Source organism: Melospiza melodia, chromosome 3 (assembly GCF_035770615.1).
Source record: "Melospiza melodia melodia isolate bMelMel2 chromosome 3, bMelMel2.pri, whole genome shotgun sequence".
NCBI classification, from domain to species: domain Eukaryota; kingdom Metazoa; phylum Chordata; class Aves; order Passeriformes; family Passerellidae; genus Melospiza; species Melospiza melodia.
The window spans coordinates 22,146,932-22,218,703 of record NC_086196.1 but is presented as its reverse complement, the minus strand read 5'-3'; the positions used below and the strand labels follow the sequence as shown (position 1 = coordinate 22,218,703).

At 39.5% G+C, this 71,772-nt stretch overlaps 1 protein-coding gene across 1 annotated transcript; it reads left to right on the top strand.

Annotated features, from left to right (window-relative positions):
* The first annotated feature begins 13,510 nt into the window (after positions 1–13,510).
* Positions 13,511–66,629, top strand: SEC63 (SEC63 homolog, protein translocation regulator). Its single transcript, XM_063150968.1, has 21 exons — positions 13,511–13,656; positions 27,080–27,179; positions 27,972–28,086; positions 31,604–31,716; positions 33,981–34,042; positions 37,651–37,709; positions 38,421–38,471; positions 40,959–41,067; positions 43,512–43,606; positions 46,178–46,310; positions 47,468–47,560; positions 52,208–52,362; positions 54,059–54,206; positions 55,955–56,037; positions 57,636–57,695; positions 57,921–58,079; positions 58,957–59,115; positions 59,929–60,030; positions 63,858–63,956; positions 64,817–64,921; positions 65,492–66,629. The coding sequence occupies exons 1-21, from the start codon at positions 13,533–13,535 to the stop codon at positions 65,633–65,635; spliced, it is 2,268 nt and encodes a 755-aa protein (XP_063007038.1). The 5' UTR covers positions 13,511–13,532; the 3' UTR covers positions 65,636–66,629.
* Positions 66,630–71,772: the final 5,143 nt, after the last annotated feature.

Here is a 71,772-nt window from a genome sequence, read left to right as displayed (position 1 = left end):
TATCTATTTAGTGCTGCAGTGCTAGAGATCAGGTCAGATCAGCTCAGGGGTATGTCCTAGCCTAGCCCTTTTAGCAGCCACTCATGGATCTGTTATTGTCCATCTTATTCCGTAGTCAACTTGCTGATACCATTTGACTCCCCCAGGTTTAGGTAGCTGCCAGCAACAGAAGTGCACTGCCACCAGCCTAACAAATGTCGCTTTTAAACCAAGCTCCTACTTGTTTCCTCCAGTCTCCCCCATACTGATGTTTGCTGATGCAATATTTGTGAGCCGCTCTTCCACTTGGCTGTTGCTACCAAAGCTTTCTAAACCTCTAGCATGTCCCCTCAGCCATCTCCTCTGCAGAACTCCATCCTTCCTCCATGCTCCCCATGAGGTGATCTTCAGATAATCTCCTTGATAATTTCAGTTGCCCTTTCCCATCATTCCTCTAGCTCTATGTACAGGGGTATAGGTCAATAGGTGTCTGCTCCAGCTACCAGGGGTAAGTGTAGATCAATTCAGCCAGCAGGAACAATTTTCACAGTCCTTTTTTTTCTTGTCATGACATCTACTAGGATTCAATCTTAATGAAAAAGAATTTTCATCCTTTGCCTTCTGAAATATTCATCTAACCCCAGACAATGTTGCTCCTTAAAACGAAGCAATGGACAAAGTAAAGCAGAGAATGGTAGTTATTTAAAAATCATAAATGAAAGCTGACAAAAACTCTTTGGAAGTCAATACAAGCCACTGTGCATAATACTGGTGACCAGTGATAGGACCCAAGGGGATGGCCTGAAGTTGTATCAGGGGAGGATTAGTTTAGATATCAGGAAAAGGTTCTTTACCCAGAGGATGGGTGGGCACTGGAACAGGCTCCTCAGGGGAATGGTCACAGCACCAAGCCCGACAGAGTTCAAGAGATGTTTGGCAACACTCTCAGGCACATGGTGGGATTCTTGGGGCTGTCCAGTGCAGGGCCACAAGCTGGAGTCCATGATCCTTGTGGGTCGCCTCCAACTCAGAACATTGTCTGGTTCTAATTTACTATTTATCACATTCAAGGTTTTACAACTATTTCTTGGACAAATCTTGCGCAGGTAGCAGCCAGGCAATGGTGTCAATGTGAATTTTTCCTGATCACTGGCAGCATGATTACGATCAGAATAAATAAAATGTCAAGGAAAGCCTTTTTTAAACATTCAAACAACATCTGTTAAAAAAGCCCAGCCATGGTGAACAGATGGCTGCTGTATATTGGAGCAGACTTGTGGGGAGGACCATAATATCACACTTCCTGAGCAATTTCTGAGCAGCAGAGGAGAAAGCAATACCTCTAATGCGAAATCAGAGGTAAAATGAATTAGGTGGTGATAACCCTTGAAAAAGAAAAGGTATTTTGTGAGTTTCTGTGCAAAGACCATTTGACCTTTAAGCTTCATAATCAGCTTGGAAAATAGTTTAACCCACAGGAATCTTTGTGACTTATTTCTGTCTTCCTGAGTTTGCAAGGTCAACTATCAAAACAGATATAGTTTGGGGACCTTTGAGTCACAAGCAGTGAGCATAATTTACAAATTATTTTCTGTTTCTACGGACTGTGCTATTGCATCATTTTTAGGTCACATTTAACAATATGGCATAAAATAGTTAATTTAACAAAAATGGGAAACTCAGAGGGAAAAAAGGGGGGTGTGGACTTTTCAAATAATCCACTTACTGCATCTTTGTTGTGCCTATCCTCATAATACCCCTGAGTCCCAGTTGCTGGATTTAGCTGTAACACTTACCAATTTCCAGAGAAGCAGCAGCTGTGCCACAGCTTTCATTGCTAATATTCCTGGCATTACTGCCCTGTAAAGCCCTGTAGCAAAGCCTGCACCTCCTCAAGGTGTGGGCTGCTCGTGGCCGCTCCCTGTGTGCAGCTGGGTGAAAGGCAGAGAAAAGGGGAATGAAAGAAAGGAAGGATTTCAGGAAGGAAGGAAAGAAAGAAAAGAAAGAAAAGAAAGAAAAGAAAGAAAAGAAAGAAAAGAAAGAAAAGAAAGAAAAGAAAGAAAAGAAAGAAAAGAAAGAAAAGAAAGAAAAGAAAGAAAAGAAAGAAAAGAGAGAAAGGGAGGGAGGGAGGGAGGAAGGAAGGAAGTGGCGGAAGGAAGTGGCGGAAGGAAGGAAGTGGCGGAAGTGGTGGAAGGAAGGAAGGAAGGAAGGAAGGAAGGAAGGAAGGAAGGAAGGAAGGAAGGAAGGAAGGAAGGAAGGAAGGAAGGAAGGAAGGAAGGAAGGAAGGAAGGAAGGAAGGAAGGAAGGAAGGAAGGAAGGAAGGAAGGAAGGAAGGAAGGAAGGAAGGAAGGAAGGAAGGAAGGAAGGAAGGAAGGAAGGAAGGAAGGAAGGAAGGAAGGAAGGAAGGAAGTGGCGGAAGGAAGTGGCGGAAGGAAGTGGCGGAAGGAAGTGGCGGAAGGAAGTGGCGGAAGGAAGTGGCGGAAGGAAGGAAGTGGCGGAAGGAAGGAAGTGGCGGAAGGAAGGAAGTGGCGGAAGGAAGTGGTGGAAGGAAGGAAGTGGCGGAAGGAAGGAAGTGGCGGAAGGAAGTGGCGGAAGGAAGTGGCGGAAGGAAGTGGCGGAAGGAAGGAAGTGGCGGAAGGAAGTGGCGGAAGGAAGTGGCGGAAGGAAGGAAGTGGCGGAAGGAAGGAAGTGGCGGAAGGAAGGAAGTGGCGGAAGGAAGGAAGTGGCGGAAGGAAGTGGCGGAAGGAAGTGGCGGAAGGAAGTGGCGGAAGTGGCGGAAGTGGCGGAAGTGGCGGAAGTGGCGGAAGTGGCGGAAGGAAGGAAGGAAGGAAGTGGCGGAAGGAAGTGGCGGAAGGAAGGAAGGAAGGAAGTGGCGGAAGGAAGGAAGGAAGTGGCGGAAGGAAGGAAGTGGCGGAAGGAAGGAAGGAAGGAAGGAAGGAAGTGGCGGAAGGAAGGAAGTGGCGGAAGGAAGGAAGTGGCGGAAGGAAGGAAGTGGCGGAAGGAAGGAAGTGGCGGAAGGAAGGAAGTGGCGGAAGGAAGTGGCGGAAGGAAGGAAGGAAGGAAGGAAGGAAGTGGCGGAAGGAAGGAAGGAAGGAAGTGGCGGAAGGAAGGAAGTGGCGGAAGGAAGTGGCGGAAGGAAGTGGCGGAAGGAAGTGGCGGAAGGAAGTGGCGGAAGGAAGTGGCGGAAGGAAGTGGCGGAAGGAAGTGGCGGAAGGAAGTGGCGGAAGGAAGTGGCGGAAGGAAGGAAGTGGCGGAAGGAAGGAAGTGGCGGAAGGAAGTGGCGGAAGGAAGTGGCGGAAGGAAGTGGCGGAAGGAAGGAAGTGGCGGAAGGAAGGAAGGAAGGAAGGAAGGAAGGAAGGAAGGAAGGAAGGAAGGAAGGAAGGAAGGAAGGAAGGAAGGAAGGAAGGAAGGAAGGAAGGAAGGAAGGAAGGAAGGAAGGAAGGAAGGAAGGAAGGAAGGAAGGAAGGAAGGAAGGAAGGAAGGAAGGAAGGAAGGAAGGAAGGAAGGAAGGAAGGAAGGAAGGAAGGAAGGAAGGAAGGAAGGAAGGAAGGAAGGAAGGAAGGAAGGAAGGAAGGAAGGAAATAGGCCAAAATGCCAACCAAATTGATTCCTGATGGTACTCAACCACTGGATTTCTGCTAAGGGTAAAACTCCAGGAAGTCACAGCCCAAATGTTACAGATGAGCATATAAGGCGCTTAAGCTCTTATCTTCCCACTTAACTGGCTCTTCTGGCACTGCACTTTTTTCTGTAATGGGGTTAAACATGCTCCAAGCAACCATAGTAGGGATGATAGATGTATTATATAGCAATTGCTCACCCCCCTCTTACCGATGCCCAGCCAGACCACGGGCAGTGCCCCCCAGTTTATACAAGGAATTGCACTGTGCCATAAATAAAGCCAGCTGCTTATCTTTCCCCTCTGCAAACCAACTGGATTCACCTTGTCCTTCAGCAGCTAGCTGGGGTTAAACCGTGGCATCCATCCTACAGGCCTCCTTGCCCCTACCCTTCAGCTCTTCTCCTTCAATTTCCCCATCGCATTCCTATTGGTCTGGCACAATCTTTGTGCCTAGCCAGGAGTGGATCTATGGGGATATTTGTGAAAATTGCACAAAAATGTTAGGAAGCCTGCCAAGGAAATAAAAAAATGTTTTCTCACCTCTTTTGGGAAAAAAATTGGACATCGGGGCACGCTAGAATGGGGCAATGCCAAGAGGGAGCTGCACTCTTGTAGGCAGCCCAAGAAAAACACAGGAACCGTCTTCCTTGTATGGTGATCTTAGAGCTCCTCTATGGCTCTGGACAACACTTGTTTTATTCCCAGAGGAAAAACAACAGGGTCCATGGCTCTTCAGGGTGGTCACACTAAACTTTTGACTGGAAATAATTGGAAGAATGGACCATTTTGTCTCACAGGACAGACACAGAGAAAGAACATTTCCGAAATAGTTGGGCCAAACACAGAGGCTCCTGTGCGACACTGCTTGCCATGTGGATCAGGAGCAGAACCGGAACAGGACTGGGCAGCCTGAGTGGATCCCAGCCACACACAGTGCAAATCCTGGTGCCTTGCAGCTTTTCCATGGTGACAGGCTCTTCTGAAGCCCTCACAAAGAGCTGTTTTGTTAGCAATGCCCATTTCAATGAAATATGCCGTGTAAACCTGTTCATCTTCTCTCTCTCTCACCTTTCTTTTGTTGCTTTGATGGCCCAGATATGCTGGTCTTATGCAATGCCATATTGCATTTTATTGAGAATTAATATACCTACAAAAATGGCAAATCATTGGAAATTCATCACCTTCTCATCAGACTTGTTTGGCAGCAGCTCGAGCTGAAGAATGTGCCAGCATTGTGCTGGATTGCCATTGCTGTAGAAGAAGTTTGTAAAAATTTAGCACTAGCATCATAAACATTAATAGCCAGAGTGCACAAAGCCTGTAGACTGTGGCACATGAATTGTAACAACCATATTACAATATGCCAAATAGCTAACTAAAGAATTGGCCAAAACATCCACAAGAAGATGTTAAATGGGATGTAGGAGCATTGTTTACTGGATAAGACAACCATTTAGTACTGAAACAGCAAGAAAATCAAACCAGTGCAATACCAGCAGATCCCCGACCTCAATATTATGAAATTGTTGCATGAGGGATGGCGAGTTTAGATTGTAAGGAAATAATTGCTCAGGGATCTCTCTGTTCAGGTCCCTCTTCAGAGGCACCCAGCTTGAGCTGTAGTGCTATTAATAAAAAGGACTTCCCAGTCTATTGATTTGGTGAAAGCCTGGAGTTGAACCCAGCTGTGGTGGCTGCTGTGTGTAATTTCCATAGCAGTTTGGGAACCCAGTGGGACTCAAGGCATCCAGCACTAGATGTTGGATGCTCTGGTTTCCAAATGTCCAGCTGCTGGCATCACCTGAGAAATTTGAGGACAGGAGACACCGACACTGATGAGTGCTAAAATTCCAGCACTAAATTCTGGATAGTCTGTCTTACAGTGAGTTCAAGTTCCAGCTCAGAAGCATGGTAGGAGAGGTGAGCATGGCTTGATCAGAGTAAGGCACATAAATTTGGCAAACAGATATGGGGAATGTACCCAGCATAGGGAAAGGGATGCCCTGAACTGAGGTATGATTTAGTGGAAGATATTAGAGCTTGTGGAGAACCTGAAGTGAACTGGACCAAAGTACAGGAATGTGGGCAGAGGATACAGGAACACCTTAGTGATATTGGGGATGATCATGGTGGGATTTATTAAAGCACAGAGGAATGACTACACAGTACTAACAATGAACTAGTGGCAGGAGTATTTGTTGATCACTCCAGGTATACAGAAATACTTTAAAGAACATATGGCTGGGTGGCAAGGGAGGACATTACAAAAGACCCCAAGTTTTATGGTCATGTTTATGTGTTACATGTTTATATTTGATGGATGGGAAGAAACACACAGAGAGCTGAACTTGCAAAGGAAAAGAAACAGGAAAAGCAACAAGAGGCGACTCTTTTAGTGGAAGTACTGGCAAAGAGTTTACAACTAAGAGGGTGAAGGAAGAGATTTCCCCCTTGAAGAGAGGCCAGTGGTAGGTCAAATAGCAGATTTGAAAAAAATTTGGAAGATCTTTAATTAAATGGGAGTAAAAATGTCATTACTTTGTGAAACTTGGTCACTGGCAAAGAAAACGCTCACTGCACACAAAGGGGCATCATGGAGAACTGGTCATGGGAGATGTAAGACAGGAATCATGAAGTAATCTGCAATCTGCAATGACTGAAGGCAAGAACTCAGAATACTGTGGAAATCTGAGTTTATGGGACATGGAAATTACTGTAAGAAATAGGAAATAAAGGAATATGCAGAAGATTTGTATTAGGAGAAGTATCCCTGTCTTTTTTTTATTAGAAAGAGATCTCCTCCAAACCCTGGATGTACAATTGCATCTATCATTCGGAGTCCTGATTTGACAATCACGGGGGTGTGTGTAACAGGTGAGGCTCAGGAGCCCGACCTGGAGATGCCCAAAGCCCTGGAGGGGCGCCCAGGGATTGCGGAGTCGGTCGGGCCCCGATGCGCGGCTGCCGAACCCAAAGGGAGGCGCGCCCTCTGCTGAGCGCAGCATCCCATCCCCGGAACGCAGGGAAAGGGATCCAGGTATGCCTTGCACAAGGAATCTCGGAAAGGGCTGAATTCCCATGTAAAACCCCACTGCTACCAGCTGGAAAAAAACCACACTGGATAAAGATGGGGATCCTGCGTTTCAATTTATTCCAGATTTGAGAGCAATGAACCTGCATGTCTCACACCCCTCAGCACCAGATCCCTCTCCTGCACTCCTGCAAATCATGCACTGGGCTACATGTTTTATTGTGACTGATCTAACTGCAGTGTTCTTCAGTATTCCCACAGATTCCCTTGTCTGCATTCACTTGGAAGAGACTTCAGCTGATGTGACCTTGTCTTTTAGAGGGGTTTAATGGGCCTTTCACTATATTTTCTTGAATATTAAAATAAGATTTAAATGATTCTGAGTTACCTGTTGGATTAATTTTAGTGCAATATGTAGATAATTTATTTCTAACACCTAGTAGAAATTGCAATTACTGTTTGAAAGATATTAAACATTTATGTACTGCCTTAGCAACCAAGGGCACATCTCTATCCAAGCTCCAGCTGTGTCAAATAGGAGTAAAATATCTGCAATTTGTTTTAAAGGAAGGACAGCAAGCAATAGATACAGAAAGAGTAAAGGTATAATTTAAATTCTTTGGCCAGTTAAAAAAAACCCACAACCAGCTATGAGGATTCTTAGGTGCAGCTGGGTTTTGCCAACTGTGGATAGCAGGATTAGTGGAGCTAATGTAATCTCTGGCAGAAACAACAGAAAATTAAGAAACAGAACCCATTATATGGGGGTCAGAATGGGAAAAAGCCTTCAGAGCTATAAAAGGGCCCTTGGTTTTGGCTCCAGCTTTACGACTTCCAGACTACACAAAGCCTTTTGATCTGTATATATGTACAAAAAAAGAGTGAGTAGTGGAGTATTAATCCAGAAATCAGGACCTCATCAAAGACCTGTGGCATTTTATTTTATCCAGCTGGATCTGGTAGCAGCTGGAGCTCCAACATACATTAGATCTGTGTCAGTGGCAGCTACAATAGCGGGGGAAACTCCACCTTTAGAATTAGGGCACCCAATATACAATCTATGTGCCGTATAAAGCACTAAAGACACAAGCTGTGTGTATCACACTTCGTGCACAATGTGCACAGAAATACAGTCTTTTAAATGTAAATGTGTGATTCCACCTGGCAACACTATTACCAGTACCAGGAGAGAGGGAACAGCTCCACTGATGTGACGTGGTGATCCAGACTATTAGTGAGGCACAAGCAGATCACAGACAGACAAAACCCAGGTCTTGTTTCATCCACAGATGGATCATCCTACTGCTGCCAGAAAAAGCCTGGCTACACAGTTGTGGAACAGTGGCAGGTTGCAGATGCCAGAGCTCTCCCAGCAACAGCTAGTGCTTAAGGGGCAGAGTTAATTGCCTTAGCCTGAGCAGCAGTGCCTGGGAAGCAGAAAGTGAGTATTCATACAGGTTCTAAGTGTGCTTTTGGCATATGCCACACAATATTGTGGAAGAACAGGGGTGTCCCACCTCCTCAGGAAAAGGTGTGGCTAATGGAACAGAAATTTGGGACTTGTTGGACACAATCCAAATTCCCAAAGAAATTGCTGTGGTTTGCTGTCCATTCTGTGCAGGGGACACTACTGTAATCACCAAGAGAATGTCCTAACTGGTGCAGCAGCCACAGTTCCTCAACCTGCAGTGAGCATTGTGGCAGTCACTTCAGATCAGAGCTCATGGCCTGATGTTGGCCATCCAGAAGGATTATGGCCAATCAGGTGTGAAAAGTGAAGAAAAGGAACTGTGGAAAAAGTTGGAACAAGTGCAAGACTGAAGATGGAATATGAGGAATAGGGACAAAACCTGTCTTACTGAAGAAATAACTGATAACTCAGTGGTTCCATGATGAAGCTCAGGGAAGAATGGAAGTGGTGGCTAATCAAGTACAACAAGTATGGGCAGATCTGCGAGTCTACACAGCTGCAAAAAGAGTTACTAATACCTGTCCCACCTGTCATAAATTATTACCTATAAAATTGATTTGTGAAATCCACCACGAGCATTTTTCCCATTCCAAAGGCTGCAAATAGATTACATGGATATGGCTGCAGCATGTAGATATAAACACTCACTAGTGACAGCAGCTTAATTTTATTAGCTTCACAAGGGAGGGCATGCACAATCAGTAATACCAGTTGTTGCATGTACATTGACCAGAGTGGAAGGACTTCAGCCAATGTCCAAAGTTGTGGGAACAAGTAAAATTAATGCAAAAAAAAAAAAAAAAAAAAAGACAATATTTTGTCACTTCTTCACCAGTAATTTAGCAAGAAATATTGGCTCACCTCCTGGTTATCAGATGAGAAGCTTGGGCAAAATGAATTCTTTATAGGTTATTCATTTTTATGATGATCTTTGAAATAATGTTTGTTTGTATTGAATGTGATAACTCTTGCTGTACTCAACACCTTAGGGTATTCTGTTCCCATTTAAGAGCAATGTTAATAAAAACAAAGGGAGGACTTTTGTAGAAAATGCTAGTTTCAACTTAGCAGTAGCAGTTTAAACATTAATAGCTAGACTATGCAAAGCCTGTAGATTGTGGTATATGTGCTGTGACATCCACATTACAGCATGTCAAGTAGCTAACTGCAGAACCAGAGAAAACAGCCTAAGAGGATGTGAAACAGGATACAGAACCACTGTATATTGTCTAAGGAGATTCCCACTTAGTGCTGTCTACTCACAAAACAGCAAGAAAAATCAATAAAAAGTAAGAAGCTTCCAGGCTCAAATATTACCATTGGTCCTAGCTGTCACATGAGGAGTGAACTTAGATTGTAAAGGTGCAATTGCCAAGGGATTTCTTTGTTTGGGTCCATCTTTGGAGGTGCCTAGTTTGATCTGGAGCACTGTTAATAAAAAGGACTTCACAGAAGAGTCTGTTTTCGACTTACTGATTCTGCCTAAGCCTAGAGCTGAGCCCTGCTATGGTGCTCGCTCTGCAGAACTTCCACAGCACCATCTGCTGGACAGCCACTACCTCCCGAGATCCCTGCTCTCCAGCTGTGGGAAGGCAGTCCACCACTTCACAGAAGATTAGGACGGTCGTGACATGTGGGACACAAATTCCCACAGGGTACAACATATCTTCTAGGTTTTAATTTCCATTTTACAGTCATAAAATCTTCTGTTCTGTTTGGAAAGTACATATCTGTTACAGCTGCATTGTTCCAAGTTTCACCATTCCTACTCACTAAACCAGTCCCATTGTCATCTTTGGCACCACACCAGGTTTGTCACTGCTTTTCTTCCACAGAGATTTGGGGACCTTGTCAAAGCACACTTTCTTCCACCAGTAATTTGTGTCCCTGGCTCATAAGATTAGGGATTAAGGTAGGATTGAACTCAGTCAGCTGCAGTTTTGGAACTAAACTGATAACGGCCTGAAGGTGTGGTAGAGGCAATCAGCAGCTGACAATGTCCCATGAGATCAGAAACACCAGCACAGGATATGCAGGAGAGGTGCCAGTGACTGTGAAATCACTGTGCAAATGAGCACGTGTGGACACTGAGTAATTTGAACCTAGGGCAGGGTCCTGAAGGAAAGCCAGGGAATGGCAGAAGTGCACTGTGAGATGCTGGGGGCAGCCCCCACGGCTGCAGAATCCACCTGTGCAGACCCTGATTATGTGGAAGGCCTCATGACAACTGCTAGAAGCATGACAGGGCTGTGTTGCAAAAAAGGAGTACTTTGGTGAGGACATAACAGGAAGGACATAACAGGTCCTTAAAGTATTTTAAGAGCATTTTGGGAAGATCAGATTCCTCTAGGTTACAAACAGTTATTTAATCAAGATATTCCATAATTATATTTTCATCTGCAGTGGACCACATTGCTTCTCAAAGTCGAGGAGCTGGGGTTGTTTTTACCTGGGTGACCATTCAGGCAGTGGAAAAAGAAACATTGCTTCTTCTCTTTCCCTGGGAAGCAAGGGATGATGTCACTTATAGTGAAATTGAGTATGTAAGGAATGGCACTGAAATAAACCATAGGGGTTTAGGTTAGAATGGTCTCTGCCCACTACTGCTCAGTTATGGAGCATCCCCCCTTTTGGCTGGGGAAACCTGCACATTGGAGCTGATGGTAGGAATTATTTTTCTCCATCCCTCCTTTCCAGTGGCTCCTGGCTAATAGCTGGAACAGGCTGGCAGGGAGAAAGCAGAGACAGGATAAGGGTGAAAGCAGCCCCTTATGATTCACTCCCTAGGTCAGTGAATGCCACAGACAACCAATCCCCTCACACACCACCAGGGCAAAGGAGCGATGTTGCCAACAACAGACAGAAAATCTGTAACTGGGTTCAAACAATGGCATTGAGAACATATCTGATGGTCTGCAACAGGAGCAGTGCCTGCTTTCCTCCTGCTCTGACTCCTGTGATCTGCTGAATACATTGACCAGAGATTTTCTACTTATGCTGCTTCCTGTGTGGATTTTACAGTGCCTTGTAAGATCCTGGCTCACCCACCGCTCGTCCTTCAAGCTAGTGCCCTCACGAAGCTTCCTCATCTAACAGGCTGCTTTCACAAAACCTGCAGGAACATAATCGTCCGTGAAAGCTCTGTCCCTTTATCTGCCTGAAGTAGCAAACTCAGCAAATGAACACAGCTGGAGGAAGAGCATTTCCTCTGCTTACAAAACTGCTCTGATTACATGTGTAGATTTTTACCTGTCATGTCTTCTTTACTGCGCACAGCAGCTTTTCACTGCCTCGCTGTAAAACACTAAGGACTAGAAACCCAGAGGGGGATGAGCTTTAATGCATTCAGGGATTTTCCAAAACCTCTGCTGCAAGAGCTGCCATCACTGCTGGGAGTGTACAATACTCAGGGTATACAGCAAAAGACAGAAGGAAATATCTTACACTTTGTCTATGAACCCTACAAGGATCTAACCAGAAGCAATTACAGAGCATATAAATGAAAAAACGAGAATATTTTATTAAAAAATTAATTAAGACAAAATAATTTCCAAGAAAAACTAGAGATTTTGTCCATTCACAGACTACCACATCATGGCACCAGGACATTTGGTGCTCAACTCATTGGTTGCAGCATTGTGTTACCTTTCTCTCAATCTTTGTTAATTTTAGGACAGAATTTCTTTCTAAGGTATGCCTAATGCTTCTCTTGCATGGGATGCCATCACCATTTTTGTGTTTTCATGGTTTCCAATAGCCTGAACTTATAAGAACTCAAGATGTGAGATTTTTATAGGATTGCAGTTATGAGTGGCTGTACACTGGACCGTGAATCTGTAGAGGTGAGTACATTCCCACAAATGGGCATGATTAGCAATCTTTTCTCCCTCAAAGAGGTAAGTTGCCATTAATGGTGTGAATAGGATCATCATAGTACTTGCCTTTTGATTTCACACCTTTAGGGTCACATCCCCCTGTAGAGCATGATCATGCCTGCAGCCAAATTCGGAATTAGACATATTTTAAATTTTTGCTCTCACATGTTTGCTGAGGGTCCACCCTCTAAATTCTGAGAACTCTGTTATGTCTAAAATACTTTCCTGTTCCCAGGCTCTTCCTGGTGAGAACAGAACAAGAGGCAACAGGCAGAGACTGAAGCACAGGAAGTTCCACACAAACGTGAGTCAGAACATCTTTATGGTGTGGGTGACTGAGCACTGGAACAGGTTGCCCAGAGAGGTCGTGGAGCCTCCCTCACTGGAGATGCATCAAGAACCATATGGATGCAATCCTATCCAGCTGAATGGATTCAGGACCTTGAGAGGCTGGAGAATTAGGTGTACAGAAACCTAATGAGGTCCAACAAGGACAAGTGTAGGATACTGCACCTGGGGAGGAATAACCTCAGGTGCCAGTGCAGGCTGGGACAGACGTGTCAGAGAACAGCTCTGTGGAGAAGGACCTGCGACTGCTGGTGGATGACAAGCTGACCATGGGCTGGCAGCACCCTTGTGGCCAGGAGGGCCAGCGATACCCAGGGGTGCATTGGGAAGAGTGTGGCCAGCAGCTCAGGGGAGGCGATCCTGCCTCTCCACCCATCCCTAGTGAGGCCACATCTGGAGTGCTGTGTCCAGTTTCGGGTTTCTCTGTACCAGAGAGACAAAGAGCAGAGATGATGAGGGGTCTGGAGCGTCTCTTACAAGGAGAGACTGAGGGAGCCCTGTTCACTCTGGAGAAGACTGAGAGTGAATCTCACCAATGCGTATAAATCACCCAAGGGCATTTGTCAAGAGGATGGTGTCGGACTCTCTTCGGTGGTGCACAGTGACAGGGTGAGGATAGCCACAAACTAAACCACCAGAAATTCCACCTCAGCACGAGGAATAACTTTTCATGGGAGGGTCGCAGAGCACCGGGACAGGCTGCCCGGGCGGGTCGTGAACTCTCCCTCTCTGGAGACACTCCAACCCCGCTGGGGCGGGTTCCTGCGCCACGCGCTCTAAGTGCTGTCACCGGCTCCTTGCAAGGGGGGGTTTGGACAAGATCCAGAAATTTCTTTCAGCCTTAACGAACCCGTGACTCTGTGGCACGTTCTCTGAGACAACCGTGCTTTAGCAGGGAAATCAGCCCCGACGGCCACAGCCGCCCTACACCGGCGCGGGCCGCGCTCCGGTCCCGCGGATCCCGGGATTCCGTGACCAGGGGGCGGGGCCTTGGCCCGGGCCAATCGGCGGCCGGGCGGGGCTGTGGGCGGGCCCGCCGGTGACGCCACTCGGGCTATGGTGGCTGAGTAGTGACACGTCTCCTTGCGCGGCCTGCCGAGGGGCGGGCGGCCGGCCGAGCCTGCGATCTCGCGCGATCCCGGGGCGGCGGTACCGGGGGCCGCCGGCGGCAGCGGCGGCGGGGACGGGCGGGCGGCCGGCGCGGCCATGGCGGGGCAGCAGTTCCAGTACGACGACAGCGGCAACACGTTCTTCTACTTCCTCACCAGCTTCGTGGGGCTCATCGTCATCCCCGCCACCTACTACCTGTGGCCGCGGGACCAGCACGCCGGTGAGCGGCCCAACCGCGGGCACGGCCGGCTCCTGCGCCGCCACACAGCGGGGCCGGGCCGGGCCCGCCGCGCTCGGGGCTCCCGTCCGGCCCTGCCCGCGGCCCCGGGGCCGCCTGGAGGGGCTGGAGGGGCGGCGGCCCCGCGCTGCGCTCGGCGGCGGCCATTTAGCGGTACCTGGGCCGGAGGAAGGGTCCCGGGGCCGCCGCCCCCCGAGCGAGCGCGCCCGGCTCCGCGCCGCGGCTCCTGCAGAGTCATCGCTGCGCCGGGCTCCGCGCTTTGTCTGGGGCTCGCGTTTTCCCGTGGCTTCCCGGAGTGTTTCAGCGTGGATGACCTAAATTTTGGTCGTGGGGAAAGAGCAAGCTATTGAGTTGGGGACGAAGAGGAAAAGTTACGGGTTCAGCTTTTATGTGCCATAAGGTCACAGCGGGTGCGAAAATGGGGATTTGTTTTTTTCTCATTGCAAATCACAGTTAAATGTCCGAAGGGCTAAATTTCTGTTTCACCCTTCGGGATGTTGCTTTGTGTCCCTGAACGGTGTTATAAAGTTTCTTTGACTAGTTCCGAATCTCATTTCCAAAGTAATTTTCCACTTTGTCTTTCCTGCAGCCCTCTATTCTTGGAAGGAGAAGACGTTTTGGTATATAGGCTGCACAGGAACGCATTTTTAACAGCAGTTCTAGGATTAAAAAGGCTGTAGAAATTGTGTTTAAAGGCTGGGTGGTAAGTGCTTAGTAAAACAGGGATGCTTGATACTGGTTCCCTTTGTAGAAACCTACTGACTTCTTAAAAACAGTTCTGCTTTGCCATCTGAGCAGAATCCCTTTTGTTCCTTGCATCTTTTTACATTCAGTATCTGATGGTTACTTAGTGTCTTTGATGCAGTTTTAAAGGGCTTGCCAGGTTCTGCTTAACTTAGTTTTATATGTAGAAGAAATACCTAGCAATGGAATCTTAGTCCTGTGCCTTCTAGTGAGGAGTGGGATAGAACAAATGTTGTTTTGGTGCCACATGACAGCTGTTCACAGTCTTAGCTGCTGGCAGACCTGCCGGTGGCCTGTGGCAGGGCCCTGGCTGGAGAACCTCTTTGGAGGGTTGGTCTCTGTCCTCCAGGTACTCACTACCTGTTGTGCAGCTGAGGAGTTGGTTCTCTCTTCTGAAAGGAAAGGTTTCTCTGCCTCCTCTTTCTGCATCCTGACTGTTGCAAGAGGGAGGCGTTACTGTTGTTGAAGGTGTTTTGTAATCTTTGGGTTGTTCTTGAGGAGCGGGGAGTCAGAGAGAAAATGCTACTTCTGTAACCTTTTTCCAAACACCAAGATTTTTATTTTTGTTCTGGTGAAGGTTGGGAGGCAGTGGGGGAGAAAATCGCTTTTTCTCTTGAATGATGCTTTCCTTCCTCCATAGTTCTTAAAAGCTGCTTCTTGGGAAAATGATTGTGTCTTGCCTGAGATACTGTGCAGAATGGTATGGCCAGCAGGGACACTGTGATGTTAGCATCAGTTTCAGGGGGCTGACAGAAGCAGGAAAAGCTGTAGAAATGCTGTCAAACTTGCAGCACTTTACCAGCCTTACATAGGTGATTGTCAACTATCCTTACAGAATGTCAGAAAATGAAACCTGACTTTGGAATATGCCTGTATGGATTTCACCACATTTCCAAATAGGCATGCCATTAAATTTATTACTAATTTCTTTCTGTCTAGCCAGCATTGTCCAGTATGTAGAGGGCCTGCTGCATATTATTCTGCATTCAGTGCTAGATTCTTCCAAAGCTGTGTCAAACCATACTTTCCAAAGCAAAAGGTAGATTTTATTATGCTGTTGGTGCAAAGTAATGAGTCAACTAAGTGAAAATCACCGGTGGAAATGAAGGGAGATGGAAGAATGATTTCTGCCTCATAATTGTCTTAATGGATTTTAAAATGTGAATGTAGTCCAGTTTTTAGCATATGCATTAATGGCATGCCTGCAGTCTCTTGATTGAGTTCTGTTCTTCAGGGTCTGTTTAAACAAAGAGTTGAGGTGTCATACAGATCATCATTTGGGACTAATGTTGGTCTGCTAAGTAAGTTCTTATGAAGTAAATCTGCTAAGTAGCAGAACATTGGGATGTTTAAGTTGTTTAAGTGTATGGTTCTTAGGCAAGTAATTTCCAGCAAAATCCTCTGAGTATTTTTCTCACAGCTTTTTGTATGTATTCAACCATGCCTGTTCCAGCATTTGAACAAGATTTCAGGAATAAATTAAAACCTTGTGATGGTGGAAAATACTAATTGTTTAGCCACTGCTTCTTGTTTTCAGTGTAATTCACTACTTAAAAAAAAACAGCAAAACCACTTATTTCAGAAGCAGACAGAAGGCCTGTGTCTTCAGAAGAGAAATCTTCCAACACTAGTCCATCCTGCTTCCTTTGATGGGCAGAAATATCTGGATGTTGATGTGAGATGTTATTTTGATGCTAGTTTAGGGTGGAGTTTCCAGTACTGAGGCTCAGTATTGGGCCAAAGAGAACAAGTTCTGCTAAGAGCTCTGCCCTCTGTGTGTGGAACCAAGTAACATTTTTGTTCTGGGGCTGTGTTCTGCCCTTCCTGTGCTAGAGAGCCGAGCCTTTGTCACCCCTGGTGGATTGGGGAGCTTGTACTGGTGAGCTCTTTCAGCTCCAGCTGCAGGAGCAAAGAAGACCAGATCAGGGGGAGCTTTTGAAGCAAATCAATGCTTGTCCTCCTCACTTCAGGACCCCTTTGCAATGCAAACCAGAGCATCCAAAAGACACAGAGCAGATTCCTTTTTTGGTAAAAACTGTGTTGGAAGAGGAGCTTCGGCCACGTTGTGTTGTAAGAGCAGATGAGAGCTAGCGTTTCGCAAGGGTGAAATGCTCACTGCAGGAAGGTCACACCACTGGTGCCTGCTGCCTCCATCTGCAAATGTGCTGCCATGGATTGCTGGTATGTGATACACTACAGAGTGCCAGTGGCGGGAGAAGTACAGCAAAAATCTGGGAATTGCTGATGGCCTGGAATATTTTAGGATTTGTTCTGTGCTGTAGTTTTGTAGTAAATGCTCATGGAATAAATAACCCCCCCCAAAACTCCGTGTTTGTTTTTGCTATAGTGAAGCTTGGAAAGTAAGACTGGATCTATATTGCTTTACTACTTCAAGGAAAATCAAAATGTGTTACCTAATGTCAAATTTGTAGTAGAATAGTTTTTTGGCAAGCCATTAACCTTTTGCCTTTAGTTCTTATAATAAACTCTTGGAAAGCCTTTCCAATACTGCTGTCTGGAAGAACAGCATGTTGTAACTTATGTCTCTAAAGTACTGAGAAAAATTGAGCTGTTTTTTTTCCTGAGTGTCTAAGCCTGCTTTTTCCAGGCATTCTGATGGGGTCCATATGAAGTGTTGCTGCAGCCTGTGGTAGGGATTGATGCTAGTATCTGGGAGGGTTTTGCTCTGGTGTGCTAGACACCCTGTGAACTGTCCCATAATTTCATTACCTCAGCTTTGATAAACCAAACAAGCAGGTAATTGACTTGATAACTGTTTGTCCAGATGACTTTACCTCCTTGGTGTTCACTCCAGAGCTAATAAAGCCTTTGTGGAAGGTTAATTATTCAGCTTTGTGCCTTGGACTGAAGTTTCATAATAGCATCGAGGCAGCAGTGCTCTGACAGAGTTAAGTGTTGTATTTCTCCCCATCCCTTGTGCCAAATAGAGCACCAATGTATGGGAGTGGAAGAATGTAATTTTAACTAAAATTGATTGTTGTCCCTTTTTTCTTTCTTCTGTCTTGTTGTCCCTTTTTTCTTTCTTCTGTCTTATTTTTAAGTGTATTCATTTCTGTGTAAGACTGTGTAGCTGGGATGGTGCAGGATGTGACTGAGGGAAAGCAGACTGATTCTTTCAGTGTTGGTGATGGCTTCAGGTGATGGTGAATATGGCTTCAGGCTATATTGTTTATCTTTGACTTGTTTCTTTAAAACATATATGTGTGTATATATGTTTTATTACTAAAAAAATCATGCTTTTTCTGGGTTACCTTTGTTTTGGGCAAATACTGTTATTAATTTAGCCTAATTACTGTGAGTAAAACCATTGCAAGGACTGCTCTTGGAACAAAGAATGTGGTTGCTAAAAAGTTATTCTGGTGCAGATTCATTCTTAGCTAAAAAGGTATTTTCTGCAATGGGAATTTTCAAGTTGTTTTTCTAAATGTTAATTGTGAAAGTTGAAGGAAAAGTTTCTTTTTTTTCCCCCTCAGCAGTTTGGGCAAAGTACTTTCCTGCTGTTGGACTTGCTTTGAGGTTTCAGTGTAAGCTTGTGTAAGCTTAAATGTCAGCATCTAGAAAGGAAATAGGGAGCACGGGGTGAATTAATTTAGTTGGATAATATGGCAGTTGTTGCACAATGCTGATATGTTTGCTGAACTTTGTGTACTTTTTGACTTTTACCTGTGCTGCCGGATTGAGGCTGTGCTGAACCAGGTAGTCAGAGATTGTGATGTGCTTTGTAGTTAAGTACATGTACCTGGAAGCTTGCTAGTTCATCTTTTTTAGTTTCTTTTGGTCTTCATTAAATAAATTGTCCTGTTTTAGGGCATTGGATATTCATAATTTGTTACAAAGCTGATGGAAAGAATGGAAGTATCTATCCTGAGTTTTTTATAGTAACTTGAACAAAACAAGATGTTGAAAACATTTCCCAAACCCCTAAGAATAACAGCTGTGAATTCAAGGATAATGCTAGAAAAAGATTGCAGTCTCTTCTCTGAGAGAAAAGAGGCTGTAGGAACTGTTCTGTTTGGAATGTAGATCTTCCTTCTTGAAGTTTAAGAAAATAACCTACTGTTGGGAAGGGAAGAAAACCAGATGAATGGCTGCATTTTTGTATCTAGAAAAAGTATTGATATGAAATAGATAAAAGCTATTTTGATAACTTTCATTATAATAGAAATCCATACAAAGTCTATGGTGTTTCAAAATTAAAAAAAAAAAATTGTTTGGCTTTTGTTTGTTTTTTGTTTTTGTTGCTGCTCCCCAGCCTGGCTATATGTTGTCCTGTTGCTCACTACTAACATTTTTCCTTTGCACCCTCCCCTCTCAAGTGTTTCTGTGTGAGATATAGCTAAAGATTTCTTGAAGAACACTGGGCTAATACCAAGAAAAACTTCTAAAAATCTGATTAAAGAAGGCAATTTCCTGCTAATCTTTGAAGTTGCCATACCTGTAGCAAGTAGCATAGGCAGTTAGAGAACCCTAAAAATATTGCAGCCATTTTGGTATTGAGGGTGGACAAATATACAGAAATATTTAAAAATGACAGCTTATTTGGTGACTGTTAAAAGGGAGAATATAATACCATGTTGATACTTAATTTATTTCTTTTATTTTTTACTGTACTGCTATTTTGAAGCAGTAGGGCTTTTTGGGTAGTTCTGTAGATGGTTTAAATGTCAGAGACAACTACTAAGGTTTAAAACCTTGGTCAGAAGTCCTGAGAAAGTTGTTCTGTAAAGGTTTGCTTCATTTTTTTGCTTAGTTCTTAGGAACCATACTTCTCGGTATATCTGCCCACTATACTGGATATGTCTATAGTGTCAATAGTGAAGGTTTCTCTGTAATTTTTTGGTGTTTTTTTCATCTGTGTCAGTTGAGGCTGACCTCAGAGAGTCTCACATTAATCCCCTGCTTTAAGGTGCAGGTAGGGAAACTGAGGCAGTGAAGTTTATTTGGCTGAGGACAGCAGTGAGTGTGCAACTTGGATGTGACTCAAGCCAGTGCAGAGAGTGCAGGCAGCACTTCTTCAGTTTTATCAGTAATGGACTAATGAGCACTTGTACCTCACAGCAGTTGAGGGAGAGGAAGAAGCATTGCTGCTGCTCCCACTCTGGGTAGAATTCTTCTGTGATGCTCCTAATCCTCTGGTGTGAGATAAGATTGGTTGGAGTGGGTTAACTGTGATGCCTGTCCTTGCCCACAGCTCACTGAAACCTCATTAACCTTACTCCAAAGTATTTCACAGCATTTTGGCATATGGTTATTCAGGATAAAGTACAGGATGCTGGTAAAGGACAGGATAAAACCACAGGATGCCATGCTCATTGCTAATGTGGTGGATAAGAATGGGTGTGAAAAATTGATATCTGTGAATATAAGCATTTTGTGTCCGTATGTGTGTGCTTATCCTTTCCTGTTAATATAAACCTTTTATCATTGTGTCAGGAAGTGGGAGGAGAGTCAGTGAAACTCAGTTATGCATCTAAGGACTGTTACTACCTACAAACTGAGCTTTTTGAGAGATTGAGTATGCCATGGTTTGACATCAACCATTTCAAGTTCTGAAAAATACAGTTTATTAGGTGACTGTTTGAAGGCAGAATATGATGTAATGGTGATACTTTACTTTGTTTTGTTAATTTTTTTTTTTGCTTTTTTGCTGTTTTGAAGCAGTAGGGTTTTTTTGAGAAACATTTGAAGAAGGGGCAAACATAATGAGATGTCACTAGTAATGTCTAGCAATTACCTCTAAAAATATTTTTCAAAACAAAGCATTTGCACAGAGTTATCCAAATTTCTCTGTTATTTGGAAAAAAAAGCCTGTCTTTTCATGGAATTTTAAAAAAGTATTATAATCTTACTATAACCACTATAGCTTCCTAGCAGTAAAATAAAATTAATAGTCCTCTATTAGAGATTAGTTTAGCAGCTTCAAGACTGTCCAGAATACAAAATGCTGAAAAGCTTCTTTGTGGCCAGTTAAGGATCAAGCTGTAAGAACAACTTTATCTTTCATTACATGTACATAAAAATAAAGTACTTTCTATTTTTAAAAAAATCATCCTATGTTATGGAAGCTTATGAAAACAGTGTACTGAAGGTTTTATTGCACACTTTGTTCATTTAATAGTTGCTGCAAGGTTGTCTTGACTACTCACAGAGATGACACTAAACTACCAGGTTATACAGGCTATGCATTAGAGAATTAGATTCAGTTATGGTTTCATGGGCAGCGAAGCTGTTCCTGGAGAAGCAGCAGGAAATTTGAGGGAGAAGCAAGGTAAATGACAGGAAATGGAATCAGTAGTGATTCCATAGTTTGGGTTTGTTGTTTTTTGTTTGTTGGTTGTGATTTTTTTTTTTTTTAAATTTGCGTTTCAAATTCATGCCTGTGAAGAAGGGTTTGGATCTGCAGCAGTTTGAGCAAGTCTTGACTGGGGCTGATGCTGCATCCTTGCCCCCTGTGGTGCTGCTTTCTCCCATTGTTTATAGGGGCTTATAAACCTTTCCCTCAGTTACTAGTCAGGACCTGACATGTATCTCAATTTCATGGTGGAGAGGGTTGTGCTGGCTGGAAATATCAAGAGCAGGGTACAGGTACAAGAGCACAAAACAGGTACCTAATTTCTTTCCCGAGCAAAAAGATTAGTGTCTGCACCAGTTTTTAAATAAGTATACAATTAAGAAGATTTAAGAGGTGTTTTCAGAGTTTCGCCTCGTTATTTCTCTTTTGCAGGATATTGCTTACAGGCATTTTAAATTCAGAAGATTCCTTTATCATGATTGGCTGGATGAACTGTTTGAAACTAGGATATTTGTAAGCGTTGTGCCCTGCCAATAAAGTTTCAAATACCCTTTTTTCTTTGGAAGCAAAAGCATGGGCATAGTGGTTCAGATCAGGTGGGGTTTTTTATGTAGTATCACAGAAGTGAGTGCCTTAAGGAAGGAATAACATGACGAGCATAAATGGTGTTTCCTTTGCATATTCTCTGTGTTTCCAGTGGTTTTGAGTTCAGTAACTTTTGTTATAGCATCTGTACCATCCTGTGTGAGGGAGGTCACTGTATCTGCTGCCCACACCACAAATAATCACCTTTGTTTTGCAGCTGCTTCTGATGTTGCTTAACAATCCTTATTTGCTCTACTGGAAGAGGAAGTAAACATTCAGTCCTGGCTGTCACTTAGGCTTTTTACACCCTTCCATTACCTCTCCTTGCACTTTACTCTCTCAGCTAGAAGATTTGTGATAATATTTTGGCCATAAATCTCCTTATACATTTGATGGCCCTTGTTCACCTTAATTGAATGTTTTCTGGTTGAACCTCTTTAGGAGGTGGGGCTAGGGCTGTGCATCACATTTGAGGTGTGAACAGCCTCAAGGTTGGACATACCTCCAGCTTATGTGGTGGAGTAATAATCTCTTCCTTTCCGCACAGGAATGCTCTAAACACATGCTCTGATTTTTATTTTTCAGCTGAGTTTTACATAGAACAGTTTCTCACAACACCAAGATTGCATTCTGAGAGGTAATGGTCAGCCTTGAGCTCATCCTTGTATCCACAGAATTAGACTAGCCCCCACTGGACTTTATGTTTTCATACTCATGATTGCATGTGCCATTCAGAAGTGCACTTGCTTGATCTTTACAATTCTTCAGGATGCCCTTGTCCTTGTTACCCAGAATAAGTTCATATCATCCAGAAGCTTTATTTTACTGCTCACCCTTTTAGTCTGATTACTTATTAATGAAATGTGTTGTAGTTCCAACACAGATTCCTGCAGAGCTCCTGGCGATTTCCTTCTGCTGGGAGAATTGGTAATTCACTCTGTCTTCTAGTCACATATTTATTTTTGCAATAGTTAGATGGTTGTTCTGAAAGACTTGTAAAGGGAACCTTTCAAAAGCCTTTTGGAAACCACAGACTGTATCAGCAAGATCTGTTCTGTATGTTTACTTCCTTGAGAGGACTTTACCAAAGACTGTACTGATGCTGGATGGATGTATGCTACTTATCCTTGTGTCCACTAATTCTGTCCTTTATTAGAGTTTCTTCAGGGTGTGCATCAGAACAGTACTGACTACAAGCATTTTTAATGACTGATGATATGTTTAGTGACTTTTGTTTGCATTTATTTTGGATTGAATGTGTTCTGGCTTCCTCCCCACACCAAACTGATAAAATTCAGTTAATAGTTAAGAGTGTGTAATCTTGGAGCCCGGCATTGTTGTTGGCTTTGTCTGAAATTGATAACCTTGACTCATGTGGATGTTGTTCCATGGTAAAATGTCCAGTTTCCTGATTCCTCTCAGATTCTGTTAAAGTTTTGCAATGCAGCTATAGCTCCAGTCCTACTATAAATCTGATAAATTAGGTGATGGAGCTTAAATGTTGTTATAGTTAGTTCCACTGACTGTTTTGTCAGTGCACTAAGAGGAAGGACAAGGTTTGGAAGTGGCTTGATTAGCAGTAGTGTAATGTGGAACTGTGCCCAGCTGACTGTAAATACAAAGCTTGGGTAAGTAAACTGAAAAGAGGTTAACTTCAGGATACTGAATTGTCTTATGCTGCTGTTTTTTAAAGCTATTAGTAACAAATGCTATCTTTTGGTCAGCAAATATGTGTGGGATTGTGGGAATGGAAAGTTAGGTTACTTTTTGTTCCTTTTAAGCTTTATCTAGTTGCTGCAAAACATGCTCTGGAAAAAAGCAGCTTTGCTGTTAAGCATTTCGTAGGTCTCTTTGTAGTTAATGAACTGCTTGGGTTTTAGTACTTAAAATGTTACTCAAAACACATAATTTTTTGGCTTATTTCTGTGAATATTTGCTAGAGAGAAAAATCTCTTTGAAAACAACTAGGGTGAGATTATTCAGCTATAAATGTTTTAGTTAAGAGGCTAAACTGGACATGACCTCTTTATAGGTAAATAATGAGGGTCATGAGGACAATTCTTATAATGATAGACATTAAGGTTAGAAAGCATCTATCAGATGGTTTAATTGTTCACTGCTGTGATGCATTTAAAATCCTGAAACATGCTTTCCATTTTAAATTTTTTTAAAGTAATCCCAGTGGGAACACTAGTGCTTATTTGAAGGCTTTTGCATTTAAGCTACAGCGTTTTAGAACACTTTAAAATCAATTTAATTTGCTTCATGCCTCTTAATTTGGAGTTTTACTGTAGAAGTCAATCCTATTATAATAAAGTTGAAATTGCTCAGTACTTCAGAGGAGCTGCTGACTATGAGTTTGCTGTGAGTTTCAATCCTGCCTCTTGGTTGCTGGCAAAGATGGGTTACTTCTTTTACAACATAGTTATAAATGTTTGTCAGTGTCATTTTGAAAGTAAGTCTGTGGGTTTTTTTCCTCACCCTGTGACTTTTAAAATTATCTCAGATAAATTACTATATCCATGTGGATTCTTTTTCAGTAATAATTATCAAGGAAACTGTCAACAGAGTTAAGCATCGATGGCCTAGTGAAAAAGTAGGGTAGCCTTTTCCTACTTCAGCTGTTATCTGAGAAATGGTTAAGTGCTTAAGAAAGTAAATTTTTACAGAGAGCCTCAGTTCAAGACCTCACTAAATAAGTTGTTCATACAATTATTTGATTTCTGTTATTGTTGAAGTAGAAAGAAGCCCAGGAGTTCACATTTTGCATATATATATATATATATATATATATAACATGTGTGTATAACATATATATACGCACACGTAACTGTGGAAAGTAAATACAAGCCTACTTAAGTGTACAGTTTAGAGGATTAAAACTGAGTAAAATCCAGGAAACCTGGAAGCTCTGGGGTATTTTGACTGAGCCTGTTGCCCTCAGTTTTAACAGAACAGATGTAATGCTTAGAGCTGTGGTGTCCCTGTGCTGTAACCTTTACTCAAGACTTGCATGCTGTGTGTATTACTTGCACCTCTTGATACTTTACACAGGTACAAGTTTTCCATTCAGGTGTAGAGAGTTTTGTGAAAGTCTGGCTTTAAAGTGATCTTGGCATTTCCTAGGGCTGCGGAACTCTGTCGCTCTGTGTTCCTTGCTGAAAGAAGTAATTTTCTTTCAAAACCATTCTCCTTTGGATGAATTGTCTGCACCTGGGTGGCAGAATATTTCATGTGCACCTCCTCCTATTTCTTTTCCTGACTGAGTCCACTGGAACTGTATTCTGGACTATGTGACTTTGCTTTTTGTAGTAGCCTGGAGGTAGAAAGAACACAGGAGGCTAGGACGTATTTCTGTCCTTTCCTGCAGTTTGGGGTAGCATAATGGAAGACTGGTGGCTTCTGTTGATTCTGATATTAGCTTTTTGCTTGCTTTTGGCTGTCATAAAAATTGACTGATACTTTGAAACTTTTATATGCTTTAGATATAAATACTGATGCCAGTAGTCTTATTTGTGGTATTTTTTTCCTGAAACTGACCTTTGTTTGTTGCAGCTGAAACAAGATTCTGGGGATTAAAACTTCTCAGTATAATTGCCAGCTGTACCTCTTTTCTGTTCTCTCTCTTCTAAAATTGCCTGTGTCCAATAACAAAAAATGTGCAATCTTTTCTTAGAAAGATGGAAAATAACCTCCCCTTAGGTTGTTTTTTTTGTTTTGTTTTGTTTTGCTTTGTAGTTTTTTAAAGCACTTTTTGGAACCTCCAGAACCTGGAACAAAATTATTAGGTTTAGGTAGGGATCAATTGTCAAACATTCCTGAAGATTGGGTGTATCCTCCTGTTTCTTTGGAAACAGGTATGTAAGATAGGTGAACTTCAAATCCAGACTTAAGCCAGGCATGGCTGAATTGTAAACCAGGTTGAATGTAATCTCTGAAAATTGGAAATCCAACCTGTAATTAGCTTTCTTCTGTGTCTGTATGTCCTGTGTCCTCACCCATTGTGTGATTAGTAAATCAGAGCAGAGGTTGAGACAGATATGAGAAATTTTTGCCACATGAGGATGGTCAGACTGTACAATATGTTGTTCAGAGGCACAGTGAGCTCTGTCTTTGAAGCCCCTCCAAATGCCTACAGCCAGACCTTGAGCAGCAGCTTTTTTGACTCTCCTCTGAGCAGCAGGGTTTTATTAGGTGATCTCCTGAGGTCTTCTCCACCCTTTCCAACCTGTTAGTGTTCTGTTTTACCCGAGAACTGTGTGGTCTGCGTTACCCATGCAGAAGAAGCAAATGCCTCAGGCTTAAAGAACTGGATATTCAAAAGTTTGCATAAGTTCTGATCAGGAGAAGTCAGTTGTTTACTTTTAACACTCTACTTGTACCTGTTTTGATGCCCAGAATACAAAAGAAGTGACTGCAGCAGTCAACAAGGAAAGACCAACCTATGTAATCTACCTAAACTTCTGTAAGGCCTCTGATAAAGTCATGAAAGAGATGGCACTCAGATTTTCTTTTGTATCAGTACTAGTTATATTTCCTGAACTTGAAAAGTGTGTTAAGATGTAGTTTTGGCTGGACATTCACATACATTATTTAAGTTACTACAGTATGCACTTGTGAGAACCCTTGTGACTAAGAATTGTATTGGGGAAAATCTGCTTGTGAATCTCAGGAACTTTGTGTGCATTGAGAACAATATGGAGGGAAATAAAGCAAGCATGGGATGCTTTCCCAGATTATTTACAGGAATGAAGTGGCAGTCTCCATCCTCTTGTGAGGGGGGTGCTTTAAAAGTACCTTGATGCATGGAGTAGTGTTAGTGAGATTAACTCAAAAGCCCCACGGGTGCATTATGCCTTTGCTTTGCAAGGCTCTTGAATACCTATTCCTAAAACTGTAGGAGAGATTCACTATTGTGAAGGATTTTACCCATCGAGCAAGAAGTGGTTTTGACTGGAGGAAAAGCATTTCCTGCCACCCCACACACACTTGTCTCCCTGTAATCCCATATCAAAGCATGTTGTCTGAAGTGCTCTTACACTGTAATGGGAAGCCATGATCTGGACTGAGAAGAAACAAGAGAACTCTAATTGTCTGCTTTTAAAACTCTGAACATTTTTCCCTGACAGAATATGGATTCCAGAGCTAAGATCCAGAGAAAGTACAATTCATATTTCACTGCAGAGCTTTACTTTGAGGAATGTGTGAGGTGTTCACTGCAGTGTGATCAGGGTCTTGCATGATATTGCAGGGCAGTGGCATGGTAAATTCACTTGTGTAAAAAGGAAGCTCCTTTTGTCAGACAAAGGCAAAGCAAAAAAGATCTGATTTATCCACAACTTGCTGTTGTTCCTGCTGTACTCTTTATTTGTATACAAACACCAGTTTTCCTGTGGGTTGCATTCTGTTTGTTTTTCCTGCATGCCATAGCTGACATACTGAAAAGGGAAACTTTAGGTGTTGAGTGGCAGAAGCAAAGTTTACAGGTGCACATTAGGCAAAGATTGGGTTCACATGTGATGGTTACTATGTGGCATATAGGAAATGGAACAGTTTTAGGTAGATAGAGTAATCTGACCAACTTCTTATGTTTATGCATGTACAGCATCACTTAATGGATAGAAAGCATTCTTTCCTCTGGTAATGCTGGACCTTATGTTAGTCCTCCAAATGACCTTGTACTGCCTGTTTGGGGTGAGGTGGGCATGTTTGCTGTTCTGTGTGTTGCCAGCTTGGTTAATCACAATCTCTCTATTTTTACAGAGCAAATCCGATTAAAGAATATAAGGAATGTGTATGGAAGGTGTTTGTGGTACCGCTTGCGACTGCTGAAGCCACAGCAGAACATCATTCCTACAGTGAAGTACGTACGTTTCATTTGCATGGCTTCCCATTAAACAATTCTTACCTTATTTTATATAGAAATGCACTGGTTTGTAATCAGAGCAGGGATTCGTTACTTTTGCATCACTAAAGAGACATTTGCAATCTGCAATATTTCAATAATTAATAGGCAATCATTATTGTCTAGTAGGGTTTGAAATTTAGGTGCATACTTTTTGTTCTGTCTAAAATACCTGAGGAATGAGACCAGTGAGCCTCAGCTGTAGAAAAAAGTAAACAATGCTTTTATTTGTTCAAAAAAATTATTCTCCCTCATTGAAATTAGTAGTGCTAGTCCAATCTTTTGATTTAAATATTTAGTATGTGAACATATATACTCAAATATAAAAGAATAATAACTTTGTATGTTTGAAGGTGAACCCTTTATCAGTTCCTTGTTATGCCCACCCTCAAAATGTTTTGCTGTCTGTTATGCACCTGTGTCAGCTTTTTGTGTTTTGTTTTTTTGTTTCTTTTAACACATTGATTTTAACTAGATCCTAGACATCCTTTAAAAATCAGAAATAATAGTGTATACCTGCTAAGGAAAGACACTTAAAAAATGCAGACTTTGTGGTAGTGGATTGTCCTTGTTAAAAGCTAGGAGAAAAAGTGGTATTAAAACTGAAATACTAACACCTGCTTTAGTGTTTCTTGCTGTTTTAATACTATACTATTTCTTGAAGAGTGATACAAGATGTTTCAGTGTTATTAGAATGGTGCTAGAGCTAGTGGATTTGTGTATTTAAAAAATTCTTTTTCTTCCAAACAGGAAAATAGTCCTCCTTGCTGGCTGGGCATTATTTTTGTTCCTTGCATACAAAGTTTCCAAAACAGACAGAGAGTATCAAGAATACAACCCTTATGAAGTGTTACATTTGGATCCTGTAAGTAATAACATCTTTCACTACTCTGTACTACTGTAACTGTATATGCTGTGTGTAGATGTTAATCTTGGACTTGTTTTTTCAAACAGAGGAAGTTTAGTGAATCTATCTAGTGGTTTTGTTCTTTTTTGGCATGTGAAAGTTACTGCTGCATGTTATAGTCAGTTGTTATGTGTTTTTTGCCTATATCTGTACCAATTTATAACTTTTATATCTAGTGCCTTCAAAATGTAGTGAGGTGGGTGTTTTAAAATCCTATTCTGATGTTGTTTTCCTCTCTGTGTACAGGAAAACAACAAAAAAAAATCTGTTTTGTATGCCCTGTGTAAATCTTCTGAATAGGAACTTTTAGGGATGCTGAAGTAACTGTATAAACAAGAATGTGAATTCATTTGATTTACAGTTTCTGTACAGAGCAATATTTGTAAATGAGAGGTTTCACTGAAGGGTGTTGGTGATGCACATTTTGATGTAGTGCAGGCTAGCTTGAATTTTGGTTGTATCTGTGAATGCAAACAACAAATTCTAAACAGTGATCCCAGCCAATAGGTTTATTGAAATTGAACTGGGATAAAAAAAAAAGATATAGTGTCTATCTAGAAAATAGATGCAGTGCTTTGTTTATACTGAATGACTGATTCAAAATGGATGCAAAAATTACATATCCCAAGGATAGACTTTCTGAACTTCTTTTAAACTTTTCATCTTAACCACAATACCTTGAGCAGATTGTCTGCTTATGTTAATTATTTCCTGATCCAATGCTCCTCTTTTGAATAACAGTAGAGTCATCTTTCCAGTTCTGGAGTCTGAGGTATGTTTCACTCTCAAGTCTGAAGAAATACACTGTAGATCAGCTCAGCACAAGAACGTGAATGAGCTTTGAATGTACCTGTTTTGATTAAATGTGATGCATATTGTTAGTGTGAGAGCTTAATGTGTATGTGAACTTTAGCAAATACATCTCTTGCCTTTAAATGACGTTGACTTGTCAGCAGAGAAAAGCAGCACCTTGTGCTAAGAAAGCCATTTATAGCAGGTGAGAAGTCTGTAGCCTATTTCTAGCTGGACAGGTAGAACACCTGCCTGTCATGTCTGGAGCCAAGTTACTGCAATTCAGCCACTGCTCAACTCACTGCTGCTGACTTGTGTTCTCCCACTGATGCACAGGAAGGAGCAATAGAGGTTTTTACTGTTAAATGGTATCTGTTGGACCCATGCAGTTTAAATGTTCATATAATTGGGTTAACTTTGATTAAAGAAATCAGGCTAGGGATTGGGTCATCAGAGTATTTTCCTTTGTTATCCTTCTGAAATTTCTACAAGAAACAACCCAGGAGGGAAAGAAAGGAATGCACGTAGTGAATTACAGATTTGTGTTTATTGATAAAAATTTGTACACGTGCTCAAGACGTGTGCAACTTACCCAGGCAAAGAAACCGATTCTGGAATCAGCCTTAAGGACTGAGGGATGGAGCATGTTCTCATAAGGACAAGCTGAATGAGAGCCAGAGATTTTAAGAGGGGGATGAAAAGATGGTTGTGAAGATAGATAGTTTGAAGTAGGGCTCAAGAAAAGGGTTCAAAATCTGAGCCTGTTCCTTGCTATCAAGGAATTTCTATTAAATCTCTTGAAAGATTTTCAGTTCGGACTACGTGAAAAATGAACAGATTTCTTCTGTTACCCTTCAAATGGAACTCTGAGAGTTGTAGCTGGTCCTGCTGATGAAGTGATACAGATGCTGAAGTGTAGTAAGATAATGGAACTGTTATTGTTATTAAAAAAAACCTTAAAACACCACAACCCCCTCCCCCTAAACTTTAAAAAAATTAAAATGATTGCAGATGGAAGCCCTTCAAAGTTTTGATGCACAGTAATTCACTTCTTTGCATTCATACTCTAGTCAAGATTATTTTTCATGTTAGCATATCAATTTATAACAAGAGGCTTTTATTTCCTGAGAAGAACCACAGCACCAACAAAGTCCAGATAATGTACTTACACCAGATTTTATATGCAATATCAGCACTGGGTTTTGAACATAGAATAGCTCTTTTTGAAGCATGCCACTGGAATTCACTAACACATAAGGTGCTCAAATATTAATTTTTTTATTTAATGAGTATCTGTACTGCAGTTTCAAAGCTGGGATCCAAGGCATAAAGGTGAATCTCAAAAGGGATTATATACAGGCACACACTGTGTTCCAAGCAGACTGACACCAGCTGTCCAAAGCTACTAAGCTTTTCTGTAAGTCAGGCCTAACCTCTGTAGCCTAGCTTTTGAAAATGAGGAGTAAGAATTTATTGTAGATGAAAAACTTGTCAACTTTTCTGGGATTTTGTGCACCTTCTGGGTCAGAAAGAAAAAATTAGTTTTTTTTTCTAACAGAGAGCATTCATGTGAGCCATGAAAACACATCTCAAACAGCTTGGGGGTTTTTTTCCTTCCCTTTGTTCTTCTTCCCCTACTTTTTAGCTTCTTCTCCCTATCTGGCATTCTTTCTCTAGTCTTGAAACATCGGGTTTTAGTTGAAGTCTAATTTATAATGGAGTAAATTCATCCTGTGCATTAAATCAGGCATGCTGTTGAAAAATAGTGTTAGAATATGGCAGACAGTATAAAGTGAGATAAAGTAACAGCAAGTGAGGCCTTAGGGTAGTTTAATTTCTGGTTTAAATTTATTGAAACAGTACCATCATCTGTGAATAAATTCTTGTGTGTTTGTTATGCAGTTAAGGTCAGCATGCTAGGCTTCTCTGGCACAAAATACTGAAAAGTCTTGTTGTGAAAAACTTAGCAGATAACATATAGAAAAACTTAAGCTGAACTTACTATAAAGTTTTGTTGGGCTGTCTTGAGTAGTGAAGTTCATAGTCCAAGCTGGAAGTTAATGCACAAGGGATTGTGTTGGTGGCATTTGACAACACAAAGAGTAGAATAAAAATCAATCTTTCTCAGGTATAGGTAATGTATTCCCTTTGTTCAAGAAGTTTGAAATAATTTATGGGTAGGATGATTCTAGTCAAAGGTGTTTTTAAGTGGCAGGGAAATCTGCTTTTCCTGGTGACTGACAGATTTATTTCTGCATGCAAGCTGCAAGTGAACCATCATACTTGATCTGTGAACTATGCTTAAATAGAAGAATATTGCAAATGAGAGTTCCTTGTATTCATGAATATGTTTAAGATTCACCAAACAGATATGAAATCCTTCCTTTTTTGTTTTTCCCATGGATGGACAAGCAAAATAATCTGGATAAAACCCAGTATTCAGTCATCTGAGTGTGTTTTAGTTAAACTCTGAACTTCTGTCTTCATTTGAAAACAATGGTTGTAAGAATTTTATCAGAAAAATAATAATGTTTTAATGAAACAGTTTCATGATCCTGTGTTACAATATAATTATTCAGTGACTGGTTCAGAAAAATACTATGCAATGTATATTAGGATTATATATAAAGAATGAATTTTATTTAAGGTATTTATTAATAAATGCCAACCTTTCCTTTTGTAGGGAGCAAGTATATCAGAAATAAAGAAACAGTACCGTGCACTATCCCTAAAATACCATCCAGATAAAGGAGGAGATGAAGTTATGTTCATGAGGATTGCTAAGGCCTATGCAGCGTAAGTTTCTTTTTTGCCTATGAAAAAAAGGGAATCATAATATTATGGGCAGAACAGCCTTTACAGTAAGAACAAGGAGGATGCAAGCAGGCGGAAGAAATGTGTTCAGATATGTAACAGAAGTCAAAGTGTGTCTTCCTGCAGTGAGTGTTTGCTTTGTACGAGTTAGGAAGGATAATTTGTTTTGAACCTGTCAGAATACTGTAAGGTGTTAGTTCTTTGTGTTAACTTTCATGTCAGCTAGGAAAAGTGTTTCCAGTAGAACACATATTAAATCTTTAAGATGACAAAGAGCAAAATGGGTGTTGTTGTTTTTAACTAACTGACTCTTTTACAGCAGTTTTGAAGTGATGCTTAGAAAATATATTTACTGTTCATTTCACCTGCTGGTAAAGCCAAAGAAAGACAGTACTTTACTGTTCCATCCAGTGAAAAGGATGTTTTCATTCTGAATCTGTTTTCTCTCAGCTTGCCCCTATCCCTTTCCAGTTTTGCTTGCAATGCAGTCCTGATTTTTTACTTGGTGACTGTTTGATAATTCCTGTATAGTTCTTAAAAGCTGAGTCCTTGAATCTGCTTTTCCTCTAGAGTATTTTTTGGTCTTATCTCTTACAGCATTTTTATTTATTTAGTGCCTGAGAGATGTCTAATATAAGAATTTGGTATAAAGGAAATCAAAATATACAGGCATTTCAATACACAGTTCAATCACAATACCAGTGGGATTCCCATTACTGGTGTCTCTAATGCACTCACTGTCAGGATGCTGATGGGAAGGCATGTATGGCTTGAAGCCAGCTGGAGCCCATTGTTCTCTACAGAATTCAAGTTGTCTGGTTTTTATACTCTGGTGGACTGAGCCAGGTATTTACTCCCCCCATGCTGATGTCTCAAACTTGAGACATTCATAGCTTTTTATGCACTCAAAGAGAAATGTTTATGCCACTAGTTGATCCCTTCATCTGTTGATAGGTTTTTTAATGTAAAACAAAGGCCACCTTCATGCCCCCTTTGTGCTGAGGTGGAGTCTGCAGCAGCTGTGCTGAGTCACTGTGGTCACAATATGTCACTCTTGCCCATTTCCTCTGGGACTTCTTCAGTTACTGGGGTTTATTGGGTCAGTGCCATCATCAGGGAGCCTAGCAAGTGGTGATTTCTGCCTTGAAATCAGTTGTGTATGTGGTTAACCTTACTGATGGAGATTCCTGTTTGGGAAGAGGTGGGAAGGAGAACCAACACCATGCTCACTTGAGCAGTTTGGAAATGATACTTTTTGCTTAAACACATCTGTATCACTTTGAAACTCTCTTCAGTTGGAAATTCTGGTGTGCCTTTTTGAACTCCTGAAACACGTAAATTATTTGCTTTGCAAGCCAGTCCTCAAACACTTGGTGCTACAGTTTGATACTTCAAACATTGGTGCATGGGCTGTGCAGGGGTATATTATGAAGTAAATGATGGTGAAGTTCCTTAGCCATGATGTCTTGAAAGACTATAAAAGCTGCTCATTTGGCGAGTCTGCTTGGCAACAAATGGGAGACTTAGAAGTGATCAGGGGAGGCCTGACTTCTTCACTGGGTTTGTAATATGAGATAAAATCTTTCATACAGTGAAAGCCAGGTACTCTGTTTTCTAAAGCAGTATTCTTCCTTCTAGTAACAGGGATTCTGTCAATTGCCAAAAAACTGTCATTACTGAACAGATACAGAAACTGTAACATTTAGGAGGTGGTGTCTTATTTAATGAGAGAGTAGTAAATTATAAAACTTGGTAGTTCCAGGGGAAAAACCCAACAACAATGAAACACAGGCTGTCAAAGGCTAAAGGTCTAGAATAAGATAAAGGCCCATATGGACTACTTCTGATCAATCTTTTTTATTTACCCTCCTTCCAAAAAATAAGATAAATTTCAACCTCTTTCGTTCAAAATTTTCTGTGCTGTAACGTGGCATCAAGAAATATTGTATGCTGATGGGTATGCACTCACTGTCATGAAAGGGAGATGTGATTGTGCCATCTCCTGCATGGGCATCTTCTGTGTCTGATTTCCTGTCAGAGTTCTTAAAGAATTTGCTTGTGTATCAAGGAGGAGTACAGCAGTGTTGTTTCCTATTAGATTTCATACAAAAAAAAATTACCAGAAGCTTTGTAGCTTTCCAAACCACCTCCAAAGGATAATGTGACTGCCAAATTTAAAGTTTCTGTTTGTTAATGGTTTAGAGAAATGTCTTCTGTATTAACTTAATATCTCTTCTTGTAACTAGCTTAACTGATGAAGAGTCACGAAAAAACTGGGAAGAATTTGGTAATCCAGATGGACCACAAGGTAACAGTTATTAATGACAGAGGTTCTGTAATCACTGCACATCGAGATGTGTAATATATGATCAGTCAAGAAGCAGTTAGAGCTTTATATAAAAATTTCTCCTGTGATTAAAGCAACACATCTGACCAATTCTTTGTGAAACTGGCTCTGGGGGGGGGTGGCAGGGAAAGGCAAGAAAGTTTGCTTTATACTTCTTGAACTTTTTATTATGGTAAAAAGAGAAGAATTGTTTTAGTCAGCTTCAGTAAAGTATCTAGGGAGACTTGCCAATATTAACGGAGGTATAAGCAAAAAATAGAATACTGCTTATCAGAAACTTGTTGATTTTAAACATTTCTTGGTATTTAATCATAAATACTAGAGATGTGTATTGAAAAATTAACAACTTGCAGTAAACACACTTTAAAAGGACGCACATGGGGTTATTGTTTCTGGGCAGGTTGCTACATGAAAATAATCCTGGTGATGGTGTGTTAAAGTTTTACAGCAGGTCATCCAAACAAAATGGATTTAAGACTGAAATTTAATAGTTTTTCCCTATTTGCAGTTGTGTGAATTGCTTGTAAAACACCTTTGTGATTGCTTAAGTGGCCTACTAAGGAAAAATGTTGCCTATTTCTAGCTGATACTCATTGCAGGCAAAATGGAAATCTGCCATTTGTTAAGGCAAGTTATTCAACATATCTGTGTAGAATGAGTTACAGCCAGACTGGAAATAATAAATGGAATTTGTAACTTAATTCTGAAGTTACAGGATGCTATGAGGGTACTCTGTCATCTGTGCTGTAAATTCTTTTTCTGAATTATATTCACCCAACATAGGACATTAATTTATAAGTTAAAAAAGCCAACCCTAGCCCTTGAACTGATGTTTCAAAGAAATAAAAATCTTCCTCTTCCTTCAAAAAGACATCTTTACCAACTATATATATCACAGTCTGCCAAAGGCATTTCTAATGGACTAAGAAGGTGAATTGGCTTCTTCAATCACTGTGTTTTATAGCATAACAGATTTCTATCAGCTCCCAGCTTCTACTACTTCCTTTGTTTGGCAAGTAAGAAGTCTCTATCCCTCTTGCTACAAAATACAGATAAAGTCTTTCTTCAGAAATGCTGTCACAATATCAGCAAAATGGTGCTATAAATTTTAATAGCTTTGCTAGGACCTTTGTGGATGCTAAATTGTTTTTCACATCCATAAGCTACTCACTTAGTGTTGACAAGGCATAGGATTTGAAGTTAGGCAGTTGTGTCAGTGTCCTTAAAAGGGCCTGAAGCTGTGACGTCAAAAGAAAACTCTGCCAAAACTTGAGAAGGCACAAACATCCTTGGTTGGCTTAGTGATTGTATTCACAAACCTAAGAGACTTTGGATTCTCAGAGGGCAAAATGAAGTGATTTTTTGGCAGGGTAGCAGCTTGTACTGTGAGCATTAAGCCTCCTGCTCTTCTGAAAACTCTACCTCAGACTTCAGTGGAAGTAGAATTCTCTGCTTTATTTCTAGACCTCTCGTTATTGTTTGAGACATCTGAAGAGTGGGAGAAGTCCCTGAACTTTTCTCTCTCTATTCTCTAACCTTGTTCCACATTAAAATGTGAGACACTTTCTAATTTACTTAAATTCTTCTTCTCTATATTTATAGATCTGTGGTGTAAAACATGTACCCAAGCTATGTACTCTAGTCTTCTCGTTCTGTAGAGACAAAGGATGGATACAGTCCCTCATGGAGGGATTTTCTGGTCTGAGATGAAGCATGTCTGGGGTTAGACATGCCCAACCAAGTTCAATGTGGTACATCCCAGGGAGAGCATTCCTCTCTATCCAGCTGAGGCAGTGTGAGGCCAGAGGCAGGCAAACAAGGGCTTTTCTATTTGCATGCCTTGCTGCTTTACTAAAAGTAAATGCAAAATCACTCAAAGAGTGTTTACAAGCAGGTGAGGGAGATCTGAAGAGTACAAAGACAGTCTACTAAAAGTGCCTTATGATTAAAGCCTATTTCCCCCTGGTCTTTGCTGGTGCTTCAGCTCAGTGGGCATGAGTGGAGGGCAAGTAGACTCTCAGACCAGAAGAGAAAGAACTTTTTACTGAACTGCTTCTGTTCCTGGCACAATTTAAGGCTACAGTCCTAAAGGTCAAAAATATTGTAGTAAATGGAAATTTACTCCATCAGTAAAAGACAGATTTTTAGTAGATTTTCCTAAAAATTCATAATCATTAACAGATTAGAGTCTGGAGATCTTCCTTCTCCAGGGCAAGGCATTTCCTGTAACTTAATGTGGTAAATTCACTGGGTGTCATCTGGTTGAACTCCTAAGGCTGAGGTGTGGTTAGGCTTGTCAGATGTTTGGTTGGAGACTCAAGGAATAGTAATTTTCAGCTTAGAGAGATCACATTAGGCTTGTGGGTAACAACTGTTTATCTGAATCGATGGCTGTCACAGTCTGTTGGAGATGGCATCAGTGTAGTGCCTAACTGCAGAGAGATCCTAGCCCATCCTTTTTTTGAGGCATTGCTCCTCATGGATAACTGCTAGTATTAAAGAAAACATGTTTTTCTTTTAAGCGGGTTCTAGAAGTGTATAAAGTCCTACTTTCTTTTCTTTCCCCCACTGGTTTCATGGAACTCTTAGAATTGGGATAGATAACGTTTGCAGAATTTAATTTATTACCGCCTGTGTCTGAAAAGCTATTTTGTGCTACTCTCTATTCAGATCTGTATATTGGAGATGTTAGAGAATCATATCTTCTGTTTTCTGTAGCCCAAGTTCTTTTGAATTGAAGAGCATTCCTCTTTCTTTCTTGTTGTCATTATAGTGCAAGAGTTCTATTGTCACTACATTGCAAGGGTCCCATATCACTAGAGTTTTGTACCTCCTTGATGCTTTTTGTAGGCAGCTCCTCCAGCCACTGACTCTTCCTTGTCCTTGCAGCAGCCACTGACTCCAGTTCCCATCTACTAACCAATCCAGTCTTTTATAACACTCTTGTTATTTGCTACAGCTGTGGCCTGTTAACATCAGGCCTGCTCCTAGTCTTTAGTAATTGGCTCAGCTGCAACTCTTTAGGGGATAAGATTACATTCTCTACCACCTTCATTTAGCCATACTGTATCCCTCTACATTATCTTACCAATCGCAGAAATTTGAGCTGACAGAGGGTTGGTGTTTACAGTTTAGAACATTTTCTTAGAGGGACAAGCCAGTAGAACTACCCATAGAAGTAATTAGCTCAGACCATTTTCTTGCAGTTCATTTACTTATTTAACTATATGTATTTAAACTGCTGAAAACTCTGCAATGCAAAACTCACAAATCTTCCAATTTTTTATATATGTATAAATAAATCTTGCCTATCTATTTCACTGTAATATGTTAAGCTAAAATATTTGGTATTTCAGGTGTTGGATTTAAGTCCTGTTATTGCGTACTTGGCGTATTTCTAATTTGTTGCTTGATTTTGCTGTATTTGTTAAAATTTTGCTTATTGAAGTAATAAGCATGAGTGGGTTTTTTGTGGGTTGGTGGTTTTTGTTTTTTTTTGTTAGACATAATGTGACTTCAAAAATGTTTCTCAGTATTTTATAGTGAACTTATTTTCTTTCATCCTACAGCTACAAGCTTCGGTATAGCTTTGCCAGCTTGGATTGTGGATCAGAAAAATTCAATTCTGGTGAGTCAGCTTACTTAGCTCAAGATTTTAAGGTGAACTTTCAAGTGTTTTTGAAAAAAAAAAAAGCTTAATACTGCACATTTTCAGTCAAAACATATTAATACTTTGGTCCAAGTGCACATCTTCGAAGCAAATTTCAGGAGTTGTGAGTGTTAGAGTAGCTTAAATCTAACCTTTGAGAGTGAAGTATGAGTATGTTTGGATGGATCTCATTCCAATGACAAAGAGGTTCTACTGTGGTCATGCTTGCTACAAAGTGTGAGTTCACTCTTGCAAGGAAACACAGTTAGAGCTGCGTGCTGGATTTCTCTAGTTGCATTTGATTTGCTAGTGATGCTCCAATCACACAGGATCTAAATGTTCTTTCTGTTGTATTTGTTTCTGCAAGGTGTTTTCCTTAACCACTTGATTTCTTTTGATCATCTGTCCACTGCATCATAGTCTTGCTGCCAACTTTTTATTTATTAAAGAAACTGACCTGTGACAGTGTGTGAATCATTTAAACTGATTCATATGTGAATCACATTAAACTGACACTCCTTATTTAAGCCATGCCTAGTTATATTACTTGTAAGTTGCTCTTCAGAAATAATTACACTATTATGCAATAAGCTTGTAGTAGTACTTGACTATTTTAAAATAAAGATTCAATAAGAGTGGTATTAAGTAGGCACAGTATCTAATACAGTATGTGTTGTATTTTTTCTGTAGGTGTTGTTTGTATATGGATTAGCATTTATGGTTATTCTTCCAGTTGTTGTGGTAAGTAGTATCTGATATTCTACTCTCTGTAACCAAGTTGTAAAAAAGGCTGTCTTAGAGTTCTCATTCTTACCTTTCACAGAGAGTGCAAGTGAGCTGTTTTTTAAAGGTGGTGTTTTATTGTGAAAAAAGTGTAGCTGCTGTAGAGTTTCCAGAAAAATGCAATGCCATGATAGAGAGGAGACTCCAGGGAAAATATTTGCTATCAGAAGAATTATTAAGTTATGTAATTTGTCTTGTAGCTTCTTTCTCAAGAAAATTATTGAGGTGATGAGCTCAAGAGGGTATTCAGTGGTGTTACAGTAAAGACTGAGATGTCTCTAGCTTGTGGTTCTAGAATGATTACTGCAGGTGGAGCAGGTGGTTGATTTGGTTTTTCCTGCCTGCCTTTGTTTAAATAACTTCAGTTTTTATTGATCTTCTGTACACCATGAGATGTCTGCCCTTGACATTGCATTGTGTGAGGAATCGATTGGTAGGTGAGTGTTATTTCAGGGCTTGGGTTTGCCCTAAAGTATTGCTTTTAAACAATTTTCCTTACCCAGTGATTGTGCATTTGGGGTGTGGCATGAAGCAAGACTTAGAAAACTGACACCAAAAGGCCCTCATGTTCTCGAAAAGAAGATTTTAATTTGAAAAAGTGTCCTGAGGTCTTAGCAGCTGCTGGCATCAGTGTGTGCAGAGACTCAAGAGAGACATTATTTCTTCCCTTTGAGTCTTTCTGTGCAATTGGAAATTTAGTTTAGGAGATTAAATGTGCTGGTTTCAACAAATGGTTGAATAAAAAGTCTAAAATCAAGGATGCAAAAATTTTTCATGCCTTTCCTTTTAGGATTCAATTGATGCTTTTTTGTATACAGATATTTTAGTGACTTACACCAGGTTTATCATAGCTCAAGTGAAAGGAAATAACCTTGCTGTTGGTGCAGACAAATATTCTGAGCACAGAAAAAATTTTCTGCCTCTTCTTGCCCCATACCAGATGTAGACTTGTATGTTCAGACTTGTCACTGTAAATTTCTTTTATAAGTAGTGAAGAGGAATAGTAATTTTTATGGAGCATGTTATTTTATTATTTAATTTGAAAGTAGACATACAAGATAGTTCATGCCTTTAATGGGCCTGTTTCTCTTTCATGAATCAATAAAAAAGGCAAACTTAACTGCAGTGTAGTCATCCTATGTTTGATGGGCATCTAAAATAAAGTAAGGCTACTTCCACCCTTTGAATCCAGATTAATGAAAAAGGACAATAATGATAAGTAGGTCTTTCCAGACTTCCTCTGACCTAAATAATGTCCTGTACATGAGGCAAGAGACAGGAGCTGTATCTGCAGAAACAGTTAGGGCAGCCTTTTTCATGTAGGTTTGGACTGGCTAGGTGCATTTTTCTTCCAATACCTGTACTTGTACAAATATTTGATAGCTGTGAGATTATAATTAATTTTTTATACAGAAAAACATTGTAGAAAGCTGTGTAATATACTGTGCCAGCATTCATCTATTCACGGATGAATCAAACCTAATTTATTAAAAAAATTGTTGGAGCCACTCCTTGAGTATTTCCCAAATAATTAAGTAGATTTCAGAATTCTTTCCATAGTGGGGGAATTCACTATTATGAAACTAATAGTAGTAAGCATCACTTAACTACTTTACTGCTTGTTGCTCTTCACTGATAATAAATTTCACAGTAGATAGAGGAGTATTTTCAATGTGTTTTCTTATGTTAAATGAGCTTTGCTTACAGGGAGGAGTTAATGACCAGATTGCAGTTTATAACCCAGCACACCATTTTTCTGAAAATATATTAGAGAGTACAACCACTGTAGAGTGAGTTCTGTAATTTGAATCACTGGTGTAATGCTAATTAGGCAATTATCGCAGTGTTTCTCTTCTTCTGTCAACCTGAAGGTGTATGGCTTAGTTCTGAAAATTTACAGTGAGGGCCCCATGCCACCTCCAGATTCCTCTTCTGAAAAGCATTTTGTGGTCAGGTGACTTAAATCACAGTTTTGCAAATTTTCTCATAGTGAAAGAAATCTCTTTGTTCTTGGTTTGGTCTTGGCCTGCCTAAACTAGATTTGAATGCTGAGTTGCACTGTAAGGAGTTACCACATCATACATAGCAAGTGGTAAATCGAGTGAATTTTCTGTTTAGTGGATTTATTAAAACAACACCAGAAATAAACCAAGCAGTGTATATGTGTGCAGGTGTTTGTGCTGGGGAAAATGTCTCTAGGCTACAGGTCATTTAAAAATGTTTAACATTAGATTTTCTCAGATGAATTTATCAGTGTGCTTTTAAAGTTTGTGTCAGCAAATATATTTTTGTTCCCCTCTCCTTTTTGAAATTCAGTTCAGCTCAACACACATCATATAAGTTGGGCTGAGTTACCTGGTTGTTGACAGACACGAGGTCATGCAGTGTGGCTGTTTTGATGCCTCCTTGTAGCTGACATCAAGCTGTTCCTGTTGAATATTTCAGGGTTCCTGGTGGTACCGATCAATACGATACAGCGGAGATCAGATTCTCATTCGGACAACTCAAATATATACATACTTTGTCTATAAAACCCGGAACATGGACATGAAACGTAAGTGAAAGGCATCTTGAACTGTAGATGTGTTCCTCTGGTAGTGTCAGTCTGCTGACATTAAATTACTTCTATTTTATAGGCCTTAATTAGCTTAAAGTAATGCTTCTGGTTCCTTTAGAGTGTTTTTAAAACTTAATTCTGTTGCAGGTGTAGAATACTCTGTAAAAAGTGAATGTCTTGAGAGGGAATTGAGATCTATATTTATGTCTATCTATACATGAAAAAAAAAAGAAAGAAAAAGTGGTATTGTATGTTGGGAAAAACATGCTGACCTGCCTGTAGCCCTCAGTGGCCAGTAGGAACCAACCTCTGTGTGTTTTCTTCTGTTAGTGTAATAAAACAGGCTTTGGAATTTTTAGGAGCTTCGTAAAATTTTCGTATGCATAAAGAATGCAACAGCATTTCTTGTTTTTAGATGTTAGAATAGACAGCTAAATTTCTGTTTAAAAAATGCTATCAATTTTATGTTGTTACTTGTTTGTAGCTTTCAATATACTTCCTTTTCTTGTCTACTCCCAGATTTTAAAGGACTTCCCCCACCATTTTTTTGGGGAGATTTGTAGGTGCACTTTGTTACTGCAAAATTGTATCTTACAGTTTGGGGGCTGGAATGAGCCTGAAGAATTGGCACAGTACTACTTAGTTCTAGATTGAATTTAACCAGATGGCATGCTCAGAGCAATTGAAAGACAGAATAGAGGAACACCCAAAGCCTTCAAAAAAAGGGTTCATAAATATATATTTTCTTACTCCTTTCAATTGCACTGTTTTTTGCTTTAAATTTGCTGGAAAATTGCTAAAATCTGCTCTTGATCCATTCTTGTCCTGCAGAGCAGAAATGCTTTGCAGCTCATCCAAATGGTGTAGGGAATAAGAGTATGGAAAGATGATACCCTTTTATTCACAGGACACATGGGTTTGTGTGTGAGATTAGTTCAGACTGTTTTATATCTATTTTGTCTTATGCTTTTTCTTATCTCCAGCTAGGTGAGAAAAGAGAGAGTAGGTGAGACTTCAGAAGTTGAGGAAGATCACTTTCTTTTTTCTGACTTGTTTTAACAGTAATTTGTTTCATATTGAATCTCACTCAGAACTCAGCTTTGAGGGTTGCCTTGTCCCTCCCAAAGATTGGTTAAAAGGTGAACTCTAGGTTTAAGTGGCCTTATTTAAGGACTTGACACTTTTAGGTAGTTCCAGGATCAGAGGCAGGTCAGTTTTTTCTGCTGAGATCTGTTGTGCAGTCTGAATGAAAACTGGGGTGCAGCTGAGGTGGCTTAGACAAACCACACAGTGACCAGGTAAGGCTTTTGCTTGGTTGTGAATTCCACTGTAGTGTGGTATATCAGTGCCAGCAAATGTAATCAAACCAGACTAGGAAAATGATGAGATAAATCTGCATGACTTGCCTTGTTTTAAGGTATTTTTTCAAGCTTCAGGACAAACAAACTTTCAGAATCTCCTTTCTTGGAGATTTTCAGTTGTTGATTTTAAATAATGGGAAGATATTTATAGTCATCTGAAAGTCTTCAATATGCTGTGCTGAGGAAGTGAATAGATAATTGAGCATGGAAATGAAAATTTATGCTCAGGGAACTTGACTCATTGTTTTTAGTCTGAATTCACTGGGCACTGCAGGTAGGCAAAAATAAATTTGACTTGCTCATAAGAGCACTTGCTCAAAATATAGGAAGGAAGCTTGAGTAGCTACTACTAAAAGAGTTATTTTAACTGGAGCAAATGATTGTGTGAGCTCTCTCTAGTTGTCTGTGGCTGAGGAGTCTGGTGTGTTTGTGAGCAGGAAGCTCACAATAGGACTAAAATATCCAGTTGTCTAGGGCTTTCATTTTAATTACACTACAGAATGTTTTGAGGTAACATGGACTTTTCCTAATCACATTAAGAATAGAGTGGTCCATCATCTTTGTGCAATTTGTTTGTAGGATTATTTATTGGACTGCTTTTCTCATAATTACAGTAATTTTTTTGGTGAATTTTCAATGCTGACTGAGCAGAAAATGGAACTGAAATTCTATCCTTCCTGCCTCCCTCTTCCATACACATTGTGGTACTGCTGCAGGCACGTGGGCTGCTGAGAGGAATGGTTCTGTGAGCATGCAGAAGTAGTCAAACTGCTGTGCAGTGATGTCTGCTAGAACTAATGAAATCTAATTATGTTCTTTTCAAGACATTAAGTGTCAAATGCTGGACTTCATACCATGCAAAACTGAGCCTTGAATCATCTCTTTTGTTTTGTGCCAGACATTGATTCCTGCCTCCTTGCCCTGTGGGAGTAGTAACTGATCCATTAAGTAGAGGACATGGATATTCATGGTTGTTGGGGGAGGAACAGAAATAAGTTTTATGGCTGAAGGTTCTGAAGAAATCAGTTGGTGGCTTAGGATGTTGACATTTTCTTTGTCTGACTCCAATTATCTTTTCAGGGCTTATCATGGTTTTAGCGGGGGCATCTGAATTTGATCCTCAATACAACAAAGATGCGACGAGCAGACCAGCAGACAACATCCAGATACCTCAGGTCAGTCATGTCCAGAGGTGTTTTAACTGACCCCTTCAAGGGAAGAGGGAGGTGATGCTTCTGGGGGACCAGCTGACAGAATTCAAGTTCTTCAGGCATTAACTTTGTAGTGAGGCAACTTTATCCCTTCAGAAATAGGAGTTAGAAGCTAGGCTTGATTTAAACTTTTTTAAAAGAAAAGGTAGCATTAATGATGCTAATGCTTATTTTGAATTGAATTGGTTTAGTATATAGGCTGCTGTATTGGACTTTTAGGGAGGGGTAAAGTAAATTGGAAATTAGAGTGTTAATCCTTAAAATTTTTGAGAATTGACATAAAGAGGTGATCACCATTTGATGTTCTTTGAAATTGTTTAAACAAATCTGGTTGAGCGCGTTGCTAGTAACATAAAATTATTATCTGATGTCTGAATTAGTAATGTCTTTAAATGTCATGGAGATTCCTCCATGAATATCTGTTCCCCTCTGATAGCCTTTTATATTCATTTCCATTCAGTGTTTCCAGTGACATCAGAGATGCCATAAATGCATACTGTGGCAAGTAATTTTTACCAGCAGAGTTTTAGAAAGTCTTATTTATCAGAAACTAACACTTTGATTTAAGAAGTTTAAAATATAGTATACAAAATGCTTCAATGAAAATGTTTTGAGTTGGCAAAAAAAGGGGGAAATAGTCTCACAGATTTAACCTTTGCATGCACACAGTTGAATTTTCATGTTTTAAATGTGACCTAAATGTAAGTCAGTCTGTTTTCTTTTACTTAATTGTCTTTGTGTCTTTTACAAATTTGTTATCATGTTGTGGACTTTGAGTAGAAGATGGAATTGCGGTGAAGTGGGGGTTTTCAGCAATGAGAGCAAAAGGCTGGAAAAGACCTTGATCAGTGGTTCTTCACCCATGCTGTTGCCAGCATTGGCATTCTGCAAGGCCTTTTACATTTAATCATTCATTATTTAAAAAGCAGTCAAGCCTTCTGTAACCATATCCTGCTGAGAAGCTGTTCCAGAACTTGCTGTTCTAGTGATTAGGAGTCTTGTTTGTGACCAATTTGTATCCTTGGTTTTTATCATCACTATTCTGGAGTCTGAACTATTCTTGTTGTGTATATCCTTATGCATCTGTAGACACAAGCAATAGCCCATTAGTCATCTTTTTGTCTTTGTTTTGCTAAACTAGAAAAACTGCTGTCTTTCATTCCTCTCTTTTCCAAAAGGCTCATTTTGCTTCTCCTGCTGTGTACTGAACAGGGTACTGTTCCCAGCCGATAGATTTCTAAATTTTACATTATTTTTTATCTGCTTAGAATTGTGCACAGCATTCTATGTTAAGTCTTAACAGTGCCTTAGTTGGTGGCACTACTGTTCCTGTATTTCTGCAGGGAATGACTTTCAGCATAATCTTTTCTACAGCTGTTTTATATGGTGGTTTAGTACAACTAGAGGGGGATCAGTAAGTTTTCAGAATTTCCCCATCTTTGTTTTCCAGCTAACAGGTTCCCATCTTTGAGCTGCTGTTCTTGTTAGCATGCAAGTGCATGACTTTGCATTTTATGACATTTTGTTCCCTTTCTAAAGGTCCGGTACTCAGTGTCATCTGTGTTTTTTTCTGACTTTATGGCAGAACAATTCACTGAAGCATCAACACAGAAGGGTATTGCTAATAATTTCTGCTAGTGTATCCTGCTTTTGGGGCCATGATCATTGTTCCAATTTTTCACAGAATTGTCTTTTTTAAGTTTTACTGCTCTTGATCCAGGGTTACACCAGGATGTGCTCATAAGAAGCTTCTTGCAAGTTTCTTATAAGCACAGAGTCAGATCTTTTTATCAAGTGTGGGGAAAGACTGGTTGGTGTAGCTTAGCTGTTGATACCCAAAGTTCTCTTTTTGTCTTGAGATTTTGGAATTTTTGAGCTTAAAAAGTGAAGCTTCTGGGCCATGTACTAATGCTACTTTATCTGAGCTACTGTTACTCAGACCTGTTTGCACTGAGGGTCTTGGCCCTGTGGGGAACAGGAAAGGTCATCCTCAGTAAGGAACACTGTGCTTTTTTCAAGATGGTGTGGTTTATAAAGAAGTTAAAGTGCTTGATCTTCAGCCTACCAGGGATTTCAGGCTTGTAAACCTCCTCTCTGTTTTACCTGAAATTATTCCTAGGGAAGTTTGCTGTGTCTTAGATGGGGGAAAGGTCTCAAGGTGATGCTGTTGCTTGTGCATATTAAGTTCAATGCCTTAGAAATATGGTGGAATCTAGTAAAACTTGGCAATAAAATCAGATATTAGAAATATTTATCTGTCAATAAAAATTTACTTAATACTACGTAAGACAAATTTATTGCATGCAAATCTTTGCAACCACCCCTTTGCACACTGAAAAAAGATTTAAAAAGACACTTTTAAACTTTGAGCTGGGTTTTGAATAAAAATGGCTAATGTTCATCTCTACAGAAATTTCCAAGGAAAAGTTACTTAAACTATTGCTTTGGTGAGCATGCTTTTTTTCCCTTGTGGACTCTTCTCCTGTATTTGCTTGTATTTTGCAATAAAATAGCTGTTTAACTGTTTTATTTTAGCTAATCAGAGAAATTGGTGGCATAAACTTAAAGAAGAATGAGCCTCCTCTCACCTACCCTTACAGTCTGAAAGCCAGAGTTCTGCTGTTGACCCATCTTGCCCGGATGCAAGTTCCTGAGGTTCTTGAAGAAGGTAATGGCTTCTCCCCTAATTGGATTTTACTGGAAACAGAGCAAGGTGCTGCATTGTTATTATGATGCAAGCATTGCTGAATGCTGCAGTACTTTTGATTCTTGTCCTATAAAGAGTTGATTGGATCTCTGCTCAATAGTCTCTATGCAAGCCGCTTAGTTTTTCAACTTTACCGACCCTTTAGAGCATTTACTTAGCATTTCCTCACTCTCCTGGCAGCCCTGCAATACGGATATTTTACTCTTTAAAGCTTTTGGCTGCAAATATAGCTTAGATAAATTGTTTTTGATTTTTGTAATAGAATAAAAAGTTAAACATGAAGTGTATTTGCTTTTCAGAGCAAAGAAATCCAAGATCTTGCTCTCTATAGCATTTCCATGTGTATTTATTTTTGGAGGTTTTTAGCCCACTCTATGAAGTAAAGATGACAAGATTAGAACTTTAAATATCAGTTACCTGTGAGCTTTGGTGTGTGTTTTGGAATTTTTAATACTTTTAAATATTGAAACCAAAATGTTTCTAAATGCATTTCTTAAGTTTCATCCATGAAAGACATAGTTCTAGGCTGACCAGCAAAGCTCAGATGTTCTACATTTTAATGGAAATTAAAAAAAAAACCAAACACAAAGCAACAAACCAGGGAAAATGCTTTGCTTCAAATTTTTCAGTTCCTTTTAGAAGAAAAAAAATCAGTTTTTAAAAGTCATGAAAAATATATAATCTTTCTTTTCCTTAGTTACTGTTTGTACTTAGAATTTCACAGAACTACATTCAAAAAAAGTTGATACATTGCAAATAATGCTTTTGCAAAACTGGTGTTTCACTTAAAATTAAAAATCCTGGTTTTAACCTGTGATTACCTAAAGAATGTGATTTTTAATATGACTGGTAAATTGTCTATGTCATCCTGTTCTTTTTAGATGGATCTAATAAATTCTGTTTCATTTGGTGTGGGAGCTGGTATACAAAATTTGTTTCTTCTTAGCACATTCATTTTCCTAGTTTTTTTAAATATGTCAGTGAGAATAAAGTGGCATTTTTCGCAATACAAGAATGAATAGCAGTGAGGACCATGCCATTAAATGATCCTGTTCATGTAAACTGATTGTTTTTCCTAAAAGTAGTACAGCATAATTGCAGCCAGTTGTATCTTGCAGATCAGCAGTTTATCCTTAAGAAGAGTCCTGCACTACTTCAAGAAATGATTAATGTGATCTGCCAACTAATAATAATGGCTCGAAGCAGGGAAGGTAAGAAAAGAAACTGTATAATTAAAACCAGTAAATATGTTTTTTTCACTGTGATAATTCATCAAGTCTTTGGTTCTTGTGGGAGACTTAACCTGTGATATTTAGAAATGCCTAAATGTACTGCTGCTCTTTTTGTAATGAGAGAGTTCTCTATTTTGAGGATTGAAATGCTGCTGCTGCTGCTGCCAAGCTCTGCTCTGAAATCCTGAGTCTGTGTCCTGCCTGTAATTTTTGCAATTAAAGTTTCTCCTTAACTGCAATTGAAAACCTTTTCTTGGAGGTGTGGTTCATTTTCAGTAGCAAAGCATTTAGTGTAAGACTTGTGTTCTTTCCATTTGCACTTCTACAATTTTTTCTCTCCTGTTATGAGTGTCTCTTGTTTTTTTTAGATCATTTCTTTGCCATTATTTCTTTGTATTTTGCTCATATTTCTCCATATCACAATTCTGTGTTCTTTAGCCTGCTATGTAGTTTTATTCTGAAGTTGTAGGGGCAGGTGCTTAGCTGTATGTCTTGCCGTAGAAATTATAATTTAATTGAAATATAGTATTTAAGCATTTTTTTCCACTGTAAACAGGCAATTACTCTCAGAAGATGGTTCCTTGCAGTGTAAGGAAGCAAAGACTTGGATAGCATTACTTTTTTTGCACCAAACATAATCAAGGCATTTTTTATGTCAAACTGGTCGCTGTTTTTTTTATTATCAAACAGTAATTACTGGTTGATCTTCACTAGACCAAAACTCCTTTAATGAGCATTGATAGCCTCCTAGTAAGAATGGTTTTGGGAAAGATAAGTGGTGCTGAAAATTGTGTTCCATAACAAAGGGGATGTGAGCAGATAAGGATGTTGTGTGCTAGTTTAGATTATTTTTTCTTTAAATTTGGATAGTTTGATAAAAAATACCTGAACCTCTGTGGTACTGTAAAGTACTTCAAAGCTCTGAAATATACATTTTTAGATGGCCTATGTATGTATTAGTCAACTAGCAAATAGTTGTTTTCTCTTGTGCAAAATGAAACCAAAATAACACAGGCAGAAGCTTTTTTTATGCGACTGAACTGGAAGTCTTTGAAAAATGAGAAACACGCATAGTTCTTCTTGTAAAAGCTGAAATAAGACACTGAACAGAGTGCATTATATACTAAATGACCTTCAGGTAGCTGTATTGTTTTCCTCTAGTTCTGAATATACACAGAGATACTTTCTTAATTTGACAGTAAAATAAATATTTATAGATGCATTGTTCTTGATAAGTTGCTTTCAGTTTCCCAGAACTTTAGAATCTAAACTTAAATTAAAATAAAAGGAGACAGTATTTTGAAATACAGTGGTGTAAACTAATTTTCTATTAGCACGTGAAATGGTTATTTATAAACCAAATCTGAACAACCTCTACCACTAATTTCCAGGGATTATTATTATCTCTTCCGGTCTCAATCAGTTTGTGAAAGCTGAAGAGAATTTATATCTATCATTATGTACAGTAGAAATTATTTCCCTAGATTTAGGAAAAAAGTAGGTATGTATCATAGGTATAGTTGAGGACTTGTCTGGTGTTTCTCTAACAGCTTTTCTTAAAGTTATTTCCAAAGTTTGAAAGTGGTGGTAGCCAGAAATTTGTACCAAACAATCTAACATTTCCTCGTGCTTCCGTGCCAGTGCTCACAGCACATGGTGTTAAAGAGAAGGTGGTACCCAACGGTCTTTGGTCTAAAGTGAAGTCACTGCTTTTACAACTTACTATTTATTTAGCAAATCTAATGCACTGACCCTGTTTTTGATGACTGTGCCTGTAGAGAGAACTGTGTTGCCCTGGGAAACAACTGGAAAATGTGAAGGTGGCATTGGTTGGGTTTTGTGTTGTGTTTTTTTAAGATGAATAAAATTGAACTTGGGTATTGAAATTTTTAAGAAAGTGCTTTGCTTGAGTTTATATTTGTCACCATAATTTTAAGTGACTTAAAACTTAACTGCAGTTGGTTTTGGGGCTAGTTCTAATTTTCACTTAGATCTAACTTGACACAGTACATAAAAGGATCACATGCTCCAATTAGTCATAGATTTTCAGCAGTCCTGGCTCTATGAATGTACAAAGGCAATGACATGTGTTAATACTATCTAAAGAAATATTTTGGGGACAAATCATACTTTGTGAAACCTAAATTGATAGTGGCATGTGAAGTCTCATTTTATGCTGCATTCCTGTCTTTCAAATATTCTGAAATGTTTTTGTTACTGTTAGGAGCTCAAAAATGTCTGCAGCAATTTATGCCTACCTTGTAATCAGGTCTTTTGGAGAAAGATGCTTGATTGGAATCTTCTTGAGCTTGGCACTTGGCTTTGCTTTGTGGCATCCATTGCTTGCATCCATTGTTCTGTGGCTATTTAGCTGATACCTGAGAACCAGCAGGTGTAAATTATTTTCATGGCTTCCTTGAGATCATCCTTAACTATGATTAGTAGATAGCTGCCTTGCCAAGTGAGGTGTTTGCTGCCAAAAACATGGGATGTGCTCCAGTGTCTGCAGAAGTTAGGCATGTGTTCAGCTGTCCAGCCAAAGCACATTCCTTAATTCAGGTTGGAAGCCTCAGTGTAATGAAGAGGTTGTGGCTTAACCCAGTTGTATGCCAGTCCTTGCCAAGCAACTAAAATTTGCATTTACATTTGGGATTGACTACTTCAATGTCATATGGTGGGTTGAAACAGAAAGAGGGTGGTTTTGGATAAGAAACACTGCTTGTGAGGGTGGGGAGGCTGAGAAGCTTTGGATGCCCCATCCTTGGAAGTATTCAAGGCTAGTTGGGATGAGACTTTGAGCAACTTGGTCTAGTGGAAAGTGTCCCTGCCCAAGGCAGAGGGTTGGAACTAGATGATATTTGAGGTCAATGCAAATTATTCTATGATTCTTTATTTTTGGTCAATTTAATAACCTTATATTAAAGGTCATCTGCATTGTGCAATTTGACAATCAGAAGCTGTCAAAACAGGTACAGCAATGGCATTAATTTTATGGTAGGAGCATTTGCGGGATGTTAAAAGCTATGGTGTCCTCAAGTCCACTCTCAGGGAACATAAAGACCTGTGTTCTTCTCAGGAAACCAAGATCATACTTTCCAACTTTAAAATATTTTTCTACTGTCATATGGATGATGAGTCAATCCTTTAAAAAAGAGAATATTTTCTACTCTGACTAGTGCTCTGTAATCTCAAAGCTCTAGGTGAATTTCCTGCAAAAGACAGTTTGTCAGAGATTATTTAGGATTCTTTTATTGACTTGGTTTGCAGTGTGTTTTTTTTAACTTAAAAAAAAAAATCCTGTGACTTTCCTTAGCAGCAGCAGCCAAAAAAATTACCGGGGAAGTGGAAGCTGAGTAAGATGGAAAGTAAATGTAGTGTTACTTGGTTGGGACATTAATCTTTCCATTACTAATTTTTTTTAAAGGTCAGAGTTACATCTTTCTTAGTTACCTCTGTGTGTAGCCAGGTAGTTCCATTTTTATGTTATATTTCTCTTTGCATTGCATATAATTGTCACATGTCCTTCCGTGTAATTTGATTTGAGAGCTGATGATATTTATAGCTTGGTGTAATTTGTAGCTAGGTATAATTAGTGAAGAACGACAATTTGAAGAGCAGAGGGGCAGCTGAAGCAGAGGGAACAGTGATCTACCATGTGCAGTTACTATGCCCTCATAGCTAAGAAATCTGCAGCAAGATAAGAAGTGATATGAAATGAGTTCTCTAAACAGGGTTTATGAGAAGTTTTACTTATGAATGAATGATTGTCATACAAAGTTATATTGCAGTTTGTGTCTGCTTTGCTTTTTCATTTCTTTGCAGATGTGTTTAGTATTAATAATTGCTAAGTGGGTTGTTTTGGTTTTTTTTTGTTTTCTCTTGCTCTGTTCTGGTTAAGACTTATTTCTCCTTGTCTACTTTATAATAATTTTAATTATGAGTGTAGATCTTTTTGTACATTAAAATATGAAAACAATTATAGGTAATTTCTATAAGAAAAGTCAAATAGACACCCCTTTTAACCAATAAGTTTATTTATAAATAAGTCATGCATTTGATATTTTTACAGCTCTCCTTACTGCCTTCTAACATAATAAAATACACTCTGCTTAGCTTCAGTTATAAATATAGTTTTCTTCTTGCATGTGATAGGCTGCTACCTATATGCTCATTTCTCAAGATGGAAATAATGTATTGTAATGTATTGTAAAAGATTAATATTTCATGATAAATTATAATAAATGATACACTAAACATGTTATACACACACATACATAAAACATACAAATATAAAATAAGTTTGTTTTGATGCTGCATTTTTTAAAACTGAATTGGTGAAATTTTTGTCTGTAGTAGTTACATAGATACATTGTGCAGTTGTTCCCTCAGACAATGTTAGTGTTCAGCTGTGACATCCTAAATAGAGGGAGGAAAATGTCTGCTGTTCTGTGTGGCTGGAGTGAGAGTAAAAAGTCTGCCTAGTTAATTTTACTGAACATTTTAAGATGTCTCTTTCTTTTGCTTGGAGGACTGGAAGTAAGGTTTTCTGTAATACAAGTATACATTAGAAAAGTATAAGAAGAAAAAAAAATTAAAAATTATGTTGTTTGTTTCATTCTCCCCAAGAAAGGGAGTTCCGTGCTCCATCTTTGGGATCTTTGGAAAATTGTATGAAGCTTTCCCAGATGACAGTCCAGGGACTTCAACAGTTCAAGTCTCCCCTTTTACAGCTGCCTCACATTGAAGAGGACAATCTGAGAAGAGTTTCCAATCATAAAAAGGTATAAAAATGCAAATGATACTTGGTAACCTCTTAAGATGCTATATGCTACTTCTTTTACCGATTTGTGGCTAAGGAAGCAAGGCCATCAATTAACTAAGAGAATAAAAATATATTTATTTTTAAGGAAGTCAATACAATCCTTCCTATTTGTTCTGTCTGCTTTTGGTTTTTCAAAAGTCCATCTCAATTAGGAGGTGGTAATTAGGATCAGAGATCTGTTAATATCTATTTAATACTCTTCCAGAATATGTCTGGAATATCCTACTGGGACTTTTTTTTTCTGGGGGGGAGGGGGCTTGTTTGACTTTACATTGTTCTTAATGTACTTTGGTAGAAAATATATTTGGAAGCTTTTATGAACAGAGGAGTTCATAAAAGAAAAAAAAAATTTACTGTGGGAGGCATTTCAGGTTTTGTGATCCTTTGTGTGAAAAAGTGTGTCTTATAAAGCTTTTGCTACATAATGGAGTTGGGTAAGTAGAATTTAGGGATGAAAAAGAATAGTCTTGTCTCAATATCTGCGTGTGTTTCTTCACTCTGTTTCACCAATTGTCTCTGCATTTCAACCTGCTTGAGTCTAGTGTATCTTCTGGTGATGCCAGTAACAGTTAGAAACAGCCCCTTGCTTCTACTAGAATCTTGACTTTTCTGATACTTTTATCACAGTGGTTAATTTGGATGAATCTTGAAAATATTCTTTTTATCTGATGGAATTTTTGTTTCACTTTAACTACAGCCTTAGGGGGTGTTTAAATGCTTCTGTGTTAGTGTCAAGACTAAGAATTCTTAGATATTGCATTTTTTTAATCCTCTCTGAAGATGCTTGTTCATGAAATATTCAAGTAGCCATATCCTTTGGATGAAGTAAAAGATTCTCTTACAGGTATCATTAAAGACTTACTTTTTAAATCCAGTCTTAAACTACAGGGAACAGATGAGGAAGTAAGCAATTTTAGATGTATTTTTTGACATGTGCATTGTAGCTAAGTGAAAAACAAATAATTTGACTGTGTTATAATCCCACCTCTGTTTGCTGTGAAAGAGGGGGGAAATCCCAGTTTTTCAGGCTAGTTTCACAGGATCACATGCGTTGAGTTCTTCAAAAATACACTGCTCTAGATTGGCAGTATGATCAGTCTACCTGGATGCATGAAATTGTTTTTAGTAAAGTGCATGCATTTATAATGGTGAGGTAATAATTTGTGTTTGTTTTAGCCTTTTAGCTCTGCTCTGCAAATCTTAGGAGGAGTGGATTTAGATTTGTTGGCAGTTCAGTACAAAAAACCCCCTAAACTTGTATTTGATTGATTCTGCTAATGTAAATCTGAAAGCACTGAGGTATTCTATCTAAATAAAACCCCCTATTAGTGAGATTTCTTAGCTCAAGTTTCTGAAAAACCTGGCTGAAGTAGCAATTTTATAAGAAACTATAAAGGACCATTTCTAAGGGGTGACATATTGAGGAACACACCAGTGTTCAAAGCAGTTCTGTTTAGTAGGTTTGACTGCAGCCTCTTTGGTTTATTGTTTCTCGAAACATATGCTTGCTAGTTTCCAAAGTGTAGGGTTTTTTATAAGAACAAATGTAATGGTGTGCATGTATTAGTAATGTGGGGACAGTCATGTATTATGAAGAGCTGATTTGTGGGCTGTGTTCTGTACTACCATGGGACTTCCTTTCTTCTTTTTTTCAGTATAAAATCAAAAGTATTCAGGATTTGGTGAGTTTGAAAGGCTCAGACCGCCGCAATTTACTGCACTTTCTAGAAGATAAGAAATATGAAGAAGTTATGGCTGTCCTTGGCAGCTTTCCATATGTCACTATGGATATAAAACCACAGGGTGAGTGGGAGGTCCCTTTGTTCTGTGTATGTCAATCTTCTGACATTTTGATAGTCTGCTGGCAGTAAGCTTTTGGAGTAAGCTGAAACACAACTCACTGCTATTGATGTGACCTGGAAATTACATACTTCTTTGGAGTATGGGTTCTTGTACATGGGAGTTACAGTCTGAGGAGATAAAATACATTGAAACATTCCATGTATTCCCAAGCCAGCAGTAGTTTCTCATACAGGAGCTTAGCTGAAATTTTGTCTTTCGGTTTTAATATTTCATGAGTGATGTGGAATTTTGGTTGAAATACCACTTTTATTAGCTATCTTAAATGGTTACAGTTATTCCAGAATTTATGCTCAGCTTTCCTCAGCAAACAGGTTCCTTTCCTCAGCATTTGTGAGGTTCCTCTGGGGTTCCTTTGTGATAATCCTGGTTTTCATATCTGGCAGAATTTGTCCAAGCTATGCTTAGCTACGTTTTGTGTGCACTATTTCAGTGAATGTATAATGCTCTCCTCTCTGAAGATTTGGGATATTGTAAGCAATTCCTGTTAGACAGACTTTGCAGTGGGAACTGAATGGGTTCTGCAGTCTCCTTTTCTTTGTGGAAGATTAGTGCTAGTAAATGTGTGATATTTGAAAGTCTGTTCTAATTCTGGTTTATATTTTCATTGTGATAGCAATGATTGCATTCAAAATGTGATATGCTTTGTTTGGGGAGCCTGATTGTAATTTGGCTTATGTGTAGTCCCCTCTGAGAAGCAAATGTTAGAAGTATCTGTTAAGGAAGCAAATGTCTGCTTATTTTGGTGTTTCTGAATGTTATTTGTGTTGTTTACTTTTTAAACAAACAAACAGAAAATGGTATGTTATTGTAGCTTAGGTTTGTATACAGTCTTGTTAATCTGCTTAAAATTCAATCTTGAAGTACCTCCCCATGTTTTGACCAATGTTTTCCTGCCTGTACTTTTCATTTGTCACACAGCTGCACTCAAGTGTGGTGTGAAGGATTAAACTGTGCAGATGCTTTTCTGTTTAGCTCAGTATTGCCATTATATGAAATATGTATCTGAGACAACTGAATAGTAAAACTGCTTTCACAGGGAGGGACTAGAGGGCAATAAATAAAATGTCTACACTGGAATAAAACTCTATTCCTCTCCTACTGAGACATTCTCTATTTTATAGGTTGGAGGTATAAACTCCTCAGTGGCTCCCCTGTGGGGTTTGTTTTAATGTTTCAGTTAAACTAATCATTGCTGTTCCTTTATTTTCCTTTGCCTTCTCCTTAAAAAAAATAATTAAATGCATGATTGTTAATGTGGCATTGAAATTGAGTTGTTAATAATATGAAAGTCAGGAAAATGAAAATTATGATTCCCAGAACAAATATAACAGGGTCCCTCTGGTCATGTGTGATATTTCATGTTTCTGAAGTTTTATGCTTCAATATATAATGCACAATATTACAGGGTTATGGTTCCCACAGCAGCCATAACTTTGAATTTTTCAACTTTCATGCAATTAAAATTTCAAACTCATTGTTGCAGTTTTATAGGTTGCTGAATTACCAGCTCTCATTCTGATAGTATAGTTGAAGTTGTAAGAAACTTATTAAATAATACCTTTAAGATATTTTTTGTTAAAAATTCTGGAATTTGAATGCTTACATTTAGAAGTAACAGAAGCAATGTTTAATGGAGAAAAAGTCTTTAAGGAAGTCTAATAGATGTATTGTTTTTCTTTTTGCACTAGTTTTGGATGATGAAGACAGCAACAACATCACAGTAGGCTCTCTTGTCACTGTTCTGGTCACACTAACAAGGCAGACCATGGCAGTAAGTATTAAGAATACTTGTCCTTTCATGGTAGCTGTGGGTGTGCACTAGTAAAAAGGCATTTCTGCTTGTTTTGTAAACATAACTGTGAGGTTAAGATTTGAAATTGAGAACTTGTGCTCTTAATCCGTCCTTATGGTCTTGTTTCTGAATAAGAAAGTTTTCCTGGAATAAAATCAAAGGTCAGTCTGACCCATTGCAGTTGTCTAGGGAACGGTAAAAGAATACGGCAAGTGATACCGCTCTGAGGTTTGTAAACAACAGGAAAAGAGGCATTCAGAAACTTGGTTCTTGAACTAAAATAAAATATTCACTCAAGTCCTCAGGACAGTGTTTGATTTTGCTTTATATGGGCTCATAATGTTACAAATCTTGGGTTACATTTCTTGGGGGTTTTAGAAAGAACGCAGTCCAGCAGAATGCAGAATATGCGTAACTTAATATAAAAGGGGTACACCAGTTCACATGAACAGTGTGGCATAACCAAAACAATACTATACCCTAGCAGTTAAACTTCTGACTTGTGCCTGTTTTCAAGCTTAAAATGCATTAATGGCTTTCTTTGAACAAAAAAGTTTAATACACAGAACCTAAACAAGCTTTGACACATCAAAGACTACAGTGTCAATTTTTGCATCTGTACTAATGACGTAATTGTCTAAGTAAACAGAAGGTCTGAGTTACACCTCTAAGTTACACAAGCTTGAGTATTGCAGGTGAGATCAGACTATTGAAGCCAGTTCAGCAGAAAATCTGTATATATGAGATCCATGTGCTTATGCTATGGGTGCAGTAGGTAGAAAGTAAAAGCACTGTATCACTATGCTGGAATTGCAAAAAGGAAACTGAAAATTATGAGGATATTGAACTGTGCTTAGAAACTAAAATGTCTAACAGCATACAGAAGATTCATTTAAGATGCTTCCTGTGTGACCTCCTCTAGGCAGTCTGGCATAGAAACACATGACTGTAAAAGAGGAGCCAGCCTTTTGTATGATGCATGTTTTTTGTGGTGGTATTTCCCATTTGCCATCTTTATATACAACAGCTCCTTGTGACTATTTTGTTTGGGTGGGTTTTTTTTAATGGCATATATTATATTTTGAAGAAAGAAATGCCATTAAAAAATCCATTTACAGAGAGGTGTCTCAGTCTACAGTATACTAACATTGTGTTGTGTCTTAACATTTCACATTTCTGGTTTGATTTGTTGTTCTGTGTTCCTAAGTAGCAGAGCAGCTGTTGAAGTTTTTAATGCTCTGACAACTGGAGCAGAATTAGCATTTTACTACTGCTTGCTTTTGTGATCTAGGATTTCTGTGCTTTATAAAAGAAGTAGATTCTTTGGAACAAGGTGACTTGTTGCTATTAAATTTCTTTATAATACAAGTGATGGGAAAATCTGAGACCAAATGTTTGAACTAGTGTTTAATTTTGATCTGTTAATCCCCTGTTGTGTCTGTCACTGATAAAAGAATTTGCCATGAGTAAAATATTCAGACCTGATTAAGGTGATTTAGTTTAAGTTCAAATATGAAATCGTAATTTGCTCTTGGTACAGAGAGACATTAGTAGTTTTCACATTTTTCTCTAACCAGGAAGTGTTTGAAAAGGAACAGTCTATATGTGCAGCAGAAGAGCAACCAGCAGAAGATGGGGTGAGTGAAGAATGAATGTTCCTTTTGCTAATTAAAGAGAACATTCTTTCAGATCTTGAATTGCTAATTGTGCGCTTCTCAAGCATTTTTTTCCAGAAATGCCTACTGAAGTGTCCTTTGAACTGTGCTTTGTAATTTTGGTTCTCAGCTTAAAACACTTAAAGTACAGTTGAATGACTGAAATTTTATGAACAGAATAAATATTTTAATACTGCTTTCCTGCAGCAAGGAGATGCCAGCAAATCTAAGAGCAAAGGATGGCAACAAAAGAATAAAGGAACCAAGAAAGCTTCAAAATCAAAGAAAAAGAAGCCATTGAAAAAGAAACCGGTGCCACCTTCATTGCCACCACAGAAACAGCAGAAGCAAAAACAAGCTAATGGGGTAGCTCATAGATTCAATCATATTTATAATTTTATTCAGTTTGTCACTTGTAATCTGATGGAGGATTTTGTATCTGTCTCTTCCGTTTCAGTTTGTGCTTTTGTGAAGTGTGTCTTCTAAAATAGCATTTGTTTTCTCTACATTTAACAGTTACTAGTGAAGTCATCAGGGAATCACCATGGTAATGTTTGCAGTGGCCACTGAAAGTTCTGCTCAAATATTTTAAAAATGTGGCTTCATAGTCTCTTCTTACTCTTTGTTCTTGTTATGCTGCCTTCTTGGAGGTGAATTGTTCTGTAGCTTCTACTTTTTCTTTAAAGATGAAAACTGAAATGAGACTTTGTTCTGGTAAATTAAGTCGCTTTAGTAACTTTATGCTCCCGCCTGCACGGTGTTTTCTCCACCTCTTGGGCTATGTTCTAGGTACTTTTTTAAGATGTCTGTAAATTTTCTTGAGACTTTATGAAATGCAGTCCTGGAGTTGTAGAATGGTTTGGGTTGAAAGATCATTTGGCTTAAAGAGCCTTTAGCTCCAACCCCTCGCCGTGGGCAGGGGTGCCACTCACTAGATGAGTTTGCCCAGGACCCCACCCAGTCTGGCCTTGAACACTTGCAGAGATGGGACATCCAGTCTGGGAATCAAATACTGGTTTTTCCTATTCCTGTTGGGAGAGCCAAATGGAGAAGGAAAATGGCTTCTGTCCTCTTAGTGGATGAGGTGGAAAGGATTAATGTTCACTGCAGACATAACTGTGACACAAGAAGCGCGTAGCTCGTGCAGCCCAAGCTTAAGGCAGGCACTGTGAATTCTGTGTACTACAGTCATGCAGACAAACTAAGTTAGAGGTGTTGGGTGCTTGTTTTTCTTTCCCATTAGGAAGTCGTTGTGAAGGAAGAGGAGGAGGAGGTCTCTGATAAAGGAAGTGAATCTGAAGAAGAAGAAACAAACAGAGACTCTCAAAGTGAAAAAGATGATGGGAGTGACAGAGACTCTGACAGAGAACAAGATGAGAAGCAAAACAAAGATGATGAAGCTGTAAGCCTTACTTTTTCTTGAAGGGTAATGTTGCCTCTGGGGTTGAGAGAAAATTCATTTTAATCCTCTAGCATCCCCTCAGGCTAGTCAACACTAGGATGAAGGAGTAATACTGGTTCTCCAGAGGTTTTCAGACCTCATTCTGGTGTAAGAGCTTTGTCATTGCAAGTTTGTTCCAGACTGAGTAGCAGAGAGTCTTTTCAGCGTGGTCAGAAAATTTAGAAATGACTTGAGAAAATGGCTAAACTTCAGGAGAAAAAATATTTCTTTCAGTTTAATTTGATTACTGTCTGCTGCAGATTTGTGACTTAGTCTCTTCTTTGAAATGTGTTCTTTACAGGCAGTGGCTGTTGCATGCTGCACAGTACATACTGAGCATGCAGTTGTTGAGCAAACTTGTACAAGTGCTTACTAAATGCTGGTAACTGTCAGGTTATGTGTCTGAAACTGTAATAGTGTAACAAAGAGTGAAACATGTGATGGCAGATGATTTCTGCACCACAAGTCTTACAGTAAAAGACTTGAATGACAGCTGAATGACCTGTGCAGGGTGAGATTAGGCTTCTGATAGGAAAGGAATCATCAAACTTGTAATCAAGACTCCTATGGCTGAGGTAGAGAGTGTTTAGAGGTAGTGTTGTAGAACTGAATTTTGAAGAATGTGTGCAAACCCCACAGATCTGCTTTTTCTCTTAATAATGTTTAGTATTGCACGAGAACTAGTCACATGTACCATTTTCATGGACCATTTTCTGTCTTTTTAATGCAAAAGATGCTTAGTGCACAGTAATTCTTTAACCTTACCTTTGACAGGAGTGGCAAGAATTACAGCAAAGTATACAGAGAAAGGAGCGAGCCCTTCTTGAAACGAAGTCAAAGATAACACATCCTGTTTACAGTCTTTTTTTTCCTGAGGTCAGTAATAAAAATCATTACAGCTGTGAAACATGAAAATGAATAATAATATAAATTAATTGATCCATTTTTATTTTTTACTGTAAATATTGGGCTTTTGAAAAACCTTATTATCTGGGAAAAATAGTATTAATTTTATAAAGTCTTAACTTAAAAAATAAATGCTTTCAGATACTTTTCTAAAACCTTTTTCTTCATTATTCTTTCTATTCAGTTCCCAGAGACTTGCAAACCTGTAAAACTTAAGGTGAAATATGTGGATGTTTTTAACTCTTCATCTGTCATGGGTTGGCCCTGGCACAGTGCCAGTGCACCCATGAAGTATATTTTTCTCAAATGGTTGCTGTGAGTTGTGACTATCTAATTGCAAGTGCCTGTGGCTGGGAGAGGTCCTGACCCCTCCTGTGTAATCACTGGAGAGTTTATGGATTATTTGGATCTGCAGGTAGTTTTGGATTACTCGTCGACTTCAAGTCTCAGTGCAGCAATGTGATGGCAGCTATGGAATATGGGGTTGCTTGGCAAAGCTGTCTCTTTTCACCACACTGTTGTGTGGAAGTGGCAGAAGCCAACTGTGGAACAGTCTTTTCTATAGAAGAGTTCAAAAGTACAAGTTCTGCTCTGGATGAGTGTCAGAGGAAATTATATATTTGAGAGTGGTGACTCAATATAGGCTGAGGTGTGTTTACAGCAGCCTTTGGTGTTGAAAGTATTACCTGATAGATCAGTTGTTACTTGCACTAACAGCCAGCCAGTCATTTGTCTGAGAAGCCCTTAACAGCAGTGGAACCTTGAAAAAGAGGAAATTTTTCCAAATGGAGGGTTTGTGTTCTGAGCAGATAAGTTAGGTCCTTGGGGTGACCTGATTGGAACCAGGAGGGAGCAGTATTTGGCCACATTTTCTTTCTTGGCCAGTGCTTCAAGAAATGGCTAATCAGCTCCTTTCCTTCCTTGCAGTCTGACTAAGGAACTAATCTAGGATCTCTTCTCTGTTGTTGTGCTATCTCCAAAAAGGGAAATAAATTGTCTTCCTGAAGGCCTTAGCTAACATCTAGTTTTGTAATGGCTGAGCTTGAAGCTGTATTTTCCTGACAGTTGGGTGCACTCCCATCTCTCAGTACAGCTTCCACCAGTACACCAGCATAGTGTAAAAAGGTGTGCTGGCATTCTGCTCTTCTGGCTGCCTTAGATATGTCAAATGTGCTGCAGAGTCTTAATACCTCCTTGCTGTGAAGGCAGCTGGCTTTGGTCATCAGTGGAAGCTCACAGACAGTAAGTGCCATGCCCAGTGCCTCAGGGATGCTGAATATTTGTATTTCTCTTTTACTGAAGTGAGGGTCCTTTCAGAGACTTTGCTTATACTTACTCTGTATAGAGCTGCATAAGCTTCAGCTGTGTGTAACTGAGTTACATATGGGTCTTGTGATAAAAAACCTAAATACAGCTTGCTGCTGAAAAGAAATCTAGGGCTCATCTGAATGCTTGAACTTAAAAGATACACACATATCCTCTCATGGTACTGCTGTTGTAAATTTTCCAACTTCTCTTCACTGACTTCATGAAAGTTGAATGCAGCTGTACTTTGTGCTGTAGCTGCAGTGGGAGCATGTTCAGATAGAGTTGATCTGCAACATTGGAAGAACAAAAACCACCATAGTCTGGTTTGTTTTTTTTTCCTCATCTGTTATTTAGAGTATTATTTGTACTGTGGTCATGGCCAGTTCTGAGATAAAAAATTAGAGATAAAATGCTGTGTTCCAGATTTTAAAGATGTTTAAGTAGTAGCTGAGCATAATAATACATGTTCTCAGGAGGCAGTCTTAATGCTGTTTCATCCAAGTTGTGGGGCAGTTGATTACTCTGCCAGAGATGTGTCTTTAATCTATGCAGGTTCCTAAAGAATTATCTTCTGCTCCTGCATCCATGGGTCCAGAAACTGCACAGATTGTAGTTTTGACATTTTTTAGGTAGAAACTGGCCTTGGTGTTCCAATTTCATGAACATACTGGTTCCCTGGCATGCCAAACCTTGCACCCATCTGTTAAAGGGCATTTTGCCCACTTGCCTGTTAGTTTGCCAGATTCTCACAGGCATAAACTTTAAATTCCACCCAATAAGCAAGAGGAAAATCACAATCCTGCACAATTGTCCTTTCTGTAAAACAGTGATGGCATTTCAGGGTCAGGAACACTCCTGTAATTTCCAAAAAATATAGAGTCCTTTGAACTTTACATCGACAGTTGTCATTTGCACTGGTATTTTTTCTCCACTTAGCTGTTATTGTTACTAGGTTTTGTGAAAAGCCATTTGATGATTTTGATCTTTGTCTCTTTCCATCACTCTTAATGGCAAGAAATTTTTTTTTTTGAAGAGCAATGTATAGTAAGTCAGCACAATGTTTTGGTAAAATCAGAAATAATATTGATACAATTGCAGGTCCTTTTTGTTATGGTCACAGTCCTCATAGGCCCAAAATGGATTAGCCATTTCTGTAATAGATCTTGCTTCTGTAGCTCTTGTTCATCTGTGCTATTTATACTGTTCATCTTTCTATTCCTAGAGGCCTCTTGGCTAGGAAATAAACACTTTGACTGCCTAAGAGTCTTCTTTGCTACAGCTGTCAAGAAGATTGACAATATATTTACTGTTGAAACTTACAGATAAAATAACTTATGCCTTGTAATCACATGGGGTGGTTTTTCCTAAAGAAAATCACTTGGAATAGTTGTAAGAAGGATTTAGAATTCTACACATTCTGGCATTAAATAGCATACAAATAGGTTTTTGTCCTATTCTGTGCCTGTTCCAAGAACATGAGGGAATGCTGATGCTTCAGTGTGATGCTTTTGCTTTTATACTCTTCAAAATGGGTATTTAGTATGTTGAGTTAATTTTACATTTCTCTGTTCTGGGACTCAGGAGTGCTAATCAGTGTTTTTATTTGTTGGTGTGAGTGTCTTGCTGTTGTAAATGGTTGAATTTTTCAGTGAGATTGTGATAGTTAGTATGACAATTAGTCACTTGAAAAGATAAAAGAGTTAATTTGGCTTTTGTAATTTTTCAACATGCATGATTTAAATCTCAGCTCACCAAAACCTGGCTTCTGAAGTGTTAAAAAAATCTAAAACTACTGAACTTTTAACTACTCTGGTTAAAATTCTTCAAATTCTACATATTAACAGCATTTGCTTCCCAAGTGTGGAATTCAGAAGTTGCCTGTATGTGATAGGGAGAAGTTATTTGGCATCCTTTACAAATATACATCAGTACCAGTCAGTTGATTGGTACTGAGTAATTTCCTTGAAGTGAAATCTCAGTGTGTTCAAATGTCATTTCACTTTTTGGAGGGGGAAACAGTGGGACAGAGCACACTTGCCTGACAAAAGACTTTTCTGCAAAGAGTTCTTTATCTGTTTTTACACTTTCCTTGCTTTAAATCTTGCTCAGCTTTTTATCCAGGTTGGATTTCTGTTGAAGGACCTAATGTTTTATATTGCATGAAGTTGCTTGTGAATCCTCAGTGGACACAATTCTTGGGGGTGGTTCCATGTCCCACATGGTGGCTGAAGTTGAATACATGGAATGAAGCCTTTGGAGACCCAGCAGTTACTTGTCATAACCTGTTTGCTTTCAGTGTGCAGTGTACACCTTGTATTTTATTCATGCATATCCAAGAGTTTAAAAAAGCCACCAGACACAAACTTTCTGTCTGTATTACAAAGATCAGTGAATCCTAATTGACTGTTAAAAAGTGTAGGGGCATCTTGTTCTATGACTTCTTTAATGCTTGTGGTTGTTTACTGTTGTTTTTTTTCCCTTTATGAAAGGAAAAACAAGAATGGTGGTGGCTGTATATTGCAGATCGGAAGGAGCAGATGTTGATATGTATGCCATACCACGTTTGTACGCTAAAAGATAAAGAAGAGGTAAAGTACTTGGGGAGTTTTCTTTCTGGGATATTACAAAACTCTGTTGAAGTGTCTCTGGTATGCAAATACATGTAGATTTTAATTTTTTTAATACTTATCTCTTAAGATGGAAAACAAATTTCACTCTCTTGATAAAAAGAGAAAAGTGTCTTTTAACTATGAAAATTGATAGTGGAGAAAGAAAAAGTAATTTAAGACAACTTTGAAGTTTCTTCTGGAATATGTTGGGTTTATTTTTTTCTTGATATCAAAAGATCATGAAAAACAGTATTCTGTCACAGTGAAATTCCTAAATTTATTCAAATTGTTAGAAACATTAAGTGTTCTCTTTCTGTACAGCAGAGACTGTGACAAATTAATTAGCTTTGGCTCATATAAACTTTGCTGAACCTGTAACCTTTGGCAGTGTTCTTCGTGCCACTTGTCCGAAAAATGAAGACCTAATGTGTTTGTTCTTCCAAATTAGATGTTACATTCAATTTCAAATAACAGCAGAGTTAAGATAAAACTTTCAGCAGACTAAATATTTTAACCTGTTTGGGTTTTTGAGGCTTAGCATACAGCAGGGTGAAATTGTGTACTTAATGTAGTTACTTGGCCTAATTCAGAAAAAAAAATCATTGATTGAGTGACTCAATGATATTTCAGCTTTCATGGCAGGTATTGTGTTTGGGTATTGCTGTTCTTTTTTGCAGGTGTTTTATTACATACAGATATTCAAAGAAGTGTCCCTAGTTAGAAACTAAAACTTTCTATTTTTCTGTAGTAGTGTTCATTGTTCATTGGAGGACTCAGGTATTTGTTTCAGTGTCATTTGAAAGCAGTAAGAACTTCATGGTATGCAATCTCTTTTGTAGGTGGAGCTGAAGTTCCCAGCACCAGGCAAGCCTGGAAACTATCAGTACACAGTTTATTTAAGATCGGATTCATATATGGGATTGGACCAGATTAAACCATTGAAGGTGATGTTTGACTCTGTTATATACTTCTGTTACATTGAAAGCTACTTCTTATGGTCATTAAAACCATAATTAACAGGACCAGAAGTCCTGTTGATAAGAATTCAACCTGTCCTAATTTTAAAACAAGTGGGAAGGATGGACTTAGAAATGGTTTCTGCCTAATGTGCAGTGGTAATTTTATGATGGATTAAATGGGACTAAAATTTGAGATACTTTCCCATGCATGTGTGTTTTAATTCATGTTTTTCTAATGTTTATTCAGTTTCTGCAGTATGGTTGGCTGTGGCTTTTTATACCTTGAGGTTTGCCATGCCATTTCTCTGCCCTTCCTTAGTCCTAGATTAATTCAGTTAATGGGAAAAATCTGGCATGCCTTACTTCTGGAAGCAGTTCTTGGTTTTGGTTTGGGGAGTGGGATGGGATTTGTTTTGTTATTTAGTTGGTTTTTTTAACTGTTCTTTTGTGGGTTGCTTGTTTGTTTTATTGTGTGAATTTGTTTGTTTTCCCAAATTGCTGTTTATTGTCTGTAACCTTTTTTCCCCTCTCTTCTCTTTCCTTATCCAATTACAGCTGGAAGTTCACGAAGCAAAACCAGTGCCAGAAAATCACCCACAATGGGATACAGCAATAGAAGGTGATGAGGACCAGGAAGACAGTGAGGGCTTTGAAGACAGTTTTGAGGAGGAAGAGGAAGAAGAGGAAGATGATGATTAAACATACTATTGATTGACTACAATATCTGCACACAGTGCAAGCTCTTGGTCTGGCTGTGGAACTTGTACAATTAACCAAGAAACACAGTACAGAAGCTTTGAGAAGGCTGAGTTTAAATTTTCTTTACCAATTAAGAGTGCATTATGTAACTTCTCAGTGGAGGTGAAACAAATCTGTTGCCATTGATACACCTTGGAATATGCTTATGGCTCATAGCCTTCAAAGTGCAGGATGGTGCATTTGTTTCAATTGAAAATAAAAGCTTTTTTATTATAAATGTCCAAAAGTGTGGGCTATGTATTGTCTGATCAGTTTAGGGTCCAATTTAAATAAAAGGTACTGTTAGCTAGGAGCAAACTTTCAATCAATTTTTCTGCATTAGGAATTTATTTTAGAAAATGTTTTGGTATATTTGACATTACAAATATCTGTTGATTGAAGGAACATTTGCTCAACTTTCAAACTGGATTGGTTCTGTGGTATTCATTAACTATTTTGCTGTGATACTGCTCACATCATTCATAGCTTTAAGAATCTGTTTTACTTAACTTGGTCATTACAAATTGGCATCATATCCATTGCCACATTCCATATATTCCAGAGGGCTGCTTTTTTTAGGACTGTTGCCTTTTTATGCCCGAGATTATAATGGAAATCATAAACTTTCTTGACTCTGCCATAGGATACTTATTAATGGCTTAAAACATTTTTAAGCCCTTATTTCATCAGATCAACAGGAGATCTGAGTCTTTTGATAAACAGAATGTCTGTAAGTAATTTTGGGACCACATGTTATGTAAGCTAGTGGCTTTTGTGTAATACCTTTATAAAAGGTACATGCTGAAAGCCGAAGTATATTCTTAATTCTCAATCTACCTGACACCGTCAGAAACATTTTAAGGGTAAAATACAACATGCAGAGAGGGCATGTTTTGTATCAGTTTTGAATTCCCATCAATAAACTGGATAATTTGATGGCTGTTTGCATTTGTAATAGTGTGCATCTTTGTCTGAGGTTGTTGGTTTGTTGTTTTGGTTTTTTTTTTCCTACCCTAGTCTTCTGCAAGGTTGTAAACAAGATAGTGATTCTGTTTCTACACCTTTTAAAGAAAAAAAAATCAAACCTCATTAGAGAATAAATTCAGGGAGGAGAGCATCAGGGCTATTAGTGTATTCTATGAGACTTGATAAAAGCCATGGGTGGATTCCTCCTTTTCTTTCTCTGAATAAAACAAATTAAATGTTGCATTTCTATACTTCAGAAATACTTAAAAGTGTTCTGCAAGTAGGAATAGATGTATTTCTGTTCCTGTGTATTGAACTATGAAAATACAATGCTGTAAAATGTGACAAATTCTCATGCAGGAAAATTTCCATCCTATAAAAATTGCCCAAAGTCAGAATAGGTGCACACTAATTTGCGACCTTGTTTGTTAGAAAGGGTTGTCACTTTAAATGAAAATTTATATTGTTATATTCTTTGTAATTACAATAGATGCAAATAAAATTTGAAGGTGTTCTAATGAGATTATGGTATTTTTCAAAGTACTTCTGAAGTGCACATTGTTAACTTGTAAACCATAAGCAGTGTCAGATGTTCAAACTCAAGAATGAAGGCTAGGTTTAAATTAAAGGGCTTGTAACTCCAGTTCTAACTTGCAAAATACAGCAGAGAAATAGCAACACAAAAGCTCTAGTTGTGTAGTCCATAGGCTTTTGAGCCAAATACTGCACTGGTGAGAGAAAAGACAGGAAAGAGTCTAATGACTCTTCCTCAAGCAAATAGGCAAGATGGATGCTAAGATGACTGAACAACTCCTAGTGGAAGTCTGCAGTTGTTAAAGGTAGGAGAGGGGTAAGTCAGGAGGTAGAGTTGATAATAAGAACATTCTGGATGGGTTGGGCTGCAATCTGGCCACTGATCCCTAAATTTTGCTACTAACAGTCCAGGTATATAGATGTGAATGCATTGAAATGATTTTAAAAAGAAAGAAGAAAAGAATCATGTATGTGGTCTGAATACTGAACTGGTTTCTTGAAGATTGAAGGTGACAGCTGGGATAACCCTTTAAGTCTTCCAACTGGGGATAATTCTGTTGAGCCAATAAAGGCTAAATCTAATACTTCAAAGGTGTGCCTCTTGTGTAGTCAAGGTAATTTAGTAAAAAATGTAAGGAGAAAAATTGTGATGGTATTGGAAATCTTGATAATGTGAGAAAGGCACGGCACGCTGATGCTTTTTCTCATGGAAATACCAGCTATGTAGTTGTGCATGGTTTTACCACATCTCCCAAGAAAGAGACAGAAGGAGACCAAGGAGGTATTGAAGAGCTTCACACAATCAAAACCACCCAACTGCAGCTGCCCAGCATTATTGAGTTGTTGGTCTTCTGTTGTGTGGTGTGTCTATTAATAACTATTTTTATTAACAATATGAGTTGTCATTCAAGCATTGATCAGCTCCTTCCTGCATAGTAGTTACCAGGATGGGTAAAACTACAGGAACAAGCAGCATTTTGCCTTCATTGTTGTATATGCCTCCCCTTTTGGTAGGGTTTAGGAATCAATCTAGCCAATTTTCTATGTAAATGTTCTGAAGCTCTGGGCTAGTAACGGAAGAAAAAAAAATGTTCAGGAAATAAAATCTGCTTTCCTGCTGCACTCTTTGGGCAATGGTGACTGAAGCAAAACTGGGAAGCAGCTACTATTCTTTTAGCCTGAACAGGTTTGTTTCTGCCCTATTGCTGTCGTGCTGTTTCTTGTAGCCCCTTGTTCTAGGCCAGAGGAGGCAACTGTGCAGAGCCTGACTGTCCTCTCGACCAGAGGTGCTGCAAACACCTTCAGGGCTTGTGGCACTTCAAGGGCTAAAAATGGGACAGGAAGAGAGTGATGCCGTGCAACTGGCCCTGCTCCATCTCAAGGATGTGTGCAGGCTGCTGTGACTGCAGTTGGTGCAGGGGGCCACCGCCATGAGTTAGATTTAGGCTGCTGGGTGCTGCTTGTTGCAGTAGGTAAGTGTAGCTAAAAGACAGAAGTCATAAAAGTGATGTTTTCTCTTGGGTGTTTTGTGTAATGTGATTTAAACTTCTGCCTCCCCCTCCCACCAAGCGTTGACAATGCTCGATTAATACTGAATCAAGTAGTTTAATGACTGCAAGTGCCCGTGAGTGGGAGGACCCCTGAGCTGTAGAGGAGGAGAAGGTGCTTTTCTCAAGGAGCGGGCGCAGTTCCCGGCCGCGCTCAGCAGGGGGAGGCAGGGCCATGGATTTCTTCAGGAAACCCCCGGATTTTTCCGGTGGGTACCTATTGTATTTGAGCTGTAGGTGTAGTTTTGTGCTCCCCTTTCTGGAGGGCTTAGGTAGAAGTTTCTTGGATCTATTTTTTTTCTTTTCAAGAAACTACTGATTTCTGTATGTTTTCCTGTGATTTGTTTTCCCCCAACCCCCTTGCTGAGCATTTAAAACCTGCTGAAGATGACCCATTTTAATGTTGGGATTAGTGTAATATTGAATTTATTTTCAAATAAAAACAATGAGGAAGGCAGAGGTTCCTTTCTTAGTGGTAATTGGGGTGTTAATGAGTCCATTTTGAGCTTTAAACATTGTTTTGTGTTAGTTTTTGTTAAAGTGTGTGCAGAAGATGATCGTTGTGAAGGTATCTGCACTTTAGCTGTGTTTGAAGCCCTGCAAAGGGAGGTACAGGAGGTGGTTCCACCATGGAGGTGCCTCTGCCTTGAGGAGCTGATTTTTGGGGTACCTGGGGTGCCTTGTGGGCACCCACAGCGCGCTGTGATCGCTCAGGTTTTCAGTGATGTGTAGGGAAACATGTAAGAATGCCCTGGCAGCATCTTTAAGATCTCTTTTCTTAGGGTTTGTTGAGGGCTTGACAGAGCACCCAGGTGCTGGATAAAAGCAGGAGCTTGTTGGAATGCAGAGAAGAGGGAACTGGGTGGCTCGTGTTCACTATTGAACTCTAGCTGAGATATCAAATTTGTTCACAATACATCTATTGATATTCATGGTTGCACCTAATTTCTTTCATGGGCTGATCTTTTGTTTTAAGATGCAGTTTGAGCCAGCAGACATTATTGAGTTGGTAGAAATAATTTTGTGCCAAAATTGTTTCTATTTTTCATTCAATTCAATAACAAAACTATCACTGGTGATGAAACCTATTAATAAATCTAATTAGCACAATGGATTGTAAAGCTAACAATAATATTTTAAAGCCAAATTGCATACATTCTACCTAGAATTTGATTTCTAATGTGTGCTGAATCAGGAAGCACTGAATAATTTTCAACCTTTCACTGTGTGTAAGCCTTCCCTATACATGCTCTAATCATTAAACAGGGAAGACATTACCTTTACATTGGATGGGTGGAATTTAACAGCACAAAGGAAGCTGCATGGACCACCTTGAGCAACTGTTTTTAATTCATCCACCTGTACTTTAGAGTAAGGAGTGAGTGCTTTCCTTTTTATGCAAGCAACATAGATGCTTCATGGCATGGAGGCATTCAGGGGAGAGACCCTGGAAGAGCTGGATGTATTTTAGGTACTTCCTTCAGGGTAGTCCCTGAGCTGGGAGAGCCCCAGTCCCTGGCCCCTCATGGGCCAGTGAGGATCAGCCAGGCACTGCTTTTGGCTTTGCTGGGCTGTGTTAGTGTAGGTGCTCCAAAGCCCAGGCTGGGATGAGGCCGCCTTTAACCTAAAGTAGCTGAAAATGCAATGCTGCCTTTGCTGTGAAAGTCTGTCCTGGTTTTTAGGCATGGGTCTCCTTCACTGGAGTTGTTAATGTGTATGCCACAGACACAGCATCTCCTGTAGCCCTTACACCCTGAGCTCCATCAACTCGCTCTGCCCCCTCTGATGGAAGCACACCCACACATGAGCAGGGATCAGAATGAGCCATACTCACCAATGTGCCAGGGTGATGCTTCCTGCAGCTGGGAAATGTGATAGCAGTGGCAGTGAGACTTTGCCTTCCACATCCAAGCATCCAAACTGAGATGTTCAGGTTTACTTGTGTGTCATGTTCCCATCGAGGGGAGGCTTACAGGGCAGGAGGTGTGACAGGCCAGTGGTGAATTCTTTACTGGGTGTTTTATTTTTTCCTTCCCAGCACACAACCCTTTCTCTGTGCCCAGATCACAGCTATGGAATTTGTGCTTCCTAATGTGTGCACATGCAGTAAATTAAACTCAAATTGAATGACCAATTTCCTCACCACTGAAGCTCATTAATTACTATGTGTAAATCACACTGGCTGAGATTAGGTTATAATGGCTGTAAAATAGAGACAGACCATGACAGGGTGGTGAGATTTGGAGGCCCAGATGACAATCAGTTTGGTCCCTTGAAATGAGACAGCTTTTGCTTCATTTGCAGCCAGCTGTTGGTCCACCCACATGGCCCAGCTGTGCAGGTCCCGTGGATCAATTCAGATTCTTAAGACCCTGTTGCTCTCTTGGTCTCAGGTACAGGACAGTGGGTGTCAGCCCCCCATTGCAAGGCAATTTGAGCAACCTCATGTGCATCATTCACTCTCTCTAACATCCTGGGCCAGAAGGGGCTGCTCACACATACTTCTTCCTGAAGTTATGAGGATTTACTCTTCACAGTTAACTTCCCCACATAACGTTTTATCTTGGTTGTATCTTTTTATGGTTCCCTCTTGATGTAGATTTGTTAGGTGTATTTGATCTCTCTCTTTTTTTTTTTTTTTTACCTCCTTCATTCAATCAGGACTGAGGAGTTCATTCAAAACATGCAAATTTGCCCTTTTATATTTTGCATTCAAATTCACATTTAATTATAGTATGTACACTGAAAGTTACTGTTTATTTGAAATACTGAGATGACAATACAGGGGCTCTTCATTCTCCTTCTGTCCCACCTCTCAGCAAGCTTGTGAGACTGGGAGGTGATCAGGCAGGGCAGCTGGGGCAAGTAGCCTGTGTTACCTGCTTGTCCCCCAGCCCATCCCCATCCTGAGAACCAGTCACAGGAGGGACCAGGCTCTTACAGATGAGTGGAGAACCTCTTCTCCACATTGTTGTTCTTGCCTGGCAGCTTTGAAAGTCAGGATGGTGATGGAATTGTCACATGAAGGATTGTCTCTGGGAAAGGGGGTGT

Bases quoted from the DNA above. Each gene is read 5' to 3' on its own strand.
- SEC63 (XM_063150968.1), top strand. From the start codon at position 13,533: ATGGCGGGGCAGCAGTTCCAGTACGACGACAGCGGCAACACGTTCTTC. The intron at 58,080-58,956 runs GTAGCTCATAGA...CTTTCCCATTAG, and splicing joins AGCAAAAACAAGCTAATGGG to GAAGTCGTTGTGAAGGAAGA. The intron at 63,957-64,816 runs GTAAAGTACTTG...TCTCTTTTGTAG, and splicing joins CGCTAAAAGATAAAGAAGAG to GTGGAGCTGAAGTTCCCAGC.